We start from the raw sequence: 63,594 nt of genomic DNA on the forward strand, positions 1-63,594 counted from the left end.
CTAGGAGATAGTTGTCCTTATTGCCCCATTTTGCAGAGGAAGAAACTGAGGCTGGGGATGTTTAGTGACTTGTACAAGTGAGTGGTGAGCTGTGTTGGAGCTGGAGCCTGTCTGAAGTCCTCTTCATTCCCTCAGCGCGCGGAGAGATCTAGCAGAGAAGTCCTGGCCACCACATATCCTCTTAGGGACTGTTATCTTGCCCCAGGCCCTTTCCCCTCTTGAAGAAGGCGACTCCAGGGGTGTTCCCCTGAGAAAGTGGCTTTGGGGCTTGGGGGTGGAGCCTGACATGGGAATGGGAGAGAGAAAGATGGGGGAGGGAGGGAGAAGGGTGAAGGGAAGCCGCTAGGGAGGGGACAGGAGGGTGGATAATGAGGATGGGGTCTGGCTGGGCCAGGGAGTTGGGAGGGGAGCTGAACTCTGGGGCTGGGGACTGCTGCTCTCAGGAACCCCGAGGCCAGGGACTATTGTTATTTCAGTGGGAGCAGATTACCTGGGCCCTTCCTGGTCACTGCAGGGGTGTGTGTATTCTCCTGTAACTGTGTGGGTATGCCACTGTCAGTATGTCTGCAGCCCTGGGTTGTCTGTGATTATCTGTGCGTCTCTCCACATGCCCATGGCTCCTGTATTAGTGAGGGTTTGCGTGTCAAGGGGTGGAGTGTAGCTGTGTGTCACCACGGATCTGTGTGTGCCCGTGTGTACAGTTTATGGGTCAGTGGATTAGGGAATGGCTGTGTGTCAGGGTAGATCTGTGTGTGCAGGCTGTGTACATCCTTTGTGTATATGCTTGTGTGTGTTTTCCTGAGGAGGTTTGTGTGTCCATGTGTCCATTAGGCTGTGTCCTGTGTGAGTGTGTGTTTGCATTGTCTGTGTTACTGTATTCGTGTGTCCTTATGCCCGTTTGTTCTTATGTCCCTGTGTCTGCTATCCAGGCTCTGTGTGTGTCCGGGTCCAGTTTTGCGTGTCCAACAGGGGTCCTGGCCTCCACCTCACGCCGAGTCCGGTCCGTTTGTCCGCGCGTCTTCCTCCGGAGCGGCGGGGAGGGAAGGGGAGGTGGGTGTCTCTCCACTTCTCCACCCCCCCAACCCCCTGTCCCCCACCCCCACTCCCTCAGTCCCGGGATCGAACCTTATTTAGAGTCGCGATTCGACATCTGTTTTCAAATTTGATCAGCTCTGAACTTTATTTTCCGAGTTTGAGGAAAATTATATTCCATCGATCGCGCTCCCGCCCCCTCCCCCGCACCGCCCGCCACCGCCGCCGCCTCCATATATCTGCGCGCCGAGCCGGGCCCGGCGGCCGCGAGGGCGGGAGGCGCGCGGCGCGCGGAGGAGCCCGGGGAGGAGGAGGAGGAGGAGGAAGAGCAGGAGGAGGAAGAGGAGGAAGTACAGGAGGAGGAGGAGGAGAAAGAGCGGGAGGCCGCCCCCGGTGCCCCGGCCCGACCCCGGCCCCGCGCCCCGCTAGCCGCGCCGCCGCCCACCCGCAGCTCGGTCCCCAGCTTCCCGCGTCTCGGTCTCTGTGCGTCTGTTTCGTGTCTCTCTGCATCTCCCTGTCTCTGTTCGGCCCCGTCTCTGTGTCTCTGGCTGTCTCTCTGTGTTGGATCTCCCTCTGTCCCAGTCTCTCAGTGACTCTCGCTCCCTGACCGTGCCCCCTCTGGCTGTGTCCGTTCCCCCCCCTGGGGCTCCGGGCATCTCCCCCCGCCTCGTCCCCACCCCGGTGCCCCCTCCCCAGGAAGCCGCGGGGCCATGGCTATGGGACCCGAACTTTAAACACTTCTCCGGGACCGGGCGGATGCGCAAACCCAGCAAGTGAGTGAGCGGTGGGCCGCGCAGGGGCGGGGATGGGGGGCGGGGATTCCTGCCCGGGGCGGGGGCCGGGGCGCCCTAGTGCTCCCGGGAGACCTTCGGAGCTGGGCGGCTGGAGCCCGAGGCGGAGAGGCGGTGGGGTCGCCGCTCGGGCAGTGGGGGCGGGTGGGGCTGCGCCCATCCCTGGGGAGGGCTAGAGGTGCGCCCTCGAGGCAGGGGCAGGGGCCGGGAGCCGGGGAGTATGTAAACGCGGGGGAGAAGAGGGCCTGGATAGACTGGGGTCTGAATATTTCGGAATGGGGCATAGCCCGCCGACCTGAGGGTGGGTCTAGACATTTGGGGCAACAGTCCTTGTGGGGTTTAGAGACCAGGACTGAGGGCTTGAAATTTGGGACCTGGAGACTCAGAGCCAAGAGACTGGATATTTGGGGTTGAGAGCTGACTGTTTGGGGCTGGGGGTCAGGACTGGGGGTGTGGATATTTGGGGCTGGGTCAGCAAGGGGGTGGACTTCGGGGGCTGGGAGGTCTATATTTGGAGCTATATTTCAAGATTGAGGAGTCTGCAAATTTGTATCTGGATATTTGGTTTAAGGGGGTCACAGGGGCTGTGGGAAGGACATTTGGGCTTGCACACTCGGGGTACACTCAGGTTGGGAGTACAGGCCTGGCCCTGACTTTCAGGGGCCGTGTCCTCCTGGGGACAGGTGACTGGCCTAGTGTGCCGCACACTTTTTCTGTCCCAGTCATTCCACAACTGTCAGAGGGGCATGCTGGGCCACCTCTACCATCTCTCCCTGGCTGCATCTCTCCTCATTCTCTCAATGTCTCTGTCTCTTCAAGCATCTCTGTGTCCACCTCTTACTCTCCCAGAATCTGTCTCTCTGTCTCTTTCTGAGTCTTTATCTCTTGCAGTATCTGTATTTCTTTGGGTCCGACTCTTAAGACTATCAGAATCTCTGTGTCTATCTCTCTTGCTATCTTTCTCGGCATCTCTCTTTCTGTCTCTCTGTCTCTGCCTTTCTGTCTCTCACTGTCTCTCTGTCTCTGTCTCTCCCAGCATCTCTGTCTCTGTCTCCCCTCGCTGGTTTCCGCTCAGATTAAGCCGGGGACCTAATTCCAGGCCCAGGATCGAATTTTCTGGCAACAAAGGGAAATAGCGAATCGATCGGTCGCTCCGGAGATTAAGAGACAAGCGGCGCGCGGATCTATCACGGCTAAACGGCCCCCCCGCCCGCTCCCCCCGCCCAGCCGGCCCGCCGAGGCCCAGACGCGCTCCGCATTGCCAAGCAGCCTCAGGAGCCCCGGCTGCCCGGCAGGCCCAGCCTGGTGGAGCCCAGAGCTAACTGCTTGTCCTGCTGAGGGCCGGAGCCATGGGCGGGGACCGAGAGCCGGAATTGACCCCTGGGGAGGGGAGGCGAGGGGAGTGAGTGAAACCGAGGCAGCAAACCACCCGGAAGAGTCATGCTGCACACACCTGTGGCCTCAGGTAACACCTTTCACCCACACCTGTCTATAAACACACCTGTCACAGCCATGTTCCCCCTTCAGTTCCCCACGTCTGGACCTCCAGGTAACATTTGTCTTTTTATACCTGCCCCTGCAGGTAACACCTGTCCTCTGCACCTGTTTCCTTCATCCGCCCCTGTAGGTACCACCTATTTCCTCTCACTTGACCCTCCAGGTAGTACTTGTCCCCTTGAAACCTGCCACAAAGATGCCCATGTTCTCTTATTCCTGAGTCTTTTCTTACCTGCTTCTCTAGGTAATACCTGTTCTCCACAATCTGCCCTTTCCTCCTCCCCTCAAGCATATTTACACACACACACACACACACACACACACGCCTTCCTTTGCACATAAGCATTCACACATGTATCCTCCTGATTTGTCCTCAGGTAACACCTGTCCACTCCCACCCTCCTGGCTCTCACCTGCACTTCTCCCTTACAATGCTAATTTTGTTCACCCTCTCACCAGAAGCACTTCCCACACATGTGTCACCTAAGAACACACCTGCTTCACAACACTCTCCCTGCCTGTACCTAACTCCCTCACATTCCATCTCCCATCCTTTTACATAAATATACCTACTTCCACTTGATTCCCCCATACCTGTCTTTTCCAGTTGTCATTTCAGATGACTCATCTCAGACAGAACATGAACAAACCTTACCTGTCTCCTAACCCCAACACCACCTAATTGCTCAAACATGCCTTAGCCCCTGAGTTTCATGCATATCCTTCTTTCTCATGCCCCTCCCCTGCCATGAAGTCTCCTACAAGCCCTTGTCCTCTGAAAGTCATACCTGTTCCACTTGCGCACTTGCTGCTCGCCTGTGTCTGATTCCTCACTGTCTCTCTGTTTCTGCCTTTCTCTGTCTCACTATCTCTCACAACATTCAACACCACTTCACACATACACACGTTTGGGCAGGGAATCTATCCTTGGCCACTGGTATCTGCCTCACCCGTATACCTGTTTCCCCACACCTGTCCCTCAGGTACTATCTATCCATTTTTCTTCTTTTCCCACCTCCTTAATTTCTCATGTTTCTCACTTTCTCTTTCCTTGCTGCACAAGGTCATACCAATATCTCCTCACACCGGCCTGTTCCTTACCTGTCTACCTCAGACAGCATCTGCTCCGGTACCACGTTCACTCATTTCTTCAACAAACAGGCACTGAGACGTCAACACTGCCCTCCTTAATCTCTTTCTGCTTCACATATTATCACCCAGGTCTCTGCCATAGCCCTGGCCTCCCCATCTTGTCCCCAAAGGGAACACCTACTTCTGGCCACACTCCTGCCCCAGATACGTGCACCTGACTCCCAACACTGGGTCCCCGTCTGACCTTCTCCTCATCCTGGTATCCATGTAACCCTTGTCCTTTCATAGCTTTCTCAAGCATTGTGCACCCTCAACCACCTTGTGTCAGCTATGCTCATCTCCACTACCTGCTCATGCAGCCTGCCACCCCACACCTTTACAGCCAAACCTTCAGATTCCACACACCTGTCTGCAGCCTGCTCCCCTCTGGAAATATCTGTCCTTTTTCATAGAACATGTCACCAGCCATCTGTGTCCTCAGGGAACACCTTTCTTGGTGAGTATAAGGCACACCTGTAGCATTTATTAAACACGTCATACCTCTCTCCAGCCGTCGCGCAGCTGCCCACTGCATGGTACAGAATGCCTGTAGTCTGAGGTTCTCAGACTTCAGTGTAGGTCAGAACACCTGGAGGGTTTGTTGGAACACAGAGGCCTGGGCCTCACCTCAGAGGTTCTGGTGCAGCAGGTCTGAGGTGGAGCCCGAGACGCCGCATTTTTAACAAGGTCCAGGTGATGCCGCTGCTCCACAGACCCCTCCTTGAGCAGCACCCACTCATAACATGTTGCCAGCTACTGCTCATTACAGCTTCTCTGTGACAGGCACTGTTCTCAGCTCTTCAGATCCAACACCTCATTTCATACTCACGAGACCCTTATGAGACAGGCACTTACTCTTATCCCCGTTTTACAGAGAAGGAAACTGAGCCCAGAAAAATGGAATGATTTCTTTGAGGTCTTAGAAACTGGTAGATATTGGAGATTTGAGTCAAACAGACCATCTGACTTATCATCCAGGTGTCCTTGCCTCCCATCTCTGCCTCCTTCCTCTGCAGACTCATCTGTCTGTCCACTTAGTCACTTGGGGGCACACTTGCTTCTCCCTTCCCCGCCAGCTCTCCTACATCCAACCTCACCTTCTCCCTCCACTCCTGCCCTGGGACACGCAGTCACTGGCTGACATTGCTCTCCTGGCCAAGCTTGTCACTGCATCCTCATCCCCACCCAACCCCCAGCAGCCTGGAGCCAGCACAGTCTCCTGCCAATACACATATGTCTCCCCAGGCACACCACGGTCTCCGGAACCACCCGTTTCTACAGGCACCTCTTTCCTGCTCTCCCATGTTTCCTGTGTACCTGTCCTACCTTCATTCCTTTCCTGTCTCCACCTCTGCTTCCTCTGCCCATCTCCCTCTCTGCCGATATCTGAATCTGAGTCTCCCTATCTCTTTCTGTGTCTCTGGCTCTCTATCTCTCTCTGTCTCTTTTCCTCCCTCCCTGTCTCTTAGTTGTCTGTGTTTCTCCATTTCTCTTTCTCACTGTCTCTGTATGTCTCCATATCTCTTTATAGCTTTCTGACTCTGTTTCTCTGTGTCCTGTACTCTCTGTCTGTCTCATCTTCCCCCCCCTTATTCCTATCTATCTATCTATCTATCTATCTATCTATCTATCTATCTGTTCATCTCCTTCCTCCTCTTCTCTGTCCCTTGTTTTCTCCTCTGACAGTGCACATATTGGGAGGCTTGAAGTCATACTTACCCCTATTTAAGTCCAGGCATCACCACTTACCCCTGTGAAACTTTGGCCAAGTTACTTTCCCTGTCTGAGCCTCAGTTTCCACATCTGTGAAATGGGCATCATGATAGTTGCTACCTCCCAGATCGTGGTAAGGATGGGGTGCTGAGCAGCAAGAGGACCCAGGACAGATAGGGGCTAATCTTCCATCTGTGAGTCCCTCTCTGTTTCTGTCTCTTCCCAAGGGCTGCCACCCCACCTGGCTGTCAGTGTGTGTCGTGGGGGAAATGGAGAGAGGTGGGCAGAGGAGTCCTGGCTGAGGCCTGGGCATGGGACCCAGTGTGGGGCTGGGGACAGGGATCGATCTGCTCGGCGGCAGTGCGCGGGCCAGGATTGCATCTTGTCACAATAATTTATTGCTCTCATCCCATCTGATCGATGGCGCTGAATTAGCACCGTGCGATGCCCCTGGAGCCCCGAGCCTCCCCCAGCCCCCTGGACCCCGGCCCTTCTCTGGCTCTTGTGGGATCCCCACAGCCCAGGCACCAAGCTCCATCCTGCCCAGGCCCCACACCTTCCCCGGGCACTCGGGCCCTGCTCTCTGTCTCTTGTTTCTCTGTCCCCCTGTGTCTCTCCCCACCTCACTGCCTACTTTGCCCTCATATTTGCCTTCTTGGGCCTTTAAGCCCATGTGTCTGTTCCTCATTTTCTCTGACCCTTAGTCACCCACTTCTTCCCCATTTTTGAGTCCATTTCCTTCTCCATTTAATTCCCTGTCTCTCTCTGTTTCTGTGTCTCAGCCTCTGCCCCTCATCTGTCCCTCTGCCTCCCTGTCCCTCTGGTTCTCTGCTCCATTCCTCTCTCTCTCCATCCCTATCTCTCTGCCCACTGGCTCCAGGTTTTACTGGTCCAACTCCATCTCTGTCCCTTGGTTCTTGGCTTTCTGTCCCTTTGACTCACCACCTCTCTGTCTCTCTGTTTCCCTCCCTTGCTCCGTTTCATCTGAATTCCATGTAAACAATATTTCCTGAGCACATACTTGGTGTGCTAAGCCCCATGAACAGGACACAGAGCACCCCTGCCCCTTGGCAATTCCAGCCAGTGCACATCTGTCACTGTCTCTCTGGTGGAAGGCTTGGGGCCAGAAGGTCCAGCCAAGGCAGCCAGGCAGAGCCTGGGGTGTGGGGATGAGATGGAGAGGGAGCTGGAATTGAGGAAAGACTTGCCTTGGGAAGAGGTTGGGTTTCTGGATGAGGCAGGCTGAGGTGTGGGGATGGGGCCAGGTGGAGGTGGGGGGTGAGGGGGTTTGGAGTTGGTGTGATAGCCCTGAGCTGACCTCCAGGATTGCTAAAGGGCCAAGGTGGGCATCGCAGTGGCCCTGAACCCACACTTGAGATCAGCCGGTGCCTGCCACACTCTCAGGGCTTTCCCACTTCTCCCACCCCCACCCTGCATCTTCAGGCTCTTCCTTTGCTTCTGCCCTAATCCCTCAATTTTCCGCATCTCTGCCCCCTCCTCTCCTTCCTCCCTGACCCAGGGTCTCCTCTCCAGCGGCTCTCTCCCTTGACCTCCAGCTCTTTAATTCACTTTGTCAAACCTCTCTGACTCACTCACCTTTTCCAGGTTCCCCTGACTTGGATCTCTCCTCTCTGTCTCCGCCTTCTCTCTGTCTCTCTCACTCTATTTCTCTCCCTCTTTGTGTCTCTGTCCCTCTCTATCTCTCCCCCCTCTGTCTCTGCTCCTCTCTCTGTCTCTGTCTCTCTCATTCTCTGTCTCTGTCCCCCTCTCTCTGTCTCTCCCCGTCTCTGTCTCTGCTCCTCTCTGTCTCTCTCATTCTGTCTCTGTTCCTCACTCTGTGTCTCTGCCCCCTGTCTATCTCTCCCTGTCTCTCTGTCTCCCTCTCTCTGTCTCTGCTCCTCTCTGGGTGTCTCTCCTTCTCTCTGTCTCCCCCTCCGACCCCTGCACTTCCTCCATCTCTCTGGGTCTCTGAAAGGAGGGGCAGGACCCCCACAGAGGTTGGGGGAGCAGCCTGAGCTCTGGGTCCGCATAGCAGTTTCGCCTCTGTCCTCCCTCTTCCTTCTCCCAGCGCTGTTTGGTAGGCGGGGTGCGTGGCACTGCGGCTCCCACTTCCCTGGGGATGCTCCCTCGCCACCCCCCACTGAAACCGTTCCGCGTGCTGGCCGCAGCCCCAGGGATGTCTGTGCAGAGACTGGGACTCGGGGAGAGAGACAGAGACCCAGAGAGACACACAACCCCAAACAGAGATGCCAGCTAGAGGGAGAGACACGGAGAGCTGGGGTGGGGTGTGAGGTCTCCATCCCTGCCCTGGCTTGATGCCTCTTAACCACCCCAAACTGGTGTCAGGAGCACCTTCTTCAGGCTGGGAGTCTGTGCCCCGTCTGTCTGCCAATCTGTCCCTGTGTCTTGCATAATGCAGCCTCTGCAGAGGTTCATGTGTGTGTATGGTACGTGACACTGCGTGTATGGAGGGGTCTTGGCTGTCTTTTCGTGACTGTGTAACTTGTGTTGTAGCATATGTGAATGTGACATGTGGAGTTCTGTGTGTTCCTATGCACAGGTGACTAAGTATGGGTGCCTGAGACTGGGGGGGGGGCTGAGCAAAGCCATGTGTGTCGTGTTTGTGAACATATGTGTGACCTGTGTGTGGAACTTACTCTGAGTGTCTGGTGATTGTCCAAATTCTGGAATTGTGCCATGTCTGGAGTTCCTGAGTCAGTGGCCATGCAGTGTGGCTAAGTGACCAAGACAGGACAACCCACATCTCTGAGGGCCAGGAGACAAGAAGGCTTTGTCCAAGGGAGACAGGCTGGGAGGACTGAGTGAGTGTCACCCCGACAGGACCCCAGGAGCCGGGCTGGTGAAGGTGGGTGTGAGGACTAGCCTTGGGACAAGGTCACAAAATCCCCCAAATCTGTGCATCAGAGACTGGCTGTGTGAGCTTGCATGGCAGTGCGTTTGTGTTAAGGGGTTGTTGTGTCTCTGACAAGCCTGTGGGCTTGTATCTGAGTCTGGGATCAGGCGTGAACAATGTTTTGTGTGTATGAGTGTGTTTGTGTGCATGTGTGCAGTCATTTTGGGAAGCTGAATGTGACAGGCTGGACGAGAAGTGTCAGCTCATAAGAACTGAGTGAATGATATTGTGTGTGACCAGCCCTGAAGAGTGTCGAAGGCTGTGTGTGTGGTTGTGTATTTATTTGTGACTGTTGAGTGGTACGTGTGTATACTCCTTGCGTGAACGGATGCCCTACAATGTATGCGGCTGTGTCTCTGTGATGGCGTGTGAGCACCGGTGTGTGTTTGGTGTGTCTGTGTGCTTTGTGTGCCTGTTTGGGGATGAGCCGGTGCTCAAATGAACGAGACTGTTGTGGAGACAACACTGTGCAGCCATGAGAGACGTAGTGAGGGCTGCGTGTGTGTGTGTGTGAGCATGTGTGTTTGCGCACGCGCGTGTACCCCAGGCACAGAGACACCCTCACCCAGGGTCAGGCCACAGGACTTGGTAGACACGGGCAGGGGTAGGAGTGGGGGTGACCTCGGGGGTTGGGGGGCAAGTCCTGGCAGGAAGGCCCTTGTCACCTTCCTGACCCCAACTGCCCTGGGACAGTCTTGGGGTCTCCTGGGTGCCTGTGGTGGGATGATCCCTAAACCTGGGTTTGTGTACACATGGACGTGGCCATGATCTATATGGACAGGTATGCGTGTGAGCTTGTGCATGTGTAGTGTGTGACAGCAGGCAGCCAAGCTGCGTGTGGTGTGTAAAGGGCGCCTACTGGTGGGAGTCCAGCAGGAGTGTGTGTAGGGAGTTTGCTGTGTGTCTCTACCGTGTGTATAGATGTGTCCTACACAGGTGTGTGGTGTAGGGAGGGGTGTGTCTTAGGGTGGGTGCAAGCAGAGCGTCAGGGTGTATGTGTGTGCATCTGGGTGTGATGTGTGTGTGTGTGGGGGCGGTGGAGGGAGAAGGGTCTTGGGCCGCGTCTCTCTCCTCTTTAGACAGAGCCCTGGAGAAGATATGAAATTTAAAAAAAAAATCAATTTTCATTCCACTTGTGCAGATTGTGTTAAGGGGAGGTGGGGGGGCTGGGTGAGGGATGAAGGGGCTGGGTGGGGGTGTAAGGCCTGAGGCAGCTCCTGAGGCGGCCGGAGCAGCTTAGAGAAATCAAAACAACTGGTTAAACCCCAGCCCAAGGGGCCAGGATGGTGGGAGGCAAAGAGAGATGCCTGGAGAGACAGAGAGGGACAGAGAGAGACAGAGACACCCAGACAGAGACAAGAAACAGGGACATTCAGAGATGGAGCTATTTGGAGATAGAGGCAGACAGAGAGATGGAGCCACAAAGATCCTCAGTGAGAGAGAGAGAGTCACTAACACCCAGCAGGGCCTGAGAGAGGCCGGGAGACCTGTCTCTAGAGAGACAGCAGTAGAAGCAGGCCTGACACAGTGCACACCTCACACACACATGCACACACATGCAGAGACAGGCTTGAGATGGGTGGATGGACAGTCAGACAGCTGGGCAGACGGAGGTAGGAACAGCGGGGCCCCTGGTGGCTTTACTTCTGAGTGCCCACTCACATCTTGACCCAACATCTCCCCTAGATGGCCTGTGTGTCTGAGTGTGCTGCTGTTCGGGTTAGTCTGTGTGTGTGTGTGTGCGTGTGTGTGTGTGTGTGTGCGTGTGTGTGTGTGTTGGGTGGTGTGTGCATCTCTGTCACCATGCATGCCGGATCACAGGTGCAGGGTCTCTAGTTAGTACTTGTCTGTGTGACTGTGTGCTTTTGTGTCGCTTGTGTGTGACTGGCTTGGCTGTGCTGGTGCATGTGTCTGCATGCCTGGGTATGTCTCTGTTTCTGTGTGGCATTGTGTCACTGTGTGCTTGTAGGTTTCCATGTCGGCACTGATTATGAACCTCATTCTGTGATTGTGTGTCTCTGTTAATGTGTGTCTATGATTTGTGATTGTGGGACTGAATTGATGTGTGTCTTGTGGGTGTACCTGTGTATAATTGTGTGTCTGTGTTTCTGTGTGAATGTCTGTGACCAAGATGTGTGTGACAGTCATGGTGTGTGTGACTATTTTGACAAACATGTCTGTGTGTTGTGTTTGACATGTTGGTATGTATGCCTGGGTTGCTGTGTGGGTCTGTGTGATGTGTGTTGGTTGTGACAGTCTTGGTACATATGATTTTGTTGACACATGCATCACACATCTTTGTGATGTATAGTGTGTGACAATGTGGTGTGTGTCACTTGGTTGACCTGTGTGACAGTGTGGTATGTGTTACTTTGTTGACATGTGTCTGTGTGACATGTTGTGTGACAGTGTGGTGTGTGTGCATGAGTTGGGGTGTGGGTTTATGTAACTGGTTGGCAGGGAGAGGAGGGCGGCAGCCTTAGCCTGCCCAGCCCCTCTCCACACTGCTGTGTGCACACGCGCACACACATTCAGTGCCATGGCTGCGGGCGGTGGAGATGGGGGGCAGGGGGTGTGGAGGAAGCAAAATAAAATTAAAAATTAAAGCTTGCCCGGAGTCCCCATCCGCACCGCGGCCGGCGGGGAGCCGTGGGGGGTGCAGCAGCTCCCCCTCTGAAGCCACCCGGGCTGGGGCCAGCTGTCTGTCTGTCAGTCTGTATGGCTGTCCTACTGCCTGCTCGCCCCGCAGATCGGCCCAAAGGCCTGCTACCTCCATCGGTCGATCAGCAATCAATGGGGCCAGCGGGGTGCCAGGGGCAGGGCAAGATCAAAGGGGCCCCAAGAGACGGACACTAGGACTGAAACAGAGACACAGAGACGTAGAGACAGAGACAGAGAGAGAAGGAGACAGGAATGTGGAGCGGAGAGATGTGAAGACCCAGAGACATAAAAGCCGAGTGGTGTGAAGAGATGGAGACATGGGGACCCAGAGACACAGACATGGGGACCCAGAGACACAGACATGGGGCTGCGAACCAGGACGGTTAGGGTAGAAATGCAGGGAATGGGACAGAATGGAAGGAGGAGGCAGGGACCCAATCCCCCGTGGGCTTGCGGCTTGCAGGACAGAGGCGGGGGTGGGGTGGGGGTGGGGTTTGGGGGGGACAGAGATGGGAGAAGTGGCAGGCAGAGACCAAGAGACAGCAGAGATGTGTGTGAGAGACGGCGGGGGGAGCGTGGGAGCAGGGCCCGGAGCGCCGATCCCACGGCTCCTCGTTATAACGTGTCCGGAGGAGGCGGCGGGGAGTTGAAAGCATCGGGAAGAGAAATCAAAACCAACACGGAAATGAGAGGGGCCAATGGGGGGGGGGGACAGGGGCGGAGGAAGGAGGGAGGGGACCCAGAGAGGCAGAGAGAGCCAGGGAGGTGGGAGAGGTGGACGGGGAGAGGTGCGGAGGAGTCGGGGTGATGGGGAGATGGGAGGGAGATGAAGAGAGAGATGGAGATGGGGCCGGGTGGGGGCAGAGAGACACAGAGGTGGGAGAGTTAGAGAGACACAGAGAGGAGGAGGAAAAGAGACAGATAGGGGAAAGAGAGGAAGCAAGAGAGACTGAGAGATGGAAGAACTCGGGAGATAGGGAGAGAGAGACAGGAGAAGGGATGGGGGAACAGGAAGAGACAGATGTGGAAAAGAGATGGGGGTGGTGGGCGTGGACGACAGAAATAGGAAAAGAGACTGAGTGATGGAGGGAGAGAGACCGAGAGAGGTGGTGAGAGACAGAGGGCCACAGAGATGGGCAAGAGGCACCCCAGGTTGAGGGGAGATAAACATAAGAGAGAAGAGAGACAGAAAAATGGGAGTGATGGTGACAGGAGAAAGAAGGGAAAAGAGAAACCATGTGAGGAGAGAGACAGAGATAAAGAGAGAGAGACAGGGAGGGAGATAAGAAGAGAAAGTTGGGAGACAGGGGTGTGGGGATAGAGGGAGACCCTGAGGAGGCAGATGGGGTGGGGGAGGGGCTGGCCCCCAGAGGGACCTGAGAGCTGGAGAGGGGTGCGTGGGAGGGACCTCAGTAGACATGGCTGGTAGAGGTTGGGGGTGAGGGTGTCTGTGGGAGACTGGACAAGTCTGGGAGGAAATGGGCTATGTGACAAGTCTTGTCAGGTGTCCAAGGGGTGAGGTGGGGTTTATGGGGGGAATAGAGTGTCTGGGTTTCTGAGGGGTCTGTGGGATCTTTGGGGAGCAGCAGGGTGTCTGAGAGGAATGGTATATTTAACAGTATGAGAGGCTGAAGTATCTCAGGGAGAGGGTGTCTGGAGTGGGTGTCTGAGAGGAGCAAACATCCACGTGTGTGGGTGTCTGGGGTGCAGGGGTGTCTGATGGGGAGGGGCTGTCAGAAAAGGGAAAGGTTCTGAGAGATAGGGCAAGAAGGGGGTGGGGTACCTTAGGAGAGGGGTATCTGAGGGAGTGGAGGTCTGAGAGGGGAGGCATATCTAAGGGGGAAAGGGTGTCTGAAAGAAGAGGCAGATCCAAGGGGGAAAGTGTGTCTAAAGGAAGAGGCAGAGCCAAGGGGAAAGGGTGTTTGAGGAAGGCTGTCTGGAGGAGGCAGACCTAAGGGAGAAGGGGTGTTTGAGGGGGGAATGTTTGGGGAAGGCAGATCTAAGGGGGATATCTGAGGGGGACTGTTTGAGGGAGGCAGATCTAAGGGGAAAGGGGTGTGTGAGGCGAGGAGGCAGGTCCAAGTGGCAGGGATGTACAGGGTGAGCTGCAGGTTGAAAGAGGGGTGTCTGTGGGAGCGCACATGCCGGCGCTGGGGGCTGCTCTGAGGGTGGGTGTGTGGAGGACTGGGGCTGGGCCTGTCCCCTCCCAGCCCTTCGGGCGGGTGTCTGGTTCTGGCCAGCTCCGGGCGGACAGATGAGAGTGCCAGGCTGCTGCGTGGCCAGCCCAGGGGTTCAGCTGGGAGTCCGGGGGTGGAGGAGAGGTTCGGAGGGAGATAAATCTGGGGCAGCCACAGAGAGAACAGAGGGAGACCCAGAGACGCAGAGACGGAGCGAGAGGTCAGGTGCGAGATGGAGCTGGAGAGACAGTGGCAGAGAGGCTGCGGGCGGGTGGGTGAGCCAGAGAGTGAGAGTGAGCCAGCGAGCGAGCGAGTGGCAAGGCGCGAGGAGAGGCTGGGAGCGCCCTGGTGCTCAGTGAGAGAGGCACAGAGTAAGGGGAGGCAGCCCAGGAGGCTGGGAGGGAAGGCTCTGTGTCACAGGGCGGGGAGAGGAACTGGGAGAGATGGGACAGGGGGCCGTGGGGTGTCAGGGTGCGATGTGAGGAGAGAGGGTGGTGGGAATCAGGCTGGGCAGAGTCTGGGCAGAGGGGGGAGCCCCTGGGCAGCACCTGTCCCCGCTGACTGCCGTCTCTCCCACCCGCCCCATCCTGTCCCTGCCTGTCTGTCCCTGCATGTCTGTCCTGGCGTCTCTGCAGGGCCAGCTCCACCATGGACTGTAGCTGCGTCTCCGACCTTCTCTTCACCCCGCCTGCCCTGCCGGCTCTCTGGACCCCTGGTAACTGGCCTGGACCCCCTCCCCCCAGCCCTCGGGCCTTCCCAGCCGGCCCCTCCTTTCTGATCTCTCACTCTCCTCCCTCTACCTCCCAGGTCTCTGTCAGAGTCCCCTTAATGAAAAACTTGGCTAAAAACTTCACAGCCAGATGTCCCTGCCACCTGCCTGCTGGGACGTGAGGGTCTTTTGGAGGGTGGGTAAGGTATTGAGGTGCAAGAGGCACAGAGATCTGGGGGCCTAAGGTCCTGGGGTCTCTGCCGTGCACATCTCAACCTGCTTCCACTCAAGACCTGCAGGCAAAGAGAAGCAGGGGGACCAGAGACAGGCAGGGGTGTTGGAGCAAGGGTAGGGGCCAGACGAGGCAGTAGGCCTGGCGCTGGAGGACAGATGGACAGACGGGACGACCCAGGCAGGGGGACGTGGAGTCACGGCCCAGCCAGCCGGAGCCCTGGAAGAGAGGACGGCTCGCTCAGAAGTGGATGTTCAGAGCTGGGGATGTGGACAGTAAGACTGGCTTAGATGTGCATTTGAGTCCAAGTGACATGCCCCACAGGTGTGTGTGTGTGTGTGTGTGTGTGTGTGTGTGTGTGTGGAGATAGATTCTGTGCCTGGCTATTTGGGGTGTTGGAGTGTGTCCCTGTGTCACACTTGAGTGTTTCTGGAAGAAGGGGTCACACTGGGAGAGTGTGTGTGTATCCGCGCAGTGTGTGTCTTTGTGTGAGCGTGTGCAGGCTCGGATATGCACCTGAGGCTAACTCAGTGTCTCTGGGCTGCGTTGTCTTTCTTTGGGATGTCTAGTGTGTCTGCGTGTTAGATTGGGGGGGGTGTCTGCCAGCTCGCCGACTGTGTACCTGCCTCAGTGAGACGAAGAACCTTCAGCTTGTCCTTCCTGGTCTGCTGCATGGCATGTAGCATTCAGAACCGACGTCCTGGTGCCATGTAGTGGGGGCTGTGTCTGTGTTGGGGTGTGTGTGTGTGTTTCTCACATCTGTATCACTGAGTGTGACTGAGTGGGGGGCTGTCTGTCACAATGTATGTGTGCCTTTGTGCTGAGGTTGGGGTACTCTCTCTAGGTGCGTGTGTTAGCAGGTACAACACAGTTGAGGACATCCTGTGGCGTTGCCGGGTTCGGGTGTGTGTCTGCACGAGGATGGTATGTCCAGTTGCACATTGTCATCTTTGGGGTCGTGTGGTGTGTCTGTGATAGTTGCTTCCCCACTAGGACATACTTGTGTTCTGGGTGTGGAATGGGCCAGAGCTCCATGTTGATTGAACCCTGTCATCTAAGGACCTGGAATGGAGTTGAGAGAAAATTCTCCCATTAATGAAGAAACTGCCTGGCCTTCCCCAGCCTCAGGCAGGGAGGCGTTAGCACCCACATTTATACTCCAGGCAGCCTGGGCAGGACCTTGCTCTTCCTGGCTGCCCACCCCGGAAATCCTAATTAGCCAGAGAGGGCAAGGAACCGCAGGGGGGATCACACAGCCGTGTAGCCATGCCTCCTCCCCTTTCTTGCACGGCCCTTAACTCTTTGTAGGCCAGTGCTGCCTTCTGTCTTCATGCCTAGGTCTGGGGTCTCTGAGGAGGGGAGAGGGGCAGAGGATATGGCACAGGAATGAGCACAGAGGTGGGACCCAGGGCCTGGGCTTTCTGGGTGGGAGGTGAGATTTAGGGGTGGGCAGGCACATCCCCTTTCCACCCAACTTCTGGGCGTATTTGGACAACAGGATGCAGGACACCGTGTAAATGACGTGTGATGCTGGGCGAGGTATGTTAGATTGTGGTGCCTGTGTGTGTGGGGGGCGGGGCTTGGGAGGCTGTTTGGTCATGGTGTCACCTTGCATGTGTCAGGTTGACAGGTGTCTTGATGCTGACTCACCGTCTCCACCACACTGTGTCTTATTTGGGCCCTTGGGGTCCTGTGTGTTTCTGGTCATGGTAGTGTTGTAGTGGGACCCAGTTCTGAGGGGCCTGAGGTGTGTACTTTTGTGTGGGGACGGGGTATGCAATGTGGGGTGTCTGGCATGTCCATCTTTGTGGTACATTGTGTGTTGTGTGTTGTGCCCCTGCAGGAGTGTGTGTCTGGTGCATCTGTGTCCCAGGGTATAGCTGTGTGTCCTTTGAGGGTGAGTGGATGTCTGTGTGACATGTGTTATGGGTATCTGCATACACACACTGCTTCTAGACCGACATAGTGAGGGGACACGGGGACGTGAAAGGCATAGATGGACAGATGCTCAGACATGTGTACACACAGGCCCAGCCTGGATGTGCCAAGGTGGGGTCAGCAGCGGGAGCCTTTGGGGAGACATGGAGCAGAGGGCAAGGCACAGGGGGGACGGGAGACAGCAGGAATCCAGGGCAGTTCAGAGCGCAGGGGAGACGAGACCTCCCAGGCTGGCGGGAATGGGGGACAACTGAGGGATGGGATAATGCTCTGGAGGGGGTGCCCTTCCCAGCTCCAGCGAGGATGGAGGAAACTGGTTGTTCCCACCCTCCACCCCAGGACACTGAATCTGGAAGAGCTGTGCCAAGATAGGAGATCAGGCTGGAAGTGCCAACCGAGGGTCCCCTGAGGTCTCTCCTGCTAGTTGGACAATTTGGGGACTAGACACCAAGTGGGGTCTGGAGAGTGGGAATGCCTGAGCCTGAGCAGCTGCTCATCAGAGGCCGGGAGCAGGGCAAGGGCTGGGTGCCTCCTGGGTTCCAAGCAGGGGCCACTCCCCTGCCTCTGTTCCCAGGGTTTGCCTTCCCGGATTGGGCCTACAAGCCGGAGTCGTCCCCTGGCTCAAGGCAGATCCAGCTGTGGCACTTTATCCTGGAGCTGCTGCAGAAGGAGGAGTACCAGGGTGTCATCGCCTGGCAGGGGGACTACGGGGAATTCGTCATCAAGGACCCCGACGAGGTGGCCCGGCTCTGGGGCGTCCGCAAGTGCAAGCCCCACATGAATTATGACAAGCTGAGCCGGGCCCTGCGGTGAGGAGGGCTGTGGCCTGGACGTTCACCTTGCCCCTTCTCCCCACTGTCCCTCTAGGCCCCCGCCCCCTGGGGGCTTTTCCTCCACTTCCTGGGGCAGAATCCCAATGGATTGCATGCAGGACTCTGCACAAGTGTAAGCACTTCCTTGAGTGGAAGGCAGGCAAGGAGGAAGGACCCATGGTCTGGGCTTTGGAGCCACACAGGCCAGGACCCCAGCCCTTGCCTCACTCCTTCCTAGTCCTGGCACCTTGATCAAGGGACTTGTGAGCCTCAGTTTCCCCAATTGTTATGCTCTGTGGCTGGCACAGTATGGGTTCAGGGCTCCCCCTTTACTCCCCACCCCATTCTCCCTCTCCCCACAGCTACTACTACAACAAGAGGATTCTCCACAAGACCAAAGGGAAGAGGTTCACCTACAAGTTCAACTTCAGCAAAGTTGTGCTTGTCAATTACCCACTGTTGGATGTGGCAGCAGCCACCACAGGATCCCCACTCTTGCTGACCCCCAGTCCCTTTGGGGGGGGCCCTGGGCCAGATGCTCCTCCCCTCACCCCCGAGGTGAGTTAGAAGGCTGGGGTCCCAGAATGGAGGCATTTGATGTCCCCCCAGCCATGCACCCCTTGGGGAGGGGGCAGCCAGTCTGAGCAGAGCCACCTCCCTCACCTCCCTCTCCAGACCCTGCAGACCCTGTTCTCTGCCCCACGCTTGGGAGAGCCAGGGGCCCGGCTGCCCCTGTTCACCCCTGAGACGGACAAACTGCGTCTGGACAGCCCTTTCCCATTCCTGGGCTCCGGTAAGGGCCCCGGGGGTACAGAGGTGCCGGGTGGGGGAATGCTGCCTGTGTTTGATGGAAGGCAAAAACGGAGATAGGATGCAGGAAGGAGGCCTGGGGCAAGGCTGCTCCTGTGTATTTAAAAGCCAGAGGATTCAAGGGGGGAGGCAGTGAGGAGGGAAATTGGAAAAGGGGACAGGCTGGGAGAAAGGCTTACAGGGGCACTAAAGGAATAGGGAGAGTGGGGGAGGTGAGAATGGGGGATGCCTTTAGAGGGTGGGTGGATGCCGTGAGGGAGGGACAAAGGGGAGAACACAGTACGGGCAACACAGTAGTTTGGTAGCACCCTTTGCTAAGGCCCAGGCAGACAGCCCCAACAGTGGAGCAGTGGCCCAGCCTGACGCGCCCCCTGTGCCCTCCAGGTGCCACCAGCTACTCCAAGCCCCCTGGCTTGCTGGGTCCTTACAGCCGTGCTTTCCCCGAGTATCCCTGGAACTTTAACCCCTACCTCGCTGGCCCCTTTCCCAAGCTGCCTCCTTCTCTCTATCCCCCACACTTCTACCCCAACCCTCTGGCCAGCTCCCTGGGCCACCTGCCCTCGGCAGGGGCAGGGGGAGGCCCCACAACCACACCTCTCCTGGCTGCCACGGGGGAGGGCCTGGGCCCCGAGCGCCCTTCGGGCCTGGCAGCAGCTCCCCGCCTGGCACTGCCAGGGGTTGGGGGTCCAGAGGCTGCTCTGGGCGGGAAGGAGGACAGCGACTCGGAGCTGGAGATCACGGATGTCAGCGGCTGCAGCTCTGACAGTGAGGGCGACGAGGGCCTCCCTGTGCCCCCCAAGTCCAAGGCGGGCAAAGGGGGGGTTGGCAGCTGAGCCGGCATGGGGTGATGGATTCTGCCGGGGCAGGGACCAGGGCCACCACCCGTGCAGCCTCTTCCTTCGTCTGGTCTGCCCTCGATGTCCTGCCAGAGGCCGGGGATCAGCCCTTGGCCCCTCCCAGGGCTGGGCACGTGGCTGTCCCAGTCTTCTTCTCCAACCCCAGGGTGGGGGTCTCATCTTCCCCTCCAGAGAGAGGAGGGAATGTGATGGCCTCCAGCCTGCTCCCAGGCTCCAGTTTGAGGGGGTCCCTGCCTGGCTCCTCTCCTGAAGTGCAATATGGTGCCCAGCCTCCCCTCATCCCTACCCCCCATGCTGTGACCTGTGTGTTTGTGTGGCCGTGTGTCCCCTGTGCTGGCCCCAGTCCTGACACCCACCCCACACAGGCCCCCTGGGGACAGGGAGCTCAGAGCAATAATCCCGCCCCCAGCCCCCACCCAGGAGGGCCCCCCTCCCCACCAGCTCCCCATGACCCCCAACAGCCACCTCCAGAGTTTACTACAAAAATAAAAGAATGGAAAAGAGTGTGGATGTGGGGCGCCCAGCATTGTGGGTGACCATGGGGGCTTAGGGGTAGGAGCTGGGAGGGGGTGTGTGGAGGTGCCTGGGGAAGAGTTGTTAAAACACGGAATGAATGAACAGTTGGAGAAAGGCCAGAGGCACAGAGGTGACGTGGTGGGACAGACCCAGGCAGGTGATGCCAGGCAGGGAGGGCTCCAGATGCCACTCCAGGGACCCACCCTGCCCTCACAACACACACCTCTCCTTAGATAATATATATTAAAAAATAAACCTTCAATTCAGGATATAAAAACAGAGCAAAGGCACTTGGCAGGGGGAATGAAGGGGTGCCCCCCCCAGGCAATACTGAGATGGCCCGGGAAACGGGGGTCACTGTGGTGCTCCCTGGAGTAAAGCCCTGAGTCTCCCATGCAGAAGGCAGAAGGGAGAAGGCTGAGGCCAGTGGGATGTTGGGGGGATGCAGTGATCCCAGCTGGGGACCCCCAGATGTGGCCTCGAAAGCCCAGCTCTCTCTCCTTGAGCCTTTGGGGTTGGAGATGCTGCAGCAGCTGTGCAGTGATGGGTGGGTGGTCCTCACCTCCTCTCCATCTTGCAAAAGGCCTGGGGGGATGTAGGAGAAGGGAGACAGAGATGGGGGAGGGGAGAGATGATGGAGAGAGAGAAACAGGGAAAAGGGGAGAGGAAGGGAGGATGGGGAGAAAGCACAAAATGGCCAGAGAAATAGAAACTGACAGAGATGGAGAGATGAGGAGACAGGAGGTGGGTGGACTCGGGAGGATCAGACAGACAAAGGTACAGGGAGAGAAATGGACGGCGTGGTGGAGAGGGGAGCCCCTGAGGTGCCCACTCTGATCCCCCCTCATCGGGCAGTGCTCGGGGTCCCCAGCCCCCCACTCACCTGCCTGGGGCAGGGAGCCTCAGGTACAGCCAGGCTGGGGGACAGTGTTCTCCCCAAGCTGAGACAGGATGAGTCGAAGGCGACAGAACTCCTCCTCCACCTCCTGGTGTGTGTGGGGGTTACCATGAGAGGGGTCCGTGGTCTGAGTCACCCCCTCTTCCCCCACCTCCCTGCCTCCCCAGCCACGGGCCACCACCTCCAGCTGTTTAACGATCTCCTCCAGGCTGAGTAGCTCCACTCGGATTTCCTGGGTCTGTGTGGGGCTCAGGGGGCCACCTTCTGGGACCCCATCCCCTTGGAGGGGAGGCCCTGCCCCACTGTCTTCGTCCGAGGGGAATAGTAGCTGCTTCAGGGACAGCACTGGCCAGGGATAAGGGGACAGAGTCAGAGGTGGGGCTGGGAAGGGGGATTCAGAGGGGGCAGGTGAGGGGCAAGAGGTGGGAGAGGCCAGGGGCCTGCAGGTGGGTGCCAGGGGAGGCTCAGCCTGGGGTTAGCTAGGCCTGCAGATGGGGCGAAAGGGGTCAGAAGTGAGGCTGGGCCTAGGGTTGGGGTAGGGTGAGAGGACACCAATGATGGAGATGGGTCCAGGGAGAGGCTGAATTGAAGGTGAAGAAAAGGACGAAAGCTGCAGGAGGGACTTGGGGCCGTGTGTGGGGTGGCTGGTGCCCTTGTTTCTGGTAGCAGCCCTGTGGGGGGTGGGGTGAAACTACCTTTCTGAAGGGCCTTGGCAGCGAGCTGGCCCTCAGGGCCGGGCCGGCAGAAGGGCAGGAGGGCACTGAGTGTTCTCTCAATCCGGCCTGGGTGGGGAGCAGGTAGGGTGCTCAGATCCTGCCCAGCTTCCTGTGGACACCCTCACCCCCACTCAATGCCCCTCCAGGCTCACCATCAGCTGGGGGCATCTCTCGGCCACCATTGCCATTTTCAGAGCTGCTGAGCAGGGGTTCTCGGGTACTGGGGGAAGGAAGTGCTGGATGACCCCACATCCCTGGCCCCAGGGGTGACAGGGGCAGGGAGACAGAGAGCTGGAGGTGGGGAGGTCCAGAGGTAGAGACAGAGGTTGAGGCTGGGAGACAGGGAGATAGAGAGGCTTGGCCAGTGGAAGACAGAGAGGCTTGGAGAGGAGACAGATGGGCCGTGATGGGGCGGCACACACACGTACACATGTACATTCACACACATGCATACACATGACACATGGAGACAGGGCTAGAGCTGGGGTTCTGGGGACAAACAGGAAGCCAGCCCCAGCACCACCACCACCTCCCTCTCCCCACCCTCCAGTTCCCTCCCTAGTCCCCCCCCTTACCTGCTTGGACTGGGCCGGGGTTTGGGGCGGGAGGCAGGGGCAGGGACCTTCAGGGACCCAGCAGTCTCAGTGATGAGGGCACACCAGCTGGGGAGACAGGCCAGCCACTGGGAAGTCAGAGCCCCCCACCCTCACCCTGTCCCCAGGGACTCAGGGGCTTGGGCCTCCTCCTCCACCCACGTGAGGAACCCAAATGCCCTCACTTCTTCCGCTCCGACACGGACTGTGCCACCAGCTCGTATATCTGGGCCTCCTGGTCCCAGGTAAAAATGACATAGAAGGCTTTGTGATCTGCAAGGAGAAGGAAAGGTGTGGCTCAGAGCCAGGGTAACCCCACTTTGTGTCCTCCCTGAGCACTCGCTGGAGCCCGGAGATGGCCCTCACGATGGTGGAGGGGGGCTCCCATGACTCAATTCCCCACTCCTATGTCACTAATACCCCCTCAGGTGCCCTCCTTCCAGCCTTCCCTCTCATGCTCCCACATCTAACCAGGAACACATGAGCACCACGGCCCTGCGACAGCTTCCTGGCAATATGTTTGCAAATCCCTTGTCACTGAGCTCCTGGCTTTCACCCCTGTGCGCCTACAACCCCCAAGTGGCAGTCAGGGTGTCCCTACAAAACAACAGGTAGAGTTGGCAGCTCCTCTGTGCAAAAACCTGGGGCAGTTTCCCATCTCATTTAATGAAATCCACAACCAGGCCTGGCCCCGGCCCTGCCCAGCTCCAGGGCCTCTTCTGCTAGCTCAGCCTCTGCTAATAGCCTCCGCCTGCCACGACACCTACTCCTCCATCTGCGGCAGCCTCCCCTTTGCCAGAACGTGAGTTCCTGGGCGCTTTGGAGGGTTCCCTCCTCACTCAGGGCCAGGTCTCACCGGTGGCCACCTCACGGGTCATGGCGGAGGTGAGCCGCAGTACCGGCCGCAGCATGGTCTTGCCGTCAGGCGTGGGTGTCAGCGTCCGGCTGTGTGACTTGAGCAGTAGCCGCTCGTCCTGGCGCTGGAGCAGCAGCAGCAGGTCGTCCAGCAGTAGCACGTGGACCTCTGCAGGAGGCAAGGCCGCACTCAGCACCCCCCACCCCAGCACTGTGCCACTCGGCCCCTGCTCCCTGCCCGGGCGCTCACCCACAGCCTTGTCCTTTGTCACCCGCCACGTCAGCGGGCCCTCGTGGACCAGCTTCTTCTTGGTGATGTCTAGGTTCTGGAAGCCGGAAGGAGTGACGGTGGGCACAGGCCAAGGGGGGGCAGGGGAGGGTGGGGATGACCATGGGGCTGTGTATCACAGCCAGGGGCAGGATGGGTGCTGGCTGGGAATGGGGAGGGGTCAGAGCTGAAGGGTCTCTCTGGCTTCCTGGATGCATTATGGGAGAATCCTGACAGCAAGGAGGGCCGGGGACGGGAGAGCAGGAGGGGTCACCTTGAACTCGCTGAGCATGGGGTCACTGCTCTGCTTTAGGTGGGACAAGTCCAGGCGCCTCTGATAGTCCTTGAGCCGCTAGAGTAGGGAAGAGAGTGTCATAGGGACAAACCAAGGGCCAGGCCTGACCTCCAGTGACCCTGAGAGGGAGGAGTTGAGGGCCCAGTAAATCCCTGGAAAGCCCTGAGGGGGACAAACTGAGGGCCAGGCTTGAGCTCCAGAGCAGAAGTGGCCCCTGAGAGGGACAAGCTGAGCCCTGCCCACACATGTCCCACTGCCTGGGGCGCAGGGCCGTGCCCAGGCTCACCAGCAGGTCCTCCATGTCTCGTACAGCTTGGTTGACGTGATGCAGAATTTCCCGGCAGCACTCAGCCGCCTGCTCCACCTTCTCCCGTTCCGCAGGCTCTTCTGTGGGCAAAGGAGAGACCAGCCGTGGTGAACCCCAACCCTGGCTGCTGCTGGTCTGCGGCCAAGGTGGGACAGGGAGCACGGGGCCGGCGGGGCAGCCGGCAGGGGTACCTGTGTTCTGCCCAATGCTCTGCAGCAGCAGTGGGTACTTGGTGAGCCGCTGCATCTCTGTCGGGATCATGTCCTTCAGCTGCAGGCGGCGGCACCGCGGGCGGCTCTCGGCCTCCTGAGGGAACAGCAGTGCTGAGGTGGCCCACGCTTGGGGGCCCTGGGACTGGGACACTGGAACCTTCTCTGGGACCCCGGCCCAGACCCCTTACCTGCACAAAGGCGCAGAAACGAGGCTCCTTGCGCTGCTTGGCTTTGAGCTGCTCTAAGGCAAATGACTGGCGGCTGCAGAAGCGGGAGGAGATTTTCTGGAACCAGGAGCCCTCTGCACCATCAAACTACAGCGAAATTCAGGCCAGGGAGGGTGTCTCAGGTGGGCATGGGAAGAGCAGGGCCTCACTCGGGGATGGAGGCTAAGACAGGAGGACAGGGCTGTGGGAGACCCCCAGCTTCCACAGGTCCCCAGCTAGGAGGAGGGGCTGGCAGCTGGGCTGGGTGCCCTCACCCGGGCCAGCAGCACATCTCCGATCTCCTCTATGAGGTAGCCGCTGTCCTGCCTCTGCTTCATCAGGCGATCGAGGAACAGGGCTGTGGGGAGTGGTGAGGAAAGGGAATGCTGTCAGGACCCACGAGATTGTATGCAGAGCCTGTTTGGGAGTTGGTGGGGGTTGGGCTGCAGGTGTGTCTATCTGATCCTTGGGGCTGGTGGGCCTGTCACCGCATCACATGCTTGACATGCCTGTCCCATCTAGAATGTGAGCTCTGGCGGGTCCAGGGCAGAGTTGTCCCCAGTGCCAGAATAGAGGCTGCCCATGATGGGTGCTCAAGGAGAACATGTTAGACTCCAAGCCTCGTTGCCTGAGGCCTCAAAGGAGGAAGCCAGAGGAGGGGTGTGCAGTAGGGCCGAGGCCCTGCACTCACAATGTACTTCGATGAGCTCATCCAGGTTGGGAAAGATGTTCTGTAGCTCCTCTAGGGGGAAGAAGCCGCTGTCCGCCATGGGCTGGTAGAAGAGGTCATGCAGCACCCGGAGCATGCGCACGTGGGCCGCCTCCGTCACCAGCAGCTCTACAGGGCCACCAGACAGGAAGCATGGTTGGGGAGGGTGCCAACTATGGGGGGCAGTTTCAGAGGCAGGCTGGGGGGACGAGGAGAAGGGGATGGGATGGGACAACTCTCTCTGAGTGGTCATCTGCCTCTGGGACAGCCATTGAGTATTCCTCAAGGCCCTGCCTCTCCTTTTTGGCAGCGGCAGCCAGCCAGGGTGACCAATGGTCCTAGTCTTCCTGGCAATCATGGGCTTCCCAGGACATGGGGCTTTCGGCTCCAAAATGGGGAAAGTCCCGGGCACAGCAGAACAAGTCAGTTACCCCACTGCCAGGAAGCCTGCAGCTGTGTTTAGTGTCTAACCATCCAGCAAGTGTCTCAGCCTGTTTATGGGACAGTGACTCCCTCTGTGCACAGGTTGATAGCCTCAGATCCAGGGGCCCCCAGAGGGTGCATGCTTGAGTTCCAGGGGCCCTGGAAGTCCCTGGAAATTAAATGCATGGCTTTGTGTGTTATGCGTATTTTTCTGCCGAGAGCACTTGCTATGCTGTCCGATGTGGGAGCCACTAGCCACATACAGCTCTTCAAATTTGAATCAAAATGAAATGAAACACAAAATTCAGTTCTCATTTGTACTCATCACATTTCAAGTGAGTAACAGCTATTATGTGGCTGGTGGTTACCATGGTGGACAGCACAATATTACACATTTCCATCATTCCAGAAAGTTCTACTGGAGAGCACTGCTTGTTTTGATCATAGACTTAGAAGGATCTGTGACCCCAAAAGTATTCACCTACTATCCTAAAAATTCTGAATGAGTACTTTCTTTAAATAAACTTCCAGAGGAGCTTCCAAAATCATCTACTTTTGCCAAACCCTGTGCACTCACACACAATTTGAAATCACAGAAAAGAATCAAGACAGAAGCGGAGCAAGCACTGCTAATATATTGATTATCTTTCCAAACTTTTCCCCATGGAATCTTTCCTCCCCAAGCAATTAAGATCTTAATGACAGATCTTAATGACAGCAGTCACTTTCGAATGCTTTTACTGTCCCCAACACTGCGCTAGACACTTCCAGTGAATTGTCTCATCTTCATGGCGGTCTTTTAAGACAGGAACTATTACAGCCCACGTTTCACAAATAGGGAAACAAAGGCTTATGCTAGAAATACAATTTTATATCCTATTGCTGGCTCTTAACATCAGCACTGTCCTGCACTACTAGAAATTCTTTGGAAATGTCACTCTGCCAGCAGCATTCCTAGTCCACAGAGTGGCTGTTCTACAATTTACGTAATCAATGGTCCTCTGTTGGAAACGGGCTGCCTTCAAGCTCTGCTTGTTGTAAATAACAGCAAGATAGACATCTCGTTGCATCTGTCTCTCTTTGCCACAGCTGGCTCGTCCTTGGCCGCAGTGGGCTGGAGGGGGTGGCACTCACCGCTGATGACCTCCTGCCGCTTCACCTGGTTCTTGGACAAGCTGTGCAGGGTGCCTGGGGGGATGAGCTCCCGCCAGCCCGGGGGCTCTTCTGGTTCCATCTCTAGTCCTGACCGTCCTTGCTCCCCCTCATCTCCAGGCTCGGGGCTGTGGGACAGAGAGGCCTTGTTAGAGCCCCAGCTTGGGGTCTCCCAAAGAGGAGACTCTGACTCCTCATATCCAACCCCCCTGTGGCCTTGGCATTCGATGCCCCCAGGGTGGCCCTAGCTGCAGGCTAGCCCCCAGATTTCTAGAAAGAAGTGTCCTATCCCTCTTTTGTAACCACTGTAGGGCCTCAGTGACCTCAGCATCCGATACTCAGTTCTCTGTGACTCTGAAAACCACCCCATTCCCATCTTCCCTGACTCTCTAGACTGACTCAATGGATAGGGGGTATAGTGACGTACGTGGCTCGTCGGGCAGGGCCAAGCACGGCCGTGGCGGAGCTGGGGTCCATGTCCACGTCGCTCCGGGAGCGGCCCCCACCCCGGCCCTTAGCCCCGAGGCTGCCCCGGGAAGGCCGGCGGCGGTCACTCACCCGCAGGCTCTCCGAGCGCCCCAGACGCCCCGATAGCCTGGACCCCGAGGCCAAGGACAGAGTCAGGCAGAGGCCAGAACAAGGACAGAGACCAGGACAGGGACAGACGGGGACAGACGGGGACAGACGGGAAGAGACCAGGACAGAGATAGGGCGAGACCAGGACAGGGACAGGGAGACCAGGACAGGGACAGACAGGGACAGACAGGGACAGAGCAGGACAGGGAGAGACCAGGACAGGAATCAAACATGCAACAGAAGAGAGCAGAGAGTCAGAAGGAGCAGTGGGATCTAGGGGTGCTGGGGCAGTACGGGGTGGTCTGGAGTGATACTGGAATTTGGTGGGGGAGGGAAACCCAGTGTGGAGCACAGGACTGACCCCTCCCTTCCCTGAGGCAGAGGGATAGGGGCAGAGCCAGGAGTTGAGGGTAGGAGAAAGGGAATTTTAATACTTAGCTCTTTGGCTGGGAGGGTGATGTCCCCACCCACCCCTCACAGGGGTGAAGGGGAGTGGGTGGCCCATGGGGAGAGGGGAGGAGCTGGGAGAAATGGGGGAGGGGCTAGCCCTCCCCCCACCCAGGGCCCAGGCACCCACCTCTTCCACCTTCTGAGGAGAGAGGGGTACAGGGTCAGAGGTGGACCCAGATGGAACCCAATTCACCGCCCCCACCCGCCAAAAGGTCCCCAAAGCAGCAGCACAAGGACAGGCAGGGGCAGAGCCTGCTCCCCAACTATGAGGGGGACAGGGCCCCCAGGCATGGAGCACAGAGGGATGGGGGGCTGAGGTAAGGGGAACCAGGAGGCAGGAGCAAGGCACTGGCTGAGGCTTAAACGAAGAGAAGGAAGGATGAAGCAGTGAAGGGGTGGAGGGAGAAGGGCCAGGAGGAGCTGAGGGGGGAAGGGTGGAGAAAGAAGAAGGGGAAGAGGCGGACGGAAGGAGAGAGAAGGAGGGAGGAGAGGAGAAAAAACTGAAAAAGAAGGAGAGGAAGAAGGGAGGGGGGAAGCAAGGAAGAGGAACGAGAGAGGAGATGAGACAAGAAAAAGAGGAAGAAGGAAAAGAGGGAGAAGGTGGAAAGAGGGAGGAGCAGGGCAGAGTAGAATGGCTCAGGGACAGCAGGTGCAAATGGCAGCAAGACCCCCAACACGCAGCCTCCCAGCCCTGACTCCTGCGCCCCACACACCCTTCACCCCTGCCTGGGCACCTCTCAATATCAGCACCCTCCTCGGTACTCTCCAGGGGCACTGGGGGCTCCAAGCTGGCAGCCTGCAGAGGCGGGTCCCCCAGCTCCAGTGGGGCATCAACACCTGTGGGGGTGGCGGAGAGAGCAGGGTTGGCTGGGAGGCCCCTGTGGCAGTGAGACCCCCACTCTGGGGGCCCTCAGTTTCCGCCTTCATGGAGCGGAGGGTGGGGGACTAAAGCCATCCAGTGCCTGGCAGACACCAAATGGCTGCTCTGTACTTTGATGGGGATGGACAGATGGAAAGACCTCTGAGAATACCACTGTGGACAGATGGGACCCAAAGAACTGGGGGAGAGACTGCATGCTCTGCTCGATGCCTCTAATCCATCTGTTCTCCCGAACCTCAACTGGGACTTGTAGGAAGAGGAGATACCCCATTTAGTGATGAGGAGACGGAGGCTCAGAGAGGGAAGTGAGTGACTTCCAATATATAACATAAGACGCAGAGCTGGGATTTGAACCCTGGGATGGCCAAGTAGTTGTCTGAAGTCCCAGGGGTTGGGGGCCATATAAGGATTGTGAGAAATGCAGTTAATGGGGCTGATGGGCTCACCAATCCAAGGGAGCTGATTGGCAATGTACTAAAAGAGGGTTCTGGGAAATGAAGCCATGGAGGCTGATGGGAAATGTAGTCCAAGAAGGTGGGAACCACATCACCAGGATAGAGGTCAGAGCCTGGGAGGAAAGCTGTGGCAAAGGTAAAGTGAGGGAAGGGGTGGTTTTATTGATAACACTGGTGACCAGAAGCAGGGAGGGTCCGGTGGAGAGAACCAAGGGGTGGTCTTGACAGGGGGTCCAGTTAACTCTCACCTAGTTCCCGGTCCGGGCTGTCCCCAGACAGAGGGTGTAAAGAAACTCCAGGGGTGTCCTGCCCAGGGACCCCAACATTCCGATCCCGGGAGGGCACCCCTAGGCCTCCCTTCCGTTCAATGAGGCTTGGCTTCTCAGCTAGGGAGACATTGAGAGAGAAAGAGAAACAAAGAGGCCAGTGGCTCTAATCCACAATGGCCTGGGGGATCCAAGATGCTATGCTCCAGCCCCATCCTGCCCATCACTCAGGAGATCCCTCCTCCTCCCTCAGACTCAGGATCCAGGCCCCCAGCGCCTCCTCCCTCAGACCCAGGAGTCCAGGCCTCCAGCCCCTCCTCTCTTAGGCCCAGCAGGCCCCCAGGATATGGATGCTCTGGCTTCAAGACTTACCATCAGCCTCCACTTTGAGGTGCCGAGTATCCAGGGCTGAAATAGAGATATGAGACCGATGGAACTGTGAGGTGTGTGTGTGTGGGGTGCAGCGTGGGGAAGTCGGGTTTGGCCGAGGCCAGGAACCTCACCCTGGGGCTCTCCCCGATTCCAGCGGGCAGCGTCCAGGAAGCTACTCAGTCCTTTCTTGGTCTTAGTCGGCTCATCTGACCTCCGGTTCCCCATCACCTGCAGGAAGCGGGGGTGGGGGGAGAGGTGAGAGACAGCTGGTTATTTCTGAGCCACCAACAGTCTCAAGGCTCCCCACCAGGTCTTTGGAGAGGAAAGGACCAGTTTTGGGTACTCAGGGAAGCACCTTTTTTCGGAAGAAATTCCTCCCCGACTTCTTGTCCCCGCTCTTGGACCGCACCCCAAGGTGGCGCATGTACAGGCTGATGGCGTTGACCACAGCAGCACTGTGAGGAGGGGTTGGTGATGACCCCAGGCACAGACTGCACACTGCTCCCCCACAGCTTTCCCCTCCCCATTCACTTCCCACCCCAACCCCATATCCACTTCCTGCAGTGTAGCTGAGGAAAGGGGAGAGGGCTCCAAGGGACAGGGATAGGGAAGCTGCTCCACACCCAGGACCCCAGCCTCCCCCACCCCCACGTCTCCTCCCTCAGGCCCAGGAGACTAAACGGCTATCCTGCTGTCCTCTCTGCTTCCATCACCTCTTTTCTTCATCGGTAGAGATTGTGTGTCTGTAAGGAGAAGAAAGTTTGTGACAAACTTGCTAAGCCTGGGGTCCCTGTCCACCCAGCACAAATGTCTGGATGGTTGTCCGCTTAGAAGCTGGGACAGGAAAGAGGAGAGGCAGAGCGGGGGGACTGCTGAAACAATTGGGAAGGAGGATAACGGGAGGGAGGCGTGGATGGGGGTGACAAGGCCTAGGCCCGAACACAGGCCTCGGAGAGACCTGGAACCTGAGAGGGACCCCAAAGCTGGGAAGGGAAGACAAAAACCCAGATGAACTAAAATGCCAGGGCTGGGGGACCCAGAAACTGGGGAAGATGCAAAGGAATGAACTGTGAAGCTACAGAGGGAGCCCTGACATGGATGGGGCAGCAGAAGGCACCCTGGTGGTTGGGGAGGGGCTGGCCCCACTCACTGCATCTCCTCCAGGTGGGCCAGCAGCCTCTCAGCCACATGCCGTTCCCGGGCCTCGAAGGCCGCGCGGTCCCGTCCCACCCAGGACTCCAGCTGGGCCAGATCAGGCTCCCAGGGCGTCATGCCCATGAGCCGCTTGGAGCGGAAGTCCTCCAGCTGCCGGCTGACAGCCGCCTGCTGGCTCTGCACCACCTCCTGTACAAACTGCCGCTGGATGTCTTCAGAGATGAGGTCGGGCCGCGTGCGGTCTGCAGGGATACCGACCAGGGCTGGGGCCAGTTTCCCGGCTCCCGGCTCCCCACCCACCCTTGGACTCCATCGGCCATGCTTTCTTGGGCTACCAAGGCAGCCAGGAGAGAGGAAGAAAGGACTCCCTACTGTCCAAGGAGTGTGGGCATGTGGCCTCCCACCCTGGGCCTTCTGGGAGGCCTGGTCTCTGCTAGAGACCGCTCCTTCATCCTGCAGACCTCTCTCCTCTCCCTCCCATAGAACCCTCTCCGCTCCTTACCAAGTTCAAAGGCGACTGTGGGAGGAACTGGCACCCGCAGAACCTGTTCAGGAGAGAGAATGGAGTGAAGCGGAGGACTCGGCTGTGATGGGATGGCAGCTGACGGGCCCTGGGAACGGTGGTCTGAGGGGAGGCAGCAGTGGAGGAAGGGCCAGGCTGGCACAGGGTCTCCCCAGGCCAGGCTTCCCTTCACAGGGTGGAGGTTGGGAGGTGTAGGGTGGCTGTCCAGGGCCAAGGGCTGGGGCTCCTGGAAGGCGTCTCACCGCGGTCTTCTCCAGGAAGCTGTGATAGAAGTCGAGGAAGGCCTTCTTGGCCTCCTTGGAACCCAGTGAGCCCAGCAGGTCCGCGTGTAGGCAGCAGAGCTGGTGAGACAGAGTGTGACCTGTCCTCCCTACCAGCCACCTGAACCACACTTCCCCTTGGAAAGCCTCAGGGCTCAAATCCTCCGGGAAGCGTGTTCCCTGACCACCATCCCCACACCCAGGCCCTGCCTCCCAGGGCCACCATAAGCATTTGCTAGTTTTTATCCTGTGGGACTGTTCTCTGTGGCTCTGCCTCCTCCCTGCTGCTACCACTCCCAGCTACACAGGGGCTGGTGCATCCAGACATGTTCTAAACCCTTTATAACATGAACCTGTCTGCTCTTAGAGGCATCATTATTCCATTTCACAGAAAAGGAAGTTGAGCTCAAGAAGCTTGCTCAAGGTCACACAGCTAGTAAGTGGCAAAACTGGGGTTAGAATCCAGGCAGCCTGTCTCCACTATACTCTACTGCCTAGAAATACTGTCAGCAACTGGAAGGTTAGCTTTGGGGGTGTGCGGGGAGGCTGTTTCTGATTCATGTGTGTCCCAGACAGGGTCTAGAGCATGGTGGGCGCTGGGTAAATAAACAGGTGAGCAAATGGGGCTCACTCATTCATTCATCAAGCACTTCCTGGGGCTGCCTGTGTACCAGCCCTGTGCTGGGTGACACTGGCAATGCAGTGGGGACCCAACTGATCCTGGCTCCTGGGGGGCTCTCGTCAGGTAAGGGACATGGTCTCAGTGTGCTAAGGACTCAGCCCAGCGGGGACAGGACTGTTTCTGCACAGTAAACACTTTTAATTAATCTATGTCACCCCCGTCTCCCCAAAGCAAAACTCCATGACAGGCCATCAGGAAGCAGCCTAGGGGACCACAGCTAGCCCTGACACGCCCCCAGCCGTTGAGGTGAGGGAGCAGCATGACAAATCTCACATTGCTGGAGGCCATCTAGGTCCCCTCAGCCAAGCCCCTGGCCCTCACAGGAAGGACATGGTAGTCAGCACCACCCCTGGGCTGAGTCCCAGGAGCTCGAGTTCTAGAAACCCCCAAACTCGGAAGGAACTCCGTGCCTAGAGGGCCAGAGCCTCCATGAACCAGAGGAGGGGCTGCCACTTTTCTGGAGAAGGCCAGTTCCTGATTTCCTGACAGTTTCTGAGGCTTCCATGTCAGTCGACGCCCCTTCTTTTTGCATCGCCCACCCTGGCGTCCCTCCCTGGCATTTCTGCCAGTCTCCTTGTCTCCCGGAGGCATCTGCTGTGCGTTTATAGACCAGTGCCCTGGGCTAGCCCCGACTAAGGCCTGTGCTGGGCTGCACTGCATCTTCTTGGAATGGGACCCTTGTCCATGGAGCGCTACCGCACCCCCACCCCCTGCAGCCAGTGGCTTCTTCCTACATCATCTGTTGGGTTCTCTAGACTCTGCAGGTATTTCCCGCGGCACAGCTCTGCATCCGCACCTCCTAAGTGTTTTCTGCCTAATACGGGAGGTTTCTGGATCATGGATTATGTTCTCTCTGCCTTGTGGGCTGCTTGTGGTGGTTTCCTGTTTCTGGATCAGGGCCTGCTGTGCCACCGAGATCCGGGAAGGCCAAAGGCTTTCTCTCCAGCACCAACCCTGAATGATACCTGCTAAGGCCGTGGAGAGGAGGATTCAATTTCCAGAGTCTGTGAGAAAGGGTGCTGTCATTGATGGGTGACACTGCCACAGGCACCACAGTGGGGCGGGGGGGGTATGGTTTTCCCAGGTGCCTGGATTCTGTTGCTCTCTGCATGACCCTCCTGTGTGTGCTCTCCTGGTCTGCACTCTGCGTACTGAGATTTACACGGGGCACCTGCGATCTTGTCTGGATTGCATGCTGGTCCCTCTGGCTCTCTACTTCTAGACCCTCCTGGCTCATCGGCATTGGTCTGATGCACTGCCTGCTCTGGCCTGGCCTAGCCCCCCTCCCCGCCCTCACCAGGGGTCCTGGCTCGAATTGCAGGGCCACGTGCTGCAGGAGGGCCATGAGGTGGGCCGGGCGACGCTTCACCTGCTCCAGGCTCTGGAACTGGCTGTTTTGCTCCTCTGCGTTCTGGGGGTGGGAATAGGGGTAAGGCAATGGGGAGCAGAACAGGGGCCTTGGGCTTCACCCCTCCTCTTTCCTTGGCATTTCCTGATGGACCCAAGCTGGGAGGAAGGGGTGATGATGGTGTCTATTCTGTAATGGTGGCTGCAGAGCAGGTGTCAAGGAGAATGGAGAAAATTTAATGTTAAAATGAGGGGTGATGAGGACAGAAATTAGGAAAGATGGGATGGGGATCTATGATGTAAGTGGGGGATGGCAATCAAAACCGGGATTAGAATACAAAGGGTGGGATCAAGGATGGGGGCGGGATAAGCAAGCAGGTACAACCCAGATAAGAGATTGGCAGTGAGAAGACACAGCAGGACAGCAACTGAGGATGGAGAACTGGACTAAAGTGGGAGGGGACACTGAGGATAGGACTTGAGGGGCTGGGGCCCCAGGAAGCCTAAGACAGAAGATTTTCCACCAGGTCTCCCCCTCACCGTCTCCAGTTCGTTCTCAAAATCCTCGTCCTCGGCCCCAATGATGCTGACGGGCACAAGGCCAGGCCGGGGGGGCCCTGGGGCCTGTGGAAGGGGAGGGTTGGCTTCAGCCCACTGTGCTCCCCACCTCACAGCCCCCCAGTCCTTTCAACCCTTGGCTCTGTCCACTCACCGCCCCTCGGGCCACGACGTCCTCTGCCTCCATGGGCTCTGCAGGGCTGGGGGAAGAGGAGGGGCTGAGGTTAGGGGGTGGGAGGAGGTGGCACTGGGTGGTTACTCACAGATTCCTGGCCCAGGTGTGAAGGTGAGTAAACAGCCTTCCCCCATCTGGGCCTCCGCAACTCAATAGGGCCTCTGTGTGGCGACAAAGAGCCCTTCAGAGGCCAGCCAGGGCGGGGAGCCCAAGGACAGGGAGCCTTGTTGGGGGGAAGCTGGAGGCCCAGGAGCCTGGGTCCATGAGAGAGCTGTGGCCATAACAGCCTGCAAGTTTTGGGTCCCTAATGCAGGAGGGGCTGGGGGCTCAGACTCTGGGCTCTGAGGCAGGAGGAGCTGGGGACCAGCAGAGTTGACGAGGTTAAAGAGGAGGTAGGAGGGAGATAACTGGGGTGTCTTCGGGCTCCTCTGATCTGTGACAGGCTTGGGGCAGGATGTTGCCTCTGAACCCACCAGCCCCACTTCCTGTGACAGGAAATCACAGTGGCAAACCCCTCAACCCCCAACTCTCTCCAGATAAGAAAACAACACTCTGAACTCTCTTCCTTCAGGGACCAAGAGTCCCCGGATCCACAAGTTCTTTTCCTCAGGGACCTCGTATCTTTCTGGCTTCCACTCCCAGGAAAAAAGGAATGGTCCTCAGCTCATCCCCCAAGGTGTGTCTGTATCCCTCACCTACATCCGTCTGCCGTGCCAACTCCCTTTCCCCCAGCCAGCACTCTGGCTGTCTCTCCCTGATTCTGCCTGTCTTTGCCTGTCTTGTTTCCTCATTTTCTCTCCTTTCCTTCAGACCTGCCTCATTTTTCCCACTGTCTCTGCCTCCTCTCCCTCCTCCTCTCCCCCTCAGCCAACTCCACCCTATCCCTACTTCTGCTTCTCCCTACCTTTGCCCTCTGCCTCTCTTCTGTCCCTGCCTCTGTCTTGCCACATCTGGTTTCTGCAGCCACTGTCCCTGCACCGATCTGAGTTGCTGTCTCATGTGCCGCCTCTCTCCCATCGTCTCCCTTAGAGTCTCCACTTCTCCCTGTGTCTTCCCACCAAAATCATCTGTGTCCTTAATTGGTATGACTAATGCCACGCGAGCCCAAGCTGTGTCAGGCGGCAAGAGCTGTGGAAATGGGTGGAATGGACCAGTGGGGGGCTCTCCCCACAGCCCAGAGCTATTTATAACCCTAGTTGCCTGAGACCCACCCTTCTCCCTCTTCCACAGGCCTCCTCCCTAGCACTCAATAAATAGTAGCTATGATTTTGATTATGCTCATTAAACAATGATGCTTTCTGGAGTATCCAAATGCCATCCCATGGGTTCATCAGAGCAGGCACCATTTTTATTCTTTTGCATAAAGGGTATTTGTCCAATATCCAAACTTGGGTAATTTAAGATTTGAGCATTGTTAAATGTTCACATAAATAAATTTGCAAACCAAGGCAGAAAAATAATAGCAATTATTTATTATGAATGCTAAACTTACATAACACTTACAGGGCACCAGGCATTGCTCTGAGAGCTTCTCACATAGTAACTCACTTAACCTTCACAACGACAACCACCCTGTGCTATTGTTATTCCCATCAGAGATGGAAAACCTTCACCAGGCCGCCAGTTGCAACTTTTGGGCTGGAAAACATGACCATGAACATGGAGGGTCCATGATCATCACCTCACTTAGGGGTGGAGAGGTTCGACAGAAGCAAGGAGATTCCAAAAGGGCACAGGAGAGGACACATGTTATCTGAGCAAATGCTCAGTGCCAGGCAGGCCCCAAATCATGCACATGATACATATTATCTCCTTTATTCTTTGTTTGTCACAATAATACAAAATAATAGCTAACACTTAATGTGCATTAAGTGTCATTAAGTATGTGCCAAGCACAGCATTACTGCTTTATAGGTATTAACTAATTTAATCCTCTCAGTGACCACATGAGGTCAGTGTTATTACTATGCCCGTTTTACAAAGGAGGAAACTGAGGCATGGTTCATAAGGAACAGAACCGGGATTCAGACCCAGGCGGTCTGGCTTTAGAGTTTATGCATTTAACTGTCAGAATGTGCTGCCTCAGAGCATGGGGAACCCCCACTCCAACCTTAGGAAACTAAAATCAGAACCAAGACACATCAGGTCTCCTTACGGGCCTGCAAAGTCAGGGGTATGTGGGCACTGTGGCCTGGGTAGGAGTACAGGATGGGCTCGACTGCTCCACAGAGTCTTGGGACTCAGGGAGGATGGGGGGAGGGTTATGCTGCTTAGGAGATGGGGGGAGGGGAGAGGAGCTGCTACAAAGGCTGGGAAATGATAGGTTGAAGCTGTCAGATGGATTTATAGGCAACTGACAAGGCCTGAAGTCCAGCAGAGGGGTATTGTGTGCATGGGGCTGATAGGGGTCAGTTTAGAGGTAGGGATCCTACAGCAAAGCAGACACGTGTGGAAGACAATATGGGCACTTGGGTTCTATGCAGGGCTCAGGGTCTATAAAATATTGAGTTGATGATACTAGTCCCTAAGAACCTCTGGGAGCCTTAAAGAACCTAAAATACAGAATACTTAGGGTGAGCCCATAAGGCGCCCTTGGAATGTATAAGGCCTGAGGTTCTATTTGACACATGGTGGCCTACAAGGATCAGGGGTCACACATGGTCATGAAACCATAGGGCAAGTGGCCACTCTATGGGACCTCTGGAGACTTAAAAGGGGATGAGAATTTTATAGGGGAGTGGGTGGTCCCCAAACCCAGGATCTACAGGGCCCTGGATTCTAGGGGATGCTACTGATCTACAGGGACTCCACGTCTGTAAGGAGCAGGGTCTCCACAGGGGGCCAGCAGAAACCTGGGGTGTCTGTAGGATCTTGTAATCTACATGGAACGTGGCGGGTCTACACGACCCCCAAACCTACATGGGACGTGGCGGGTCTACACGGGCCCCAAATCCTACAGGGGACGTGGCAATGTGTACAGCCAGGGATGCTGGGGCAGACGTGTGGAGTCAGGGTTTGACACCCGCCAGGGGCCGCTTCCCTCACCTGCTCCGGGTCGAAGAAGCCACCGCAGCTGCCAGAACCGAAGCCTCGGCGCACCGGCTCGGAGCTCCCCCACCCCCGCCTCCGAGTCGCTCTAGCCGCCTCAGAGGCCGCCTTTGATTCCAGCTCCACTCCTCCCGCCAGCCGCTCTAGCCTGCCTCCTGCCAGACGACTCTACTCCTCTTGCCAGTCGCTCTAGCGCTCCGCTGCGCCACGCTGGCCAGATAGGGCCGCTCTGGCCTGCCTTGGAGGTCTGGCGTTTCTCGACTGCTCCCGTTGCTCCCCTGGGCCCCGCCCCTGCCCCGCCCCTACCTCCGCGGCCCGAGGTGAGGATGGTTCCACCCCCACGCCAAAACTGAGTCTGAGATCTCCGAGTTCCCACGGCCCTTACTTAGTTCTTGGACTGGGTTCTCCGCCCTATTTTGCCTGTCTTAACTGGGGGACCAAAGTTGATTTTCCAGCGCTCGATCATTAGTTCTCTGCGCATCCACCCCACCCCACCACCGCACACTTTCCTCTGGGGCTGGAAAGCAAAAATCCTGAGTTCAAGCGTACCTTTCCCTCTGACATGCTATGTAACCCGGAGTAAGTAATTACTTCTTTCCAACCCTCAGTCTTCCCATCTATACAATGGAGGAAAATTGCCAGCTCTATGCCCTACAAGCCAGCTCTCGGTATAATTAATGACCCAGAAAAAGAGCTTCCCAGAAACGCTTTCAAATGCGCTCCGCAACTTTCAGCTTCACAGCGGCCTATGACGGTAACTGTCGTTTTTCTTTTTAGGTGGTCCTAAAGCATGCGGGGTTGGAGGATGACGCTTAGCGGAAAGCACCTGCGAGTTCAAACTCCACTCGGTCTCACGACATTTGCCCTGGGACGAGTTGGATCTGCTATCTGGGCCTCAGTTTCCCCACCCGTACAGTGGGAGTGATCATCTGTTCTCTGGATAGTTGGAGGCCTTGACCCGGTCTCGCATGCCTCACCTCACCTGCTGGACACTCGGCGGGTATTAGTTCTGTTCTCTTTGCCCCCTTTGACAGATGGGAAAACTGAGGCCCAGGGAGGGGCGGTCTCTGGCTCAGGGGTGCCCCAGGAGGCCCCTCCACTGCCAGCAGCGCCCCAGCCCCCTCTCTCCTCCCACTTCCCGGAGCAGCCAAGGGGAGGAGGCCGGGCGGGGCCACAGACGGTGTACCTGGTGTCCGCGCAGGGAGGTGACCGGCGGGGCGCCCGAGGTCGGGCTCGGCGATCCCGGGCCCTGTGTCCCGGCTCCCGCTTCCTGGCTCTGGCGGGGCAGGAAGTTGGGGCGTTTTTCCGGAGGCCCCCGCCCCGCCGCCCCTCCCCGCTTCCTGCCCGCGCCCCGCGCCCGCCCGGCACCTCCGCTTCCTTCCCCTTCTCGCAGCCCGTCCGGCCCCGCCTTTCCCCGCTCCGCCGGGGATCCGAGGGCATCGGCCCCGCCCCGACCCCGCCCGACTTCTCCCGGCAGGGTACGTCGGTCTGTCTGCAGGGCGTGGTGTCCGCCATCACCTCCTGGTGGGGCTGGGGGCGAGTCTCGCCCTGCGCCCGCCTGGGTCTGGCAGCAACCTCCCCGCTTTCCGTCTCTGTGTGTCTCTCGGTCTTCCTCTCTCTATTTCTGTCCGTGGCCCTCTTCTTTGAGTCTCTCTTTCTCCCCTTTTCTCCGTTGGAGTCTTTTCCACCGGTTCCCCGTTGTCCCTCCCCTTCTCTGTCGCTTTCTCCCTCGGAGCCCTTCTCTTTCCATCTCTGCGTCTCTGCATCGCCATCTCAGTCATTTCCCCACCTGTTGCTTTCCTTGGAGTCTCAAGGGTCACCCTCTCTGTGTCCGTTTTTCTATTAACCCTTCTTTCCTTTCTATCTCTTCCTGCTGTCTCTCTCTATCTCAGTATCTCTGTCATTATCTCTCTCTGTCTCAGTCTTTCTCCCCTCTCTATCTCAGAAACTCTACATCTCTGTGCCTCTCTGTCATTGACCCTGAGTCTCCCCACCTTTCCCAAGGTAGGGCCACAGATTGTCCAGTCCCCTGCCACAAATCCACTCCCAGAGAACAGGTGTGATGGTAGTAGAATTTGGTTCCAGTCCCACCAGGTAGTCCCCTGAGATTTTGGGACTTAGATTGGCATAAATAATTATGGTCACCTCAATTCCCCCCTTTGTCCCCTCCTGCTCAGGGAAGACATGGCCTTGGATGCAGCCCTCCCCAAGACACTTCCTGTTTCTCTCAGGGGGCAGCAAAGGTGTGGGGAGTGGGCAGCGGCAAGGGGCCCTGAATCCTGGGTCTGAGGGAGGATGGGCTGGCTGCCTGGACTCCTGGGTCCAAGGGGAGGAGGGTGGGCGGTCCCCATGAGATCCATGACTCCTGCCAAGGTCTGCTGTTGGGAAGGATTTATTATCTCTAAGTGGCCATGACAGAGCAGGGAGGGGGGAGATGACACTAACAAGGCTGCTATAATCAGCTCCCCTAGAGGCAGCGATTAAGGGCTCATTACCTGCTGGCTGGGTGGGTGGGAGCCTGAGAAAGGCAGCAGAGGGAGGACTGGAGGTTTGTGCAGAGGAATGGGGACAATCTAGAGGGAGCAAAAGCAGAGGACACTTCTAATAGGGAAGTTGATGCAGGACACTCCTGAGAAAGATGGTGAAAATAACTGGTTCAAAGGAGGGGGAGAGACGCCAGAGCTGGGAGCACAGCAGGCAGAGGCAGCCCTGCTGGTCACCGTCATGGCTTCTCCAGCTGTACATCTCCGATGTGGAGGCTGCCCACGTCCTGATATGTGCCCTGGAGGCCCCGGGAGATGTCCTCATACATAGAGCAGTCGTCGAGGTTCAGGCCCTGGGGTGCAAACGTGTTGGTGAGCCTCAGTGCCCTGGTGCTTCGGTCCCTGCCCCCAGCCAACCCCATGAGGACCCATCATGAGACCCCCCAATGCACCTGCCCCTAACCTGTGCCTGCCCTCCACTCACCTCATAAAGATTTTCATCTTCATAGTCATCCCGGGCGTCCACCCCGAACTTCACATTCTGCCAACGTTTCTGTGGGGGATTTGGAGCCTCAGTGAGGGGGCGTGGGGGGAGAATATGTTTGTAGGCCCCCCTGAATGCCAGGAGGTGCTTTACCAGAACTGGTAAGGGACACGGTCAAAGCCACATATTGGGTAAGTGACAGGTCTCTCTGGGTCCAAATCAGTGTCCTTTTGGTTCTCTCCCCTGCCCACTGTTCTCCACGAATAACAACAAAAATAGTAAATGGCTGTAGTTGTCCTGTGGCCTAAAGAGAGGCTTGTACACATCAGAGACTCTGGGAGGACCCCTGGGCTCCATCTTCCCTGACCTTGGCTACATCTGGAGGGCCACATCACTCCTGGGTAGGGGGAAAGTATAGCACCCTTAGGGGTGAGAGTGAGACAACTTCAGGGGGCAGTGTGAGAACATCCCTAGAGAAGGGCAGGGAGGACAGCCCCGAGGGGAGACTGAGCAAGGAGCTGCCCACAGTACCATTTTAAACCCTGTTATTGTATTAACTCGTTTACCCCCCAAGTCCCCTGTGAGGTGGGTGCGTAGTTCTCCCAAGTTTTAGGGGGGTACCCTCAGATGCCAAGGTCCCAGTCCCAGGGGGCTCACCCTGAACAGCAGCAGCGTCCCAGGCACCACCGCACAGAAGAGCAGGATGATCCCCTCGGCTGTGATGATGTTGTTCTTGGTGCCCTCCCCCAATTCCAGGAAGGGTTTGGGGATTGACTCTGTGAGGAGGGAGTGCTGCTCAGAGCCCTGGCACCCCGGCCCCGCCCCCAGCAAGGCCCCACTGAAGCCCCCACTCTGCAGACGAGAAATAGGTCAGTGTGTGTGAGCAGGGAGTGAGGATGCCCACCAAGCAGGCATTGGCTCTGTCCTCACTTCACAGACGGGAAGCATGGAGTCCCCAGCTGCAAAGTGGTGGGACCCTGGAGTCAGGACTGCCACTCACCGAGCACACGGAGGTAGGTGCCACAGGAACGCCAGACCTCTTCGCCAGCGCTCACTTGGCACCAGTATAGGCCCACATGGCTCTTGTTCACCAATGAGATGTTCAGTTCACCCTTGGGGCCCTGGCCTGGGCCAATGGTGTGAGGGCTCAACCTGTTGTTTTCGGAGTTGTACAACCATGTGACATTTGGGTGTTTATGAGGGTCGCTGCTGTTGTGCCAGCACAAGAAGCTAACATTGGCTCCTATGCTCACCGTCATTGATGGCGGGCTCCACTCCACCCACGGGGTCTGAGTCTTCTGGCCTGTGGAGAGATGGGTGGGTCAGGGACTCTGGATGGCGACATAGGCCCCAGCCTTGTCCCTTGCAACTGCAGCAACCCTGGGTGTGTGTGGAGGGAGTATGAGGACACTCCTGGGGAGGAGGGGGATACAGAAGACACAGGATATTAGGAGGGGGAATAAGGGGGTACCTAGGGGAGGACAGACGCCTTTGGGGGGAGACACAAGACACACCTTGGAGGAGGAGGGCATCCTAGGGGAGGAGAGTAAGATACCTGGGGTGGTGACACACCTGGGGATCCCCACTCCCCTCTCTAGCCACCTCTTGCCACCCTCCCCACACCCACTTTGTGCTTTGGTCCCACTGAGCTCACTGGCATTTGGACACTAGCTTCCCTGGTGCCAGAGTGCCCCTGCCCATGCAGCTTCTTGCAGAATCAGTTTGGACATCACCTCCTCTTGAAGGCCTTCCTGATCTACTGTCTCAGCCCCAGTCTGGCCCTGCACCTGGCACTTTATCTTGTGTAATCTTCACAAAACTCTTTGAAATAGTTTCTCTCATTATCCCATTTTTCAGGTGGGACTGCAGAGGCTCAGGGTAGCAGGAGTGGCTGGGGGTTCAAACCTCGGGCCCCTGGGCTTCCTCCTGCCAGTCTTCAGGTCTGCCTTGTCTGTGTCTCTGAGCCTGTCCCTCATTCTCTGTAACTTGTGTCCACCTGGGGGTCCAGTGAGTTCAGTCCTTGAACTGGGCTGAGGGTTTAGGGAAGGGCCTTAGCAGGATGGGTGATGAGGGAAACAAGAGGGTCCAGCCTGACTGCTCGGAGAAGCCCCAGTTTTCAGTGTCCCAGGCCAATCCACAAGGCTGTTCGGCCTCTTCTGGAGAGGGAAAGAGGAGGTGAGGAAGAGAGAAGGAGGAAGGGGTGGGGAAGGAGGCAGCAACCTCAGGGTCACAGGCTCCCATCTGGGCTCCCAGTGTAACCTTGGGTGATCAGCTGCCTTTCTGAGCTCCTTGGTCAAATATGTAGTCACAGCCCTGCCAGCAGCTGGTATCGCTGGGGGAGGATAGCAAGGGTGTTGCCATGAGGCTGCGTGTCCCCACCCCTCCCTGCCCCACACTGAGAAGGGTGTCCCTATTTAGGGGGGTGAGTGGGATTCAAGGCAGAGAAAGAGAAAGCTTTTTTTCCCCTCTAAAGCTGAGCACTCCCCCAAGTTTCCTCCTGCCCCCACCTCTGGAGCTTAGTCAAGGGCAACCTTAGTTCCTTATTTTGATCTGTGGGGAGGAGGGGGTGAGGAAGTCACCTCTAGCCCCTGTCTCCGTCCATGAGGCAGTGGATGCCCCTTCAATGTCACCAAGCGCCTTCCAGCTTCCCGTACATCTGCTTGGTACAGTCAACCAGACAGATGCAGTTTCTACAGGGGCATTTCCCAACTCCCCTCCGGCTGGCTCCTCTCCACTCCCCTCCTGGCCTCCCTCCCCTCTGCCTGTGCCCTCTCTCCATCTTCCCCAGTCACCGCCCCCTCCACCCAGCAACAGCCTGTTAGCCACATACCCAGGCCAGTACCCAGGCCAGCAGCTGAGATCAAGAGGAGGAAAGTGGTGGCAAGTGAAGCTTGGAGGACTCCGGGACCCCCAGGCATCTTCTCCCCGTGGGTTGGTTCGTCTGGGCTGCAGCAGTCCTGGGGTACCAGATCCCACCTCAGTGGGCCCCAAACTCCACCCCACTTCCTGCCCAGCCCTGCCGGAGATTGGCTCCACTGGCCCCACTGCTGGGCCCTTCAGCGTCAGGCCAGGGGACAGCCCCTGCCAGTGTGCTTCAGGATATAAGTGGAGAGGAACTGCTCCCTGCACCTGTGGCGACCACAATTCCCCTGAGCAGAGGTTGCTTGGGTGAGGGGAAGAGACCAGTTGAGGGGAAGAGACCAGTTGAGGGGAAGAGACCAGTTCAAGGTCTATCACTGGCAAGCCCTAGAGCAGACATCTGAAAGAGCCAGAATCCAGGGTGCCTGCTGCGTGTAGGCAGACGGTGGTGACTCTGAGCTTGGTCTTGGTCCCTTACTGGCCTTGAGCAAAACATGTCCTTTGTGGGGCTGGAAACGAGGATTTAAAGGGGTTGTGATGCACAGTCCTGAACACAGCACCTGGCACATAGTAGGTGCTCAGTAAATGTTGGTTACTACCGTGCTTCCCTGAAAATAAGACCTAGCTAGACAATCAGCTCTAATGTGTCTTTTGGAGCAAAAATTAATAAAAGACCTGGTATAATATTATATTATATTATAATATTTATTATATAAGACCCGGTCTTATAGTAAAATAAGACCGGGTCTTATATTATTTTTTGCTCCAAAAGATGCATTAGAGCTGATTGTCTGGCTAGGTCTTATTTTTGGGGAAACACAGTATTAATGCTCATGAGAAATAAATGAAGCAGGAGACTGGCTCTATGACTAAGTGGTGGCTTCCCTTTCCAAGGCTTAGCATTTTTAATCCAAGAGACGAGGATAAGAATGTATCCCTGGTGTTGTGACATGAGATGACGTTCCTGGCACCCAAGGAGTTACAGCCACGATGGGCTCCTTCTTGATATTCTTTCATTTCAGCTTCCCCGCAAGTGGGCAAGGTAGCCCCCATCCCCATTTTACAGAGGAGGAAACTGAGGGCCAGAGAGGGGACACTGTCACTGTCATTTGCCCAATTTTATACTGTCTGGTGGTGGAGTAGGGATTCAAAGTCACTATGTGTGCCCAGGTTCCTTTTAGCATTATTTTAGGTCAAGTGGGAGGAAAATGAGATCTGGGGGCTTGGGATGGGAAACAGTATAAGGTTGTTGAAATGTTTGTGAGCAGTTAGGGGACCATCACAGACACACACACACACACACACACACACACACACACACACACACGAAGACACACAGGAAAAAATTCATTGCAGGGAGATTTTTGGTAGCAAAAACTGGGAATCAAATGAAAGCCTATTTATAGGAGAATGGACGCATATACATATTGTGGTACAGTCAGCAAATGGAATCGTACACAGCAGGAGAAAAGGTGGAGCTCCACGTGTCCACAAGGCTACATCTGAGGAAAAAACACAAAAAATGAGAAAAAAGGGATTGCAGCGTGATACAGTTGACTTGTTTTCAAAAGGCAAAACAACACATTTGCTGTTAGGGACACGTGCGTCTGTAGTGAAGGTGTAGAACTGTGCAGGGGAGTGACACCCAATTCTTGAGAGAGGTTACCTCTGAGGGAAGCCAGGAGGCTGTGACTGGGAAAGGTACACAGAGGGCTTTATCTGTCTCCACTTTGTTTTGTTTTACTTCTTAAGCTGGGTGGTGGGCTCACGAGTCTTTGTTACACTATTATTAGTATACTGTTTTGCGTGCTTGAAGTATTTCATTATTTTATTCTTATTTTTAAAATAAACTTTATTGGGGAATATTGGGGGACAGTGTGTTTCTCCAGGGAGTTGTCCTTCAATCTAGTTGTGGAGAGCACAGCTCAGCTCCAAGTCCAGTCACCATTTTCAATCTTTAGTTGCAGGGGGCATAGGGAATCGAACCTGCAACCTTGTTGTTGAGAGCTCGCACTCTAACCAACTGAGCCATTCAGCTGCCTCTCCAGAAGCTCAGCTGCACCTGGTTGTCTTCAATCTAGTTGTGGAGGGCACAACTCACTGGCCCATGTGGCAATCAGACTGGGAATCTTGCTGTTCAGAGCTCATGCTCTAACTGAGCAATCCTGCCGCCCCTTCATTATTTTTTAAAAAGCAACTGTTACCCACACAGAAAAGCATGGGCCTCAACAATCACGATTCCTGGATTTGAATCTCAGCACTGCCAACTGACTGGTCGTCTGAGCCTCAGTTTCTCCTCCTGTAATCTTGACACAATCCCCCCCATCTTGTGAGGCTGTGAGAATATTATACAATGCTTGGCACAGTTCCCCTTCTCTGTCCCTGGGGCCCTCCCCCCCTTCCCTCCAAGTACCCAGATGTTCTGTTAGAATCCTCGATGTGTAGCAGGTCATTAGCCCCTCTGTGCTTCAGTTCCTCCTTATGATCCTGTCCTAGGAAGAAACCTGGGTGTAGATGCTACCGCCCTAGAAATTCACCTCCTTCATTATTCCTTGGTGGCAGGGCCGGTTTCCGTGCCCTCGACTGCCCCCTAGTGGCAGAGAGGCGCAGCTTCAAGATTGCCAGCCCTCTCAGACCCAGCAAGCAGGTCTGAGTTGATCAAGCACCCCTGTTGCCTGGCGCTGTACGTGGGAACCAGATGCTTGGCATTATGTTCTCATGACAACTCTGGGAAATGTCTTCAATCGGAAAGAGGAAACGGGAGCCAGAACGGGCCTTATTTCCCCATTTCCCTCACTACCACAATGCAATGTAGTAGTTAGAGCCTGTGGCTGGAGCCAGGTTGCCTGGGTTCGAATGCTGGCTTTGCCAACCCCTAACTATGGGACATCAGGCACATTACCCAAACTGTGACTTTCTCTTTCTCCAAACTCCAGGTGGTTTTTGGCACCTGCTTCACGGGGTTACCGCTGTGTGATGATACATAGTATTTATAAAGCTCCTTGCAAGTAGTAGGCTCTAAGTGTTCATTCAGTACTAATTTTCCAGCACTGACAACTCCTGAGCTGGGAGATGACAGCTTCATTCCTCACGGGGCATAGGACTCATTAGTCTGATATTCTTTCCACTTTGGTAGGACTCATTGGTCTGATACTCTTCCCACTTTGAACATCCTGGTCTTACATTGGGTAACACCAAATGGCCAACTGTCAGGTATGCTGCTCTGAGCCAAGGCACTATCTACATGGTATCATGTCCTGAATCCCTCCGGAGTAAGCAGAGTTGCAAACAGGATCAGAGGGTCACGGGGGAATAAGTTGCTCAGGGTACCACAGAATTAGGGGCAGAATTGGAATTTGAACTCGTCATTTGTTAAAAGCCCAGGCTTGGCTCTGGAAGGAAATGCCAAGTATCTTGGACTGGGGGAACCTTGGCCAAACCAGCTCAAGCCCAGCATTTTAGTGCTCAATTAGGAGGTGGGTCTGGTCACATGGAGCGGTAGAGGACCTTCCCCAGCTGTCCCTCTGCGGCTGGGCACGTGTCCACTAGGCGTCCTTCAGTTCTGCCGCCCCAACCAGGGGCCCAATCACAGGCAGAGCTCCCGCCCCACTGGCACCAAGAGCCAATCGCCATGCAGGTCCAGAGGCTGCGACGACAGGAAGGAGCTCAGCCTCCAGCGCCCTTTCCTTGGGGGGTGTTAAGTGGCAGTCAGGTCCCAGCCTGCTCCTTTAGTACCCCAACCCAACTCCAGGGCGGGTACAACTAGCTTCATTTCACAGCAGGGCACAAGGCCACCGAGATGGCAAGAGTGAAAGCTCAGGGAAGGACTACCCTACTCATGTAGGCCGGAGAAAGGAGGTACATAGGGGATACCTAGTGGCTTTTTAGGCCATAGCTCCCCTTGTGTGAGGGCCGTGTCCTCGTCCACCTCCTGCCAAGGCAGAAGCATTTGAGCCCCAAGGCCTCTCCTGCTTTGTTCCAGCGGCCCAGGCCTCAGCTTATACTGCCACTTCTTTCAGTTTCTCATTTTGTGAGAACTGCAAAGGCAGGATATGGGCGAGGTTCAAGGACTCCTGGGTCCTGGCCCACCCACCCACCAGCTTGGACACCTTGCCCACTTGGAGAACTGTTTGAACTGGGAAGGCTGGGCCTTAGGCTTTGGCAGCGACAGCCACCCAAGGACTCCTAGCCCCTTTCTTGCACAAGGAAAGGGAAGTGCTCCTTCCTCAGGCCCCCAAACAGAAGAAAAGCAGCCAATCAAGAGACCCAGACCAGAATTACGAATGAGGCAATTTATTAACCCAGCATCATTTGTTCTAATGCTTCTTGTTGGCAGCTGCCACCTGTGGGAAAAGATGAAAGAGTAATTAACACCAGCCAAGGGGTCTGTGTTCCAGCTCTCTGTACTTAGCTACCCACCAGACATCAGGCATCCTGATTTGTGGTCTCACATGTCTTCATCTAACCCTCACACCCCAGATATTTTCCCATTTTACAGAAGCGTAAACTGGGACTCAAGGAAAGGAATGCTGGAGTGGGATTCTAATATTGCCCACTGCCCTGTGTCTTCCACACCGATGTCTGTGCCAGGCCCTGTTCTGGAAAAGCTCACCTCCTTTCAGGCCACCCCTCACTCTCCAAGGGCTGACACCTTCCATTCCTTTCTGACACTTTAACTAAGTGACTGAACACTTCAAGGCTCCTAGGAGGCCTGAGTCAAGGATACAGAAAGAAACCAACAATGGGGTTTATGCCAGACCCTGGGGGCTCCGGCTCTGTAGTTCCGAGTCCTCACCACCACCCCGAGGTGGTAGGCAAAAGACCACTCTAGACAGGGAGACTGTCCCAGTGTCCAGTCAGTCAGTCATCTGGATGGAGAGGAGTTTTGAGCCAGCCCGCCCGCCTCCCCCATCTGATGCTCAGTAAGCATGAAGAACGAGGAAACGTGCAGCCAGAATCTGTGGAAGGCTGACCTGGAAAGATGGAATCATATGCGGGGCAGGATCTGCACAAGAAGCAGCCCAGCGGCACCCCGGGTTCCCTTTACCCTGGGCACCTGCATTTCCACCCAGCTCCAGCAAGCAATCAGTCAAATGCCTTCTCCTGCGCATTCCCCAGGAAACCCTCCTCTGACTCCCACCAGCCTGGGCTGTGCCTTCCAGGGGAGGAAATTCTGATCTGACGGAAGCTTAGGAAACACCCAGGCAGCGACTGAGGGACCCAGCCCCAGCCTGCAGCCAGGCCTCACCTGTCCTGCGATTCTGTCCAGATCTCTCTGTCCCTGAGGTGTCAGTTTGCGGCCCCTGGGAGAAAGAAGGGTCATGCAGGCAGGCCCTGGTGAGTGCAGGCTCTCAACTCCCTCTGTCAGGCCCCTTTTGGACTGAAGCCAGGCTTCCCAAAAAGGCACCTCGCCATGGGACCACATGCTGCCAGCCAAGTCCCACTGAGGGAGCCCCCACCAGCTGCATTCTAATAAGGGGGGCAGGAGTGGGAGTCCCCACCCCTCCCAGGAGCTGACGGGGTGTCATTTGTGCGAGAATCAGATCAAAAGCCCCGAAAAATCAATTGGGAAAAGTTAACGAGCAGGCTAATGAAAGTGGACAGTCACTAAATTACCTTCCTGGAGCCCAGGGTAGTCAGCTACAGAGGTCGGGTGGGGCCCTTGGCTGTTTGCTTTTCTGCAGAATCCCTGCCCCACCCGAGTGGCAGGCGCAGACTGTGCAGGGACAGACCCACACCTTTCTGCATGGGGGGAGTAAGAGGGTCCTCGCCACTTCATTATCGGTGATCTGGACCCAAGGGCTCCTCCATTACCCCCTTTCCCAGCTTCCCCTCCTTTGCTCACCCATCCTGGTCCTTTTCCACCATTTTCAGCCCCTCCAGGGCTTGGAGGACCCGACGGGCCACGCTCTTGGAGCCTCTGCTGAAGTGGCTGGGCATGACACCATTTCTTTGCCGCCCTCCGTAGATCTTGGTCATGGAGCCGACCCCAGCACCACCCCGGAGGTACAGGTGCCGTGCTGTGGAGGCTGGGAGGGGTGTAAGGGAGACTTGAGGACCATTCTCAGGTAGAGAAGACTCCTCTCCACAGCTGAGGTAGGCTGAGGGTGGGCTCCGCTCGAGGTCACGCATATATAGTTCTCTGAGTGGCAGCTTTTTTTTAAGCAGGGAAACTGACACATACTAAGACCCAGTTATCTGCCCCCCGACCCCCACCCGTCCCATGGCCAGCCCATGAGACAGGGACACCCAAGCAGTGGAGGGACTGCTACAGCGGTGTAACTGGGCAGGGAACCCCGGCCCTGGCCAAGCTTCTTAGCTGTTATGCTTTAGCTGTACTCCTGTGAAGCTGAACCTGGTCTGTGGGTAAAGCTCAGCAAACAAGGGTTTTAAGCCACGATCGTCCACTCCCATAAGCCTAAGGAGCAGGAAAGTAGAGAAGGGATCTACGGCGATTTGACTGCAGCTCTGAGTCCCCTCAGCCCTGGAGATCTTGGCGGTAACGGGGGGGCAGGGCCAAGACCCAACCTGGAACGTGCATCACCCCCTCCATGGACACAGGGGCTCTTGTCCCTAGACTAGCTTAGGCCAGTCCCGGGTCCACCGGGCCAGGCTCCTTGGAAATGCTCTCACATGTCTGTCCATGTGGAGCTCTTGCCTGCCAGGCTCTGTGCCATCTGCTTTGCACGTTCTCTGAGGTACTAAGACAGCCTTAGGCGCTAGCCTGCTAGTGTGGCCTTGGCAAGTCACCTATCCTCATCTGAGAACGAGTAATGATCCTTCAGACCAGAGTTATTGTGACATGTCACACGTGAATGTGTCAAGTGCTGTTCTCCTTTAGACAAAAAGAAAAGGCTTTAGAAGATACTCACTGGCCTTAAGTCATACAGCTCTGGAGGGATAGCTTGAGACTTTTGCTTTACTACCTGAGGAGACCCCTGACGTTTGAAGAACTGGGACTGAGGTACCCAGACTTCAGTCATCCCATGGCCCTGCCTGGTTGGGAGCTCAGAGGCAGGGATGTTGTCACTACTTACTGCTAAGAGCCTGCTGCTGGGCCATGTTCATGACCCTCCACTGTTGAGCTGGGGGTGGGTTCCTCCCCCTCCCTTCCAGCTAGCTGTTCCCAGAGCAGTTCCATACTTGTTCCCAGTCCCCTCCTGTCCTGATTGTCTTCACACTGAGCCATGGGCTTCTGGGGGCCAACAGTGCAGCCTCTGCTCACTTAAAAACCACTCTGGTTCTTTCTATCCCAACCTTCCCCCTCACCTTACCCCCTGCACCACCACTACTCTGCCCCTCTTCCAGGCACCAAGCCCCCCATCCCCTGCCAGGATGAAGAGACTCACTTGGTATGAGTGTATCACCCCCTCTGTGGATGCAGGGGTTCTTATCCCTAGACTTGTCATCACCCACAATCTTTTGACCAGGAGAGTGACATCGCTGGAAAACCCTGCTCTTTAAGACCAGTGCAAATGCCCAACACCTAACACCACCCTCCTATGCCCGACATTGGCGATGCCCTGGTTCTGGGTGGAGATCTGCTCTCCCACTAGGGCTGTACCCAGGAGGGGGGAGAGCAGGACAGACTGAGGAAGGGGTAAGATGAACACCTATGTAGAGACGCCAGAAGAGGCTGAGCGTCAGAAATGGGACATCCAAACTTGGTCTTGCCGAGCTGGGACCAGTTCCAACCTGAGCTTGACATGGGAAGGGGTGGCCAAGTCCTGAGCTATTGGCAGACAGGGTTTGAATTTCAACACTGTTCCTCATCAGCTGCGAAGAGTCCACCCATCTTTCAGGTTTGTGTGGTGTTTCTGAAGGGAATGGCTTAACTCTGGAGCAGTGGCTGGCAGAGAATAAGCTCCAGTAAAGCCTAACTATTCGTTTCTTCAATAGAGTGGGGTGGGCTTCAATTTTCTTGACACTGTGTAAAATTTTTTGCCACTGTATAAAATTACCTGTGTGCTGTCAGATAGTACAAGGGAGCAGAGTATTAACTTCACAAATTGAAAACTTTAACAGTCGAAATACTGAGTTCTACAAAATACTGACCTTTTTCACCCTCCTCTCCTCAGCCCTTGAGGCCCACCTTCTGAAGTGGAGTTGTAACCACACAAATCCAAGCCATCCAGCTGGTGTTTATGAGGGCCACAGCGACCCAGGTACTGTCACAAATGGAATCTCCTGTCCCTCCAAAGGCCTTCTGCTCCTTGGGGTGGCAACCCAGCCCTCTTGGGAAATCTTGTTCAGGAGTCACTCTCTACCTCAAACTGTGAAGGAAGGACCATGTAGGCCCATCCAACCCACTGTGAGTCCAGTCAAGGGAGAGCAGCTGTGTGTCCCACCAGGCCATCAGGCGACGAGGGTCACACTGCACTCAAGCATGTGGCAGACCAAGCAACACTTTGAAAGTGTCTTCACAGCTCAGCTTCTTAACTGCTGGTTTTAAATCCAGATTCGTGACCCCAACCTGACCCTAGTGAGTCATAAAGTGGGGAAGGAAAACTCCCAGATGTATTCTGCCCTTGACCCTACTCTGCTAAACATCTAAGGGGGAGGAGAGGAAAAACCACCCCCCCAAAACAAACAAAACTCCCCTTTGATTCATTCCTTGACTTGCTCCTGCAATGCCTCCCAGACCTCGTTCCTTCCACTAACACAGCAGCCCTGTGCAAGAGTAGGACAAACCAGCCTCCCTCCAATAATAAAATGCACTCAGGTGGCCCAATTCAGCAGCTGCTCACTGCCAGATATCCGACACCCACACTGGATTCTCACCTCCCTCCCAAGCAGGTCCTTATTCTGAGAATGCAGAGATCAGGAGGCTTGTCCAGGGCCACATGGCACCACCCCCTTCACAAGCGGTCTTCCCTGGACGCTGCTTCTCCTTACAGCAGAGGCCTCTACTCTGCGGACACAGGTTCTCTCTAGCCCTACCCCGCCCCTCATCCTACACCACTGCCTGGGGACTCTTCACTCCTGTAGCTCGACCCCTGTTCTGGACCCCTTTAGCAGGGCCCTGCCCTCTTTGTCCCCCATACCTGAGATTAAGACCTGTCCACTCCACACTGACTCTTATACGTCTCCAGAATTTACCCCAGCCCCATAATGCCGCTACTACCCCACTGCGCTTTAGCCCTAAACCCCTGAGGGGGCAAAACAGCGCAAGTCCCCATGACCCTGAGAAGGGAAAAAGCAAATATAGCACAGATCCTGGTTTTGGAGTCAGACTGCCAAGCCCTCCCAGGGTCACTTCACCTGTCTGTGCCTGTTTCCTCTTTGGTAAATGAGAGTCTCCTATGACTCCAACTTGCCCAGAGTGTAAGCTGAGCACTAAACTAGACAGGAGAACTCTAAGACTCTAGAATACAGGTTGGCAAACTTTTCCTGTAAGGGGCCAGACAGTAAATATCTTAGGCTTTGTAGGCTGCATAGTGTCACAACTGCAACTCTGCCTCTGCTGAAGATGTGACCCCAACAAAAATGTACACAATAGACCTTCGTCTAGAACTACCACCCTATGCTAATAGAGCACCTGGGAAAATGAGGTGAAAAAGGGAGCTTTGGAAACCCTGAGGAAGGGAGATCAGGAGGCAGGCAGAAGACGCACTCCAGTGTTAAGATGATGGGGGAAGAAGGATGGTGGGCAGAAAGGGGTCACAGCAAATGTAAATTACTGAGAGTCTCAACTCCATTTCTTGTTAAATCTCTCCCCACCTAAAAACAAAGTATGAAATGCTGCCAATGGAAGAGAGCTGGAGGCCCCTAGCCCTCAGTAGTGACAAGGGTGGGGTGTATTGTAGCACTGCTAGCTGGCAGACCCCAAATGTGTCCCTTAACCTTCCTGACATCAACTATAGAACAGCAGGCACCAGTCCTGTTTGGGAGGTTTTCGATAGGTGCAGATTATACAAAATATGGATGGATAGTCACATGACCAAATGGAAAGTTATTAAGAGTCTTTCCCCTAATTTTAGATACTAAGCTGCCCTGACCTACTGACTTGTGGGGCAATGCCAAAGAACATTCAGGACCAGGCAGCCTCACTTCCCAAGATGGGTGATGGGATGGTGGTCTTGTCCAGGCCCCATCACTGTTGTGTGCTCAGGGAAGTCAAGTTAGCTTCCCTTCACCAGCCCCATTTTCTTTCTAAAAGCACCGTTGTGGGTGGGTAGTAGATATGCCACCCACTCTTCCCACCTCACAAGAATTGACCTTTCAGTCCTAGTACATGCTCTGAAGAGCTGGGCAACTTGCACCAAGGCCAGCTCTTCTTAAGGCCATTCTGAAGTTCTGTCAATTTCCAAACTCTGCTTCTCACTTTATAGAAGAGAAACGCTGGAGAGGCTGAGGGCCCTTAATGAAGGAGGCTGCCACCTCTGCACAATCCAGCACTGACCTCCCTTCTACCCTCCAAGTTAAGCCTTCATGGGGGTGAGTTTAGAGAAACTTGAAATGTCCAAGACAGGTGAGAACTAGCACTGTGCAGTCAGGGGCTACACTTGCTATCCTTCCAAGTTGTTATTACGGGAATCACAGAATGATACAAGGTTTTCTTGAGCATTTGGGACTTATCAAGATTTAGAGCAAGGAATGACCTGATCAGATCCCCAACCACTTAGTTAGGAACAACTTGCTAGAGAGAGGGAGAGAGCTAGTATGATGATCTGAGCAATAAAAATAAGACAGCTGACTTTTTTCAATGATTACTCTGCAATAGTCAGGCTTACTTTGAAGTAGTTCAACTGTATTAAGCTCATTTGAGCCAACCATAATCTGTATTGGCGCAATCAACAGCCCCATTATAGAGATGGAAAAACAAGAGGCACAGGCAGATGGAAGTCATACAGTTAAGTGGCAGAGAAGGATCTGAACTCAGAGAGTCTAGATCCCATGGATGTAGGAAGGACAATAATGCCTATCTCTATCACACAAAGCACACAGTGACAGTTAAATATTTCTCCTCTCTTGCTATCTTAGTGGGTGCACGGTGGCGGCAGCAGGGAGGAGTGGTGACATGAGTTAAGACCTCAGAAGGGACAGGAGATAATGGTCTATTTCAGGGGTCACTCAGCTTCCCCCACCTCGCCCAAGGCCCCAGTTCCTTACCAGCTCGTGTGTAGAACCAGTTCTCATCGTAGGGAGCAAGCTCTTTATGCTTAGCCAGCTTGACAGTGTCCACCCATTCAGGGACTTTCAGCTTCCCGGACCTGGAAACCAGACAGTAAAAAAGGCCCAATTCAGGAGTCTCCACAAGCCCCTTCATGCCCTAAATCCCCTCCCCTCAAAACGATAGGCGCAGTATGTGTCTCAGAATGTAAACAAAGAGGATGAAACTCAAACACAACCCAAGCCTCAGGTGGAACAGGTGGACTCCACGTTGAGACCCCCAATAAGTCTCCCCTACTAGAAGATAGCACTGCGTACCCCGAGGGGTCTGGCAAAGATCACAGCCCACCCACTTTTAACCTCAATCCCCACTCACTTTTTGAGGAAGGCTGCCAGAGCTCTGACGAACTCCTGCTGGTTCACGTCTTTTACAGTAACTCCAGGCATCTGCGAAAAGAACCAAGCATGTGAACACAGGACTGGTGGAGACGGCCGAGAGTGGCCGGGACCCAGCCCCAAAGCAATCCAACCCGCCGTCCTCCCCTGACTTACGAAGGCCCTACTTCAACTGCGGGCCCTAACGGCCCTGGCACCTCTGGGTCCTAGAATTCACGGACGCCCACGATCTTTATGGGCCGCACGAACACAGCCTGTCCGCATTTGTGAAGACGCTATATGACCCCAGCCCCTAATTCTGGGGGCCCCTGCACACCCGGTTGCCTACTAGGCCCAGTCGCGGTTCCGGACCGCGCCAACCCGGCATGTCCGGGCCTGCCGCTCGCACGTGGCCGCGGCTGCAGGGGGCGGGGCCGCCCCGCACAGATATCCTGAAGCTCTTAGGCACGCGTTTGGGGATGGGGAGTCGGGTCCTGACGCCCCGCGCCCAGTCTGTACCAGAGAACCCACCTTACCGTGCGGCCTCCGCGCTGCCAGCCAGGGGAAAGGGATCAACGGGGTTTCCCGGGCGCACAAATCGGGCGTCGGGTCTCGCGAGGGTTCAGAGAGTTCGCGAGAGCAGTTAGAAAAGGCGGCCCCGCCTCTCTCCGGGCGACTCTGGCTTCGCTTCCGCCGATATGGGTTTGTAGGGAAAGGGCGGAAGGCAAGGAAAAAGCTAGGAGTAGGGACTTGGGGGTTTCTTTCTTCCCCGCCCTTGCTTCTCCCGGGGCGTAATAGAGGAGAGAGTTCCCGTTTTGAGCTGGGGGGATCTGGTTTCGTTTTCTTTGATCAGGGCTGGAAGGAACAGCTGTGATGGCGGAAGTTAAGAAGTTGGGTGGGCAGGAATGAGACCTAGCTATTCCTTGCGCCTCCAGCAGCACAGACCGCGTCTTCCCCCCGCCCCCCCACCATGCTTTCCGTGTGGAAGTGGCTTTTCTGGGGGGAAGTAGGGGTAGTAAGGGCGGAACTGTGATGGGGAACCCAGAGGAAGTGCAAGGAAGAAATATGTTCACCACCTTTCCTCTTTCGACCGCTAGTACTCGCGAGGAGCCTGAAGCCCCACCCCTCTTAGGGCGGAAATTGCTTCACCACCGTCCAGGCACACGGAGTGGCGATGAGGCGCTGGAGGCGGGGAGGAGGTAAGGGCAGGGACAAAGAGGTGGAGGCGGGACCTTGGTAGAAGTTAGTTCAGCTCTGCCTCCTAGTGTCTGAATCTGTTTCCTCATCCCTTGGGCTTGTCTTACCCATTTATATTTATCTACCTCACTGGCCTGTGCAGCTTTAGGCTGTCCACTTACCCTCTTCAGTCTTCTCCACTAAGAAAAAGGGGAAAACATTTAAATGGGGACACCGAGCTCCCAATTATCTGCCCTTTTTAAGTGATTCTGTACATACTGCATCACATTAATTCTATCAACAAATACATTTTTGTGTGTGCTTACTCTGTACCAGGCACAGGTAAACGTTATGTAATATTACGTGCATGATCTAGTTAATCCTTAAAAGGTTCAAAAACAAGAGAGACAAACCTGTAATAAAATTGTTAACTTGCTGCAAAAATGGAAACATTTAAATGTGTGTAGCTGTTTTCTCATGTTAAGACTGACAGTTTGAAACATCAGAATGAACAATACTAATTTATTTCCACAGTGAGACATTGTATATGCAAATGTCTTAATTATTAATAAGCCAATATGTTATACCAATATCTGCTTTAATTAAAAAACAACTTTCTTAGTTGGTTCAGGCTGCTGTAACAAAATAGCATAGACTAGGTGGCTTGTAAATAACAAATTTATTTCTTACAGTTCTGGAGGCTGGCAAGTCCAAAATCAAGGTGCCATCAGATTCAGTGTCTGGAAGGCCCTCTTCCTGGTTCATAGACAGCCATCTTTTTGCTGTGTCCTCACATGGTGGAAAAGGGTGAGGAAGATGTCTGGGGAATTTTTTATAAGGGCACTAATCCCATTTATGAGGATTCAACCCTCATGATCTAATTACCTCCCAAATGCACCACCTCCAAATCCCACTGGGGGATTCAACGTATTGAAACCTAATTCCCCAATGGGATTTGGAGGTGGTGCATTTGGGAGGACACAAATTGGAGGTGGTGCATTTGGGAGGACACAAACATTCAATCTATAATACCAACCATGCTTCTAGCATGATATCATGTATTTACATTAGGGGTTTTACATTCATGTAAAATGTTGAAATTATTTTACTTTTTTTTATTTTATAAATTTTATTGGGGAATATTGGGGAGCAGTGTGTTTCTCCAGGTCCCATCAGCTCCAAGTAGTTGTCCTTTAATTTAGTTGTGGGGCGCCCAGCTCAGTTCCAAGTCCAGTCGCCATTCCGGTAACCTTGTTGTTGAGAGCTCGTGCTCTAACCAACTGAGCCATCCGGCCACCTCTACATTGTTTTTAAAATGAGAATAGTTTTAGTATCTCAGATTTCCCCCCCTGCCCTCCCCCTGCCCCGCAAATCAACATATGTGTGTGATGTATTTATATGCATGTAAATGTCCATATTCTTGGGTATTAATATTCAATTTTTACACATTTCTGATGTACATTTCTACTATCAATGCTGAATCATTTAAACTGAGTTCACTTGAGTCAATTCACTAAGTATTTCTTTTTAAAAAAGAAAAAAAAGAAGAGCTCTTCAGAGAAATTGTGTAATGCCTCACCAAAGGAAGAGACATGGTTAATACAGGATTTGGGGAAGGATGAAGCTTAAGTAAAATTTATATTAAGTAGAGTTCTGATGGACTCAAGGCAAAGCACCCCATGCAATGGAGTCAACATCGTGCCTGTACTAAGAAACAGATGGGTCCTGTTTCCTTGAAAATTACAGGGTTAAGATAAATGTGCAAAGTTATCTCCAGAAACCCTGCCTCTGAAACTGCACCTAAGTTGGAAATCATGACTGCTTCTCTGTGTCTAAGTGACTTAGATTCTCCAGGCAAGAGTGAGATGTCCCATTCTCACTATTGTGATTTCAAAGATCAAACTTTCTGACAGTCTATGATTTTAGATAACATGGTTCCTCAGCACTGTGTCCTTGGTGTTAATTTGTATACATGTCAGTTTTTACAGATTCACAATCTTAACTCTGTGAGGTGGTTATAGACCAGGCAACAGAGGCTTAGAGAGTCAAGTCACTTGACCAAGGACAAGGTTAAAATCTGAACTGGGATTTGAATCTGCAACTGAAGACTGCTCAAGCTCTTTCAATAACCCTATCAACAGAGACTTTAAAAATGGTTTGAGGGCCGGCCCAGTGGCTCAGGCAGTTAGAGCTCCGTGCTCCTAACTCTGAAGGCTGCCGGTTCGATTCCCACATGGGCCAGTGGGCTCTCAACCACAAGGTTGCCAGTTCAACTCCCGCAAGGGATATTGGGCTGTGCCCCCTGCAACTAGAAACGGCAACTGGACCTGGAGCTGAGCTGCACCCTCCACTACTAAGATTGAAAGGACAACAACTTGACTTGGAAAAAAGGCCTGGAAGTACACACTGTTCCCCAATAAAGTCCTATTCCCCTTCCCCAATAAAGTTAAAAAAGAAAATGGTTTGAGGCTGTGATACATCTAGACAATGGAATGCTATTCAGTGCTATAAAGAAAGGAGCTATCTGGCCATGAAAAGACAGGGAGGAAGCTTAGATGCATATTACTAAGTGAAAGAAGCCAATCTTAAAAGGCATATTGTATGGTTCCAGTTGTGTGATATTCTGAAAAAAAGCTAAACTATGGAAACAAAAAGATCAGTGGTTGCCAGGAAGTGGATGGGGGGGAAGAGGGATGAATAAGTGGAGCACAGCAAAGTTTTAGGGCAGTGAAACTATTGTGTGACACAATAATGGTGGATACACGTCATTATACATTTGTCTGAATCTGTAGAATGTACAACACAAGAGTGAACCCTAATGTAAACTGTGGACTTTTAGTGATAATGACACATGGATGTAAGTTCACGAGCTGAAACAAGTGTTGTATTCTGGTGTGAAATATTGATAACTGGGGAAGCTGTGCATGTGTGGGGCAGAGGGAATACAGGAAATCTCTGTACCTTCCTGCTTTTGCTGTGAAACTAAAACTGCACAAAAAATATAACCTGTATTAAAAATTGGTTTGAGGGCAGGAGGTTATTCATGTTGTAATGAGGGGAGAAAGTAGCATTAGAGCAGGGGTGTCCAAACTGCGGCCCGCGGGCCAACTGTGGCCCATGATCCATTGTTAATTGGCCCGCAGCAAATTCCAAAAATATAGTTTACTTAAATAAACCAGGTGAGGCAATACGTACTTCACCTCGAGTAAGTGGCCCGGCTGTTTGTGTATTTTACTGCATATGGCCCTTGGTGAAAAACGTTGAAAAAAGTTTGGACACCCCTGCATTAGAGTATATTAAGTTTGTAGGGAAAAAAAACCCAATTCCTAGGGAATCAGACAGAATGTGTTTAGTCATTTATTCTGAGCCCCCAGAGAAGAATTGAATGAACGTCCTGCCTCCACGAGTACTTATTCTTGGAGGTGGAGACATAGTTGGACAGGGATAGGCACAATTCAGGGTGATCACGCCTGGGAAGAAGGCGCCAAGGGCTCTTAGGAATGTAGAGAATTCTGCCTAAGGCGCTTATCACAGACATTATTTTATATCAGATGAAAAGGATGAATCTTGCTTTTGGGAAGAGCTCAGGATCTCATGAGGGTCTATGCAGGGCATTTGTCTATTCAAACATATGTTGGGGGGCTGCAGACCCAGCTACACAATGGGACGGGTATAGAATGAGGACTACACGGACCAGGCCATCAGGGTCTGAGCAGAAACTGGATGGAGATGGGTAGTAGATGTTAGTTCTACACTGGACAAGGAGTATGGTCAGGAGTGGACCAGGCTCACATAGGGTTGAAGTGAAGGGAGTGTGGATTCCCTAAGAGCAGAATGTGAAATGAGCTCCTGAAGTAAAATCTGAGTGGCTGTGGGGAAGTTTTGTTTGGAGAGAGAGGAGCAGGGGTGGTGCTCCAAATTTGGAATCTTATTGGTTATTTCTGCAGAATGTCAGGATGGTAAATAAAGGAAGCTTAGAAGAGGGATGCCCTATTAGACCTGGGCAACACCTTTCCTTGCTCTGCAATAGGAAATGGAAAAGGGGTGGCATATGAAACAGTGCTCACAGTCCATTGGCTGTAATCTCCAAGGGCTGGTCAGAGGCCAGGAGCCCATTGGCTCCCCACAGCTGTAGGTGATGGATGCTGCACCCAAAGAGGCAGCGACATGGAAACATTCGCAATTTTAAAATCTGCCCTTTTCCCCAAAGCTAACCTCTGAAGATCCTATGCCCCCACTCCCTCAAGCACCAGTGGGGAAGCCCTAACAATTTGATAGAAAAGTAGGCCTAGCCAGTGGTGTGAAAAGCCCTGCCAGGTCTGGCAATACGGGGAGGTTGGCTTCAAAGAAATGAGAAGGGCCTGTGAAAAGAGGTCTGCCTCAGCTCTTTCTCCCAGTCTCCGTCACTTTTTCTTTTCCACTCCTTTCTCATGTCATCCTTTAAGTCCAAATTATACTTTCTCTTTTACTCTTCCCAGCTGTGTGACCTTGGTGTACTGGGGACCTTAGGTCAGCCCTGAGTAGCAGGGTCTTAGCCATGTTGCATGTTGCAGCACTTCCCTCCTCTGTGACCATGTGGGTTTGGTCATTGGGAAAGCATGGCACAGCAAGGCTTAGGTGGGTCTATTAAGGGGCAATCATATATCTAAGTTATAACAAGGGGAGAGAAGGAAGGTGTGAAGTCAACTTTTGTACTTTGATTATTTTCACCAAGTCCTGAGAAGTGTTGCATATTTGTCACTCTGTAATCTGTTAGGGAGCAGCCTACCTTCCCAAGGCCCCAAACAAGAAAGAACAAGTTGTAATCAGATGCCATCGCCATCAATCATCTTAAAAGTGGGGTATAAGTAACATTAGGAAAAATAATCAGTGGTCAGGCATGTTCCTTGAGCTTTCTGCCTGCCTTTTCTAAGGATAGGAATGGGATGGGGGTCTCCAGGTCTTCACATCTTTGGAATAGCTCAACAAGTCTTCATATATTTGGAACAGTTCAAGAGGACTTGACAGCAGAGAACTAAGAAACAAATGCAGGTAAGATCTTAATATTACTTAATGATATCTTGAGTAGAAAAATAAAAGACTTTTTGAAAAACACTTGAGACTCATGTATGTCTCCTGGAGGCCCGAATCTTTCACTCTGTTTTATAAAAATGACTAATTGATTTCGGGCCTAGCAAGGAGAAGGAACCCTCATCCAATATTTGCCTAGACGTTTTCCCTAAAATACTTGGGCAAATCACTTTTATCTCTCTAAGCCTGTTCCTTTATTTGTAAAATGGGACTAATCAAGCATACTTTAAGAATTGCTGTGAGGATATGTGTGAGGCACATATAGTAGGTACTCAATAAATGGTAATAATTGTCTCTAACCTTTTATAGGTCCATCAAAACTTAGACACATGAACCTCCCTAGTTCAAGAAAAACTCTTTAAGACTAATTTGAGCCTTCCAGTCCTGCTTGGCCTCAGTTTCCCCATTTGAAAAATGTTATGTTAGATTAGCATTAAATTGGCATTCCATTGGCCAAAGCTAGCCCAATGATATGTTTTGTTTGGCTCACATAGGATTCAAGAAAGAAAACTGAGCCAACATTTGAAAAGATGTTTTACATAGAAATCAAGTTTTCCATCTTCTCTTGAAAAATCAGAAGATGTGGCAATACCCAGTCCACATTCCTGCCTGACAATAATCTGCTAGGGCCAAAAAGGAGGCTGCCCCGTTAGGTAGGGCATATATTTTCAGTTTTCTAGGGCTCACCTGGCCTTCTTTACCCATTTATATGATCTGCTTGACCCTATAGGCACTTCATTTTGTGACCCTCTGGACAGCTGAGAACTGTCTATGCCTGGCACAGAACAGGCACTTAATTATTCTATCAGTGAATCTCCCACTATCCCCCTCTACCACTTTCTTTTCTGGCCATAATGAATCCAAGTTTGTATTTATCTGTGGTAGTTACTGAATAACTAATTTTTCACTTTGAGAAGTGAATTTGAACAAATCCTTTCTGTCAGGATAGATTATGTTAGGCTGCAATAAATAAACAATCCCCAAATCTCAGTGACTTAATACAACAAAGGTTTATTTCTTCCTTACACAAACCTAGACACAAAATGAAAATACTCTCTTATTTTTGCATGCATGGAGACAGACATGAATGCATAGGTATATACAGAATTACATGTCAAATACTCGGGAACATGAACTTATGCAAAAATCTATTTAGATACTTGTTAGCTTACATTACAAAACTCTCTCTTTGTTGGGACTTTTAAAAGGTCCCAAGACCCAAGGGGGATAGGTAAGAGAACACCCACCTTTGGCCAAGGAAATGCCCACACTACAAAAGGAACCAAAAGCTAACGAAGCAGCTGAAGCTTGTGCTACATTAAATTCCATGCATAAATCCATAAGTAAAATACCAAATATGCAGCGCCTGAAGGCTGTTGCCCGCTGCCCCACTGAGGCCTCCACCTCTGGTCTTCTAGCTCAGGAGAGAGATGGACCCCAGACGCCCAACATGCAGAGCCACAGAGGGGGCTGGGCTGGGTCGGAGAGAGGGGCCAACAGGCTGGAATCCTCTTCCTCCAGCAGGAGCTATAGGCAGGAAAGAAGGGGGCAGGACCAGGTCACATCCATTTCCCCTCCCAACAAACCCCTTCTTTTACCCTATTCAGTCCAAGTTTCATCCTTGTTCATCTGGATTAGAGCAAATACTTCCTCCTCACTGATTTTCTTACCCCAAGTCTTGCCTCTTCCAATCCCTCTATCACAGCAACCATACTTGTTGTTCTAAAGCTCAGGGTCTCTGACTATGTCCCTGCCTAGCTCAGAAACAGTCTCTGGCTCCCCTTCATGTGCAGTTACTGGTCTGGACTCCTAAGCCTGGCATATCAGACCTCCATGATCAGAATCCTCTCCAGCATCTCCTTATGTTCTAGGAGTTACTCCAGGCTGGTTTCCTCACCCACACACCCTGCCCAATCCACCATTTTGCACAGGAGAATTCTCAGCCTTCCCTCTCTGTCCCCATAGGTGTTTCTCATTCCTGAAGATTCTTCTAGTTCTTTCCTGGTTTGTCACTGAGATTTGTGAAGGTGTCGAGGTTTCTAAAGTAGCATGGAAGCTTTGGGAAGATCTTGAAGGCAGTTATCAGATCTCTTTGCAAGCCAGTCCTTTCTTACCTCTCCAGCCCCTCTCCAGACTTCAGCAAGCAGCTTGGGTCCAGAGAGAAACTTGGCCTGGAATCAGACCAGGCTCTGCCACTGTCTTGCTATGAGCCCTTGAGCAAGTCCCTGCCTCTCTCAGGGTCTCACTTTCCTGGACATCAGGGCCCTGGACATTTGCTTTTGAGCGTAAAACTGGTAAAACGGTCTAATGAATAACTTTCAACTGCCACCCCAGGGGCTAGGTGGAGAAGGTTGGGGCCTGGGCCTATGGACGGTCACCCTGCTGACCTCCTGATCCCCTTGGTTAGTCCTGGCTTATTCCAGTACTTCCATTTCCAAACCATCCCTACCCCATTTGCTCCTTTCATGGAACAGGTTACCTGGTGGGCCACAGGGGTGGAGCAGGGAGATCCAGGCAGGGCTGGGGGGGACAGAAGAGGTCAGGCGGGGAGCCTGGGAGGAATCTTTCAGCCCCACAAGAGCCTCAGCTGCCTCCCGCTGCAGCTGCTGCTCTGAGGGGCCAGAGGTCCAGGCCAGGCGAGAGGCTCCAGGGGCCTGAAAAGGAAAGGGACAGAAGCAGACTGGGAACCCCCACTTGTGCCCACACTCCAAGTGCTCCCTCAAACCCCAGTTACTTAACTATCCCCTACTCTTCCCTTCCCCAGGATCCCACTTCTTTTCCAGGACCTGTGGCTGTAACAGAAGAGGTTCTGGAGTGCTACAGGGCTGAAGTATCAACGTTGAGCATCTAGAAACAAGGAGAGA

At 54.6% G+C, this 63,594-nt stretch overlaps 5 protein-coding genes and 1 long non-coding RNA gene across 15 annotated transcripts in view; 2 read left to right on the plus strand and 4 right to left on the minus strand.

Moving 5' to 3' along the window:
* The first annotated feature begins 1,468 nt into the window (after positions 1 to 1,468).
* On the plus strand, positions 1,469 to 19,397 carry ERFL (ETS repressor factor like). The gene is made up of 6 exons (XM_074314276.1): positions 1,469 to 1,805; positions 14,552 to 14,631; positions 17,370 to 17,604; positions 17,970 to 18,165; positions 18,283 to 18,400; positions 18,802 to 19,397. The coding sequence occupies exons 1-6, from the start codon at positions 1,789 to 1,791 to the stop codon at positions 19,248 to 19,250; spliced, it is 1,095 nt and encodes a 364-aa protein (XP_074170377.1). The 5' UTR covers positions 1,469 to 1,788; the 3' UTR covers positions 19,251 to 19,397.
* A 619-nt stretch (positions 19,398 to 20,016) lies between these two features.
* Positions 20,017 to 38,701, minus strand: ARHGEF1 (Rho guanine nucleotide exchange factor 1). 4 transcript variants are annotated; one of them, XM_019713761.2, is made up of 31 exons: positions 38,358 to 38,701; positions 34,103 to 34,148; positions 33,931 to 34,014; positions 33,341 to 33,454; positions 31,344 to 31,442; positions 31,081 to 31,123; positions 30,574 to 30,820; positions 30,137 to 30,166; positions 29,779 to 29,878; positions 29,555 to 29,651; positions 29,424 to 29,459; positions 29,034 to 29,171; positions 28,185 to 28,287; positions 27,578 to 27,589; positions 26,852 to 27,019; positions 26,407 to 26,552; positions 24,832 to 24,978; positions 24,416 to 24,498; positions 24,123 to 24,248; positions 23,914 to 24,028; positions 23,702 to 23,802; positions 23,395 to 23,472; positions 23,103 to 23,178; positions 22,854 to 23,021; positions 22,183 to 22,270; positions 21,980 to 22,066; positions 21,557 to 21,624; positions 21,384 to 21,470; positions 20,870 to 21,033; positions 20,674 to 20,776; positions 20,017 to 20,375 (listed from the first exon to the last, which is right to left on the minus strand). In XM_019713761.2, the coding sequence occupies exons 1-30, from the start codon at positions 38,684 to 38,686 to the stop codon at positions 20,693 to 20,695; spliced, it is 3,264 nt and encodes a 1,087-aa protein (XP_019569320.2). In that variant the 5' UTR covers positions 38,687 to 38,701; the 3' UTR covers positions 20,017 to 20,375; positions 20,674 to 20,692. The 4 variants fall into 4 exon arrangements, with proteins under 4 accessions (XP_019569320.2, XP_019569321.1, XP_019569322.2 ...); XM_019713762.2 differs by lacking the exon at positions 38,358 to 38,701 and adding an exon at positions 37,169 to 37,286; XM_019713763.2 differs by lacking the exon at positions 27,578 to 27,589.
* An 846-nt stretch (positions 38,702 to 39,547) lies between these two features.
* On the minus strand, positions 39,548 to 43,147 carry CD79A (CD79a molecule). Its single transcript, XM_019713766.2, has 5 exons — positions 42,969 to 43,147; positions 41,139 to 41,441; positions 40,796 to 40,914; positions 40,139 to 40,207; positions 39,548 to 40,007 (listed from the first exon to the last, which is right to left on the minus strand). Exons 1-5 carry the CDS (start codon positions 43,054 to 43,056, stop codon positions 39,894 to 39,896), a joined length of 693 nt encoding a protein of 230 aa, XP_019569325.1. The 5' UTR covers positions 43,057 to 43,147; the 3' UTR covers positions 39,548 to 39,893.
* A 4,127-nt stretch (positions 43,148 to 47,274) lies between these two features.
* On the minus strand, positions 47,275 to 55,106 carry RPS19 (ribosomal protein S19). 2 transcript variants are annotated; one of them, XM_019713771.2, is made up of 6 exons: positions 55,021 to 55,106; positions 54,486 to 54,556; positions 54,110 to 54,210; positions 48,843 to 49,026; positions 48,246 to 48,300; positions 47,275 to 47,340 (listed from the first exon to the last, which is right to left on the minus strand). In XM_019713771.2, exons 2-6 carry the CDS (start codon positions 54,554 to 54,556, stop codon positions 47,314 to 47,316), a joined length of 438 nt encoding a protein of 145 aa, XP_019569330.1. In that variant the 5' UTR covers positions 55,021 to 55,106; the 3' UTR covers positions 47,275 to 47,313. The 2 variants fall into 2 exon arrangements, with proteins under 2 accessions (XP_019569330.1, XP_019569329.1); XM_019713770.2 differs by having other exon boundaries at positions 55,016 to 55,100.
* LOC109435690 (uncharacterized) overlaps positions 55,029 to 63,594 on the plus strand; it is an 8,899-nt gene continuing 333 nt past the window's right edge. Inside the window, exons 1-6 of one of the 6 annotated variants that reach the window (XR_012490039.1) lie at positions 55,029 to 55,186; positions 55,582 to 55,683; positions 56,353 to 56,467; positions 60,650 to 60,691; positions 62,853 to 63,024; positions 63,495 to 63,594. The exon at positions 63,495 to 63,594 is cut by the window's right edge and continues 333 nt beyond it. This is a non-coding gene — a long non-coding RNA (uncharacterized LOC109435690). Of the gene's footprint in view, positions 55,187 to 55,581; positions 55,684 to 56,352; positions 56,468 to 60,578; positions 60,692 to 62,852; positions 63,025 to 63,494 lie in introns of all 6 variants that reach the window. The other 5 variants (XR_012490040.1, XR_002136002.2, XR_012490037.1 and 2 more) reach the window with 5 other exon arrangements.
* DMRTC2 (DMRT like family C2) overlaps positions 62,145 to 63,594 on the minus strand; it is a 4,898-nt gene continuing 3,448 nt past the window's right edge. Inside the window, exons 6-8 of the mRNA XM_019713721.2 lie at positions 63,517 to 63,577; positions 63,210 to 63,384; positions 62,145 to 62,257 (exon numbers count right to left, since the gene is read on the minus strand). Coding sequence (XP_019569280.2) covers positions 62,145 to 62,257; positions 63,210 to 63,384; positions 63,517 to 63,577 — 349 coding nt within the window. The remainder of the gene's footprint in view (positions 62,258 to 63,209; positions 63,385 to 63,516; positions 63,578 to 63,594) is intronic.

Source organism: Rhinolophus sinicus, linkage group LG11 (genome assembly GCF_036562045.2).
Source record: "Rhinolophus sinicus isolate RSC01 linkage group LG11, ASM3656204v1, whole genome shotgun sequence".
Lineage (NCBI taxonomy): Eukaryota > Metazoa > Chordata > Mammalia > Chiroptera > Rhinolophidae > Rhinolophus > Rhinolophus sinicus.

Excerpts from the sequence above, each read along its gene's own strand:
- ERFL (XM_074314276.1), top strand. Across the intron at positions 17,605-17,969 it reads AAGCTGAGCCGGGCCCTGCG|CTACTACTACAACAAGAGGA; the intron begins GTGAGGAGGGCT and ends CTCTCCCCACAG. Across the intron at positions 18,401-18,801 it reads TTTCCCATTCCTGGGCTCCG|GTGCCACCAGCTACTCCAAG; the intron begins GTAAGGGCCCCG and ends TGTGCCCTCCAG.
- ARHGEF1 (XM_019713761.2), bottom strand. The coding sequence starts at position 38,686 with ATGGCGGACACCACGCCCTGCAGACAGACCGACGTACCCTGCCGGGAG. Across the intron at positions 24,029-24,122 it reads GTTTCTGCGCCTTTGTGCAG|GAGGCCGAGAGCCGCCCGCG; the intron begins GTAAGGGGTCTG and ends CTGTTCCCTCAG. Across the intron at positions 23,803-23,913 it reads GAGCATTGGGCAGAACACAG|AAGAGCCTGCGGAACGGGAG; the intron begins GTACCCCTGCCG and ends CTTTGCCCACAG.
- CD79A (XM_019713766.2), bottom strand. The coding sequence starts at position 43,056 with ATGCCTGGGGGTCCCGGAGTCCTCCAAGCTTCACTTGCCACCACTTTC. Across the intron at positions 41,442-42,968 it reads TGGCCTGGGTACTGGCCTGG|GCCAGAAGACTCAGACCCCG; the intron begins GTATGTGGCTAA and ends ATCTCTCCACAG. Across the intron at positions 40,208-40,795 it reads GGACGCTGCTGCTGTTCAGG|AAACGTTGGCAGAATGTGAA; the intron begins GTGAGCCCCCTG and ends AATCCCCCACAG.
- RPS19 (XM_019713771.2), bottom strand. The coding sequence starts at position 54,556 with ATGCCTGGAGTTACTGTAAAAGACGTGAACCAGCAGGAGTTCGTCAGA. Across the intron at positions 49,027-54,109 it reads CTGGTTCTACACACGAGCTG|CCTCCACAGCACGGCACCTG; the intron begins GTAAGGAACTGG and ends CACCCCTCCCAG. Across the intron at positions 47,341-48,245 it reads TGGACAGAATCGCAGGACAG|GTGGCAGCTGCCAACAAGAA; the intron begins GTGAGGCCTGGC and ends CTTTTCCCACAG.